Raw genomic sequence first — 72,089 nt, 5'->3', positions numbered from 1 at the left:
TGATGATACATAGAGACATATACACATGCTTCTTTATTTGTGTGTTCACATTAAACAACTCAGAAAACTTGATAGTCATTTTACCAAAACTACTTAACATAAAAGCCACAATAATATTCAAATCACTAAGGAGATCTTAGAGTAAGCAGCTTGAAAGAAATCATTGTGAATCTGTCCCTATATTCTATTACACATCATAGCATAACCTTATTCAATCTGGAAAAGAACTGAAATATTTAGTGAGAAACAAGGATAGATAGGTAGGTTGGTAGGTAGATACATAGATATATAGATAGATACAAAATATTATAAAGTAAAATATAGAAAATTTTTACATTTGCTTGCTTTTATAAAGAAGTCCTTAATCATTCCCATGACAGAATATAGAGGACAAAAGGATATTTTGGAAGGAAAGAGCAATTGACTTAGAAATAGAGGACCAAGGGAGGTAATGGGAGTTTCGGCCTCAATCACAGATCTTTTCAAAGTCTATGGAATAACCTACCTATTGAAATAAGAATTCCCATTTCATGGATCGTTAATTTCTTTTTCAAGTGATTAAGGATATATTATAGAAGAAAGTCCTACTCAGACCAGGAAATAGGACATTATAAAGTGTCTTTTCTATCAAGACCCCAAAGGTTTTATCTTGTCTGGTTTTGATCACTTCTAGTGCTCATGTCCACAGGGAAGAATATTCTTCTTCCTAATTGTTCTCAACGACAGAAACATTTTTCATTAAATTTTTTATCTTTTTAAATCTTCAGATCATTATTCCTTGTTCTAAGACCTTAGCCAGCTTAAATAAATCTTCCTTCTCTTTTATGCATACCACTGTAAGTATTTATATATAGTTATCATATCTCCTCATTTGTCATCATATCTCTTAACTACATATATTAAATATCTTTCATCTTTATTATTAGATCATAGGCCTTTTTCCTTTTATCATTGTCACTATCCTTTAAGCTGACTAATTTTTCAAAATGGCTTTTATGGTAAAGAAGAGATGAGGGCAAAAAAAAAAAAGAGAATTCATTGAAAGATATATATTTTTGTTACAAAAGGCAAAGATTTTATGTTGTGGCTTCATAACTCAGTCATCTGATTTTCAATGTGAACCTGAAAAAATTATACTGGCTGACTTTTGACTTACATTAATATTAAAAAAATAATCAATGATTTAATATATTTTATAAGTGATACTACTTACTATCCAAGAAGACCCTTAAGAAATACTAACAAATATGGAATCAAGAGTGTGATTCAAAAATGTAAAAGAAGGTAAAGTTGTGCAGTGATTAGTACCCAGGGATTTCACCAATTCTATCATAGAGTGATTCTTACATTTTTGGTGTCTGGGTTTTTCAGTTGTGTGTGCATTTTAATAGCTATAGTTATAAAACTGCAACAATACTTATAATGGCTATAAGACTGCCAATATGGTATTTAATCTACTGAGTTTGCAAGATTTTTATATAGAGAAATTAATAAACCAGAATAAACTTCTTCGAAGTTATTTCAACATTATTCTGAGCACACACAGCACAATTTTAATTTGACCAATATTTACCACATATGATTGCATTCTTACAAAGACTTCAGCATTTTGCTACTTACAGGAAATGCAATGATGAGAAAATGTGCTATCGGCTCTCATAATGCTTATATTCTAGTGGTAAAGACTGCACTCAATCAGATAATCATATAAATAAATATTAAGCATTAATCATATTAGATACTTTTCAGGAAAATGAGCTCACTAGGCTGTTTGCTGTTCTCATAATTGTTCTCACATTACAGCACTTGGAGATGCATCTATGCAGTTGATTCCCTGGAAGCCGGAAGTTCTCTAAGAATAGGGATCAGGTCTTCTGTTTCTATATATCCTCCATGATGTATAGTACAAATTCCATAGCAGGTACTCAATAAATACATGCTAAATTGAGTGCAGGTGGGCACACTGGGAATTTTTTATTTTTTTTAACAGTGTCAAAGCAGAGTTTGTAGTCCACCTGCAATGGAAATACTTGGGGTGCTTTTTTTTTCTTAAGTGCCAACCTGTATGAGATCTTTTGAATTAGTATCTTTGGTGGAAACAAGGAGTCTAAAATTTCATTCCCCAGTGATTTTCTTGCACACTATTGTTTCGGGAATCACTGGAGCAGAAGATACAGAGCACATGTTTAGAGAATAATTTACTAACTTAAAGAATTTTACACTTAAGATAATTAGTATATCGAGTTTGAAAATAAAAGACTTCTTAACTTTGGAGGGTTATTTCTTTGTATTAAACTTGAACCTATTTTATAGTCACTCATACTACAGATACTGTGTTTTCCCAAGGGCCTCAATGAAGTATTCCTATCATGTGTCTACAAGTGAAGAAATAAATACCATTAACTGCTGACACAGCATCCTTGCTGTCTATCGTTCTTAGTAACAGCTAGTTTTTGTTCTGGGTGACAAGATGCCTACATCAAAGCAGAACTCTCTCCTGGTGACTTTTCAGTAAGAAGTATCCATGGGACCTGGTTGTGGCCTGTAATCAGAAGGCATTCAGAGGACAGCTAGGATTTCTAGGAAGTGTTTTTGTTTGTTTTTTAAGAGCTTATCTTCTTGCTCTTTCCTCTTGCCTTTTCTTCCTGCTGAGAATGTGGACACATTGAATAGAAGTGAACACACACATCCAATGGTGGAGGGAGAGAGAAGGTGTCTGTGATGGTAATACCAATGTGGACTGTATGTCAGATTTCCCATCACCAGTCTTATTGTTATGTGAGAAATGTAAACCCTTTGATTATGTAAACCATCATGATAGAATTTATATCCTTGCATTCTTACAGCTTCCCTTTATAGCTCGGTTGGTCAAGAATCTGCCTACAATGCAAGAGTTGGACACGACTTAGCAACTAAACTACTACTACTTTGGTTAACTACACAATTCTTACAGACATCTCCAAACAAGACCCTTGTGGTAGGCAGAAAAGTGGCTTCCCACAAATGTCTCCATCCTAATCCCTGGCTGTCACATTACATTGAGTTTGCAGATAGAATGAAGGTCAGTAATCAGCTGATAAGAGATTATCCTGAATTATCTGAGTGAGACCAATGCAATCACAAGAGCCCATAGAAGTGGAAGAAGAATGCAGAAGAAGCAGGGCCCGAGTGAGCTGATGTGAGGAAAACCTGACCCATCATTGCTGGGTTAAAACAGAAAGGGTGTGGGTGGCCTTAGAAGCTGGGGATGCAAAGAAACAGACTCTCCTATACTGTCTATAAGCAACACAGACAACTGATTTTAGCTCAGTGAGACTCATTTCAGAAGCCTAACTTCCAAAACTGGAACATGATAAATTTATGTTCTTCTAAGCGACTAAATTTGTAGAAAATGTTATGGCAGCAATCAGAAACTAATACAAAATTCTGTAAAAAAAAAAAAAAAAGACACCCTAATTGCTATTTAGATGTTAAGAAGTATTTCAGATATTAAATAACATTTAAAAATAATACACTCTGGGTTAGTTTATATATATATATACACAAAAAATATAAAATATTGCTGAAGATCATGAGTAAAGAATATTTTACAACAAAACAATTCTTTGCTAGAACAACATAAACTACTGCTCCATAAGTGATAACACATCCCCTATATAAAGACAGAAGCAATATAATTCAAATGTACTCCACAAAAATAATTAAATACTTTGACTCAATGCTTGATTGATGCTGAGATTTAATAGAGCCTTATGTGGCCTCAAACCAGTAGGGACCAATTATCAACTTTCTTAACCAGAGTAGAACTGGCCAGAGTTTTATTTCTCAGGAGATGCAGGACTAATTTTATGAAGACCAATAATCACTTAGAAATTCTGGCTAAGCCTCATCTTGTTCAATGGGCTTGACTTTCTTGACATTTTTCTATCTGGTTATTTTGAACAACCTCAGAGTTTAGTGAGTCCTTCCTATAATTGGTAAATTTCTCTTTTTTTTTCCCAGAAACATCTACCATAATTAAAATTGTCTCCTTATCCAAGTTGGCTCTATTTAAAGACTACACTCTAAAAACAAATACAGACATAAAAGGGAAAAAGAATACCCCCACCCTGACTGTCACTGAGAATGAGGAATACAATGTCCAAGAGAACAATCAAGATGTAAGTGATTGTGGACAATGTTCAATGAGTTTTTTATTCGACTTGAAGAAAGAAAAAATATTCAGGGTAGAAATATTTGATCAATTAATCACAAGCACATGCATTTATAAATGAGAAACATGAAACCAAAAATCCTCAATTCACTTAAATTTTTTATGACTCAACATTACCTATGTTGCTTTTTGTCAGGCCTCATCATAATTTGTACAAATTGTATTACCGTGTATTTTTTGTTTCACAGAGTCATTCATTTTCTCATTAGCTCTTGCATTTTAAAAAGTTTCTTCATCAGGGAAATGCAAATTCAAACAATAAAATACCATTACCTATAACAATGGCCAAAGTTCAGACACTGATGAAACCAAATGCTGGAGAGGATGTGGAGCAAAAGGAACTCTTACTCATTGCTGGTGAGAATGCAAAATGGTTCAGCTACTTTGAAGACAGTTCAACTGTTTCTCACAAAGTTAAACACATTTTATCATAAGACTCAGCAATTCCACTCCTTGGAATTTACGCAAAGGAAACAAAGACATATATACACATAAAAATCTACTTATGGATATTTATAGCAGAGTTCTTCATAAGTGGCAAAATTTGGAAGAAACCAAGGTATCTTCCAGTAATTGAATGGATAAGTAAGCTGTGGAACATCCAAACAGTGGAATACTACACAGCACTAAAAAGATATAATCTACCAAACTATACAATGGCATGAAGGAAACTTAAATGCATTTCTTTATGTGATAGAAGCCAAAATTAAAAGGTTGTATAACATCTGATTGCAACTTTGTGACATTCTGAAGAAGGCGGAACTATGGAAGGCAAAACTATATCAGTGGTTCCAGGAATTGGGAAGGGGAAGAGATGAATACACAGAGCACATAGGATTTTCAGGGCAGTAAGATACTTTTTATGATATTAGAGCCTGGTGGGCTACAGTCCATGAGGTCACAAAGGGTTGGACACAAATGAGTGACTTTCACTTCAATGATGGATATATGTTGCCATATATGTATCCAAAACCATGGAATGGACAACATCAAGAGTCAACCCTAAGACAAACCATAGACTTTGGGTAGTAACTATGATGTGTCGCCATAGGTTCATCTTTGGTAAAAGATACCATTCTGGTAAATGATATTGATAAGGGGGGAAGGCTCTGCATGTGTAGAATAGGGAAATATATGGGAAATTCCTGTACCTTCTTCTTAATTGCACTGTGGACCTAAAGTTTTTCTTAAAAAAGTCTATTAAAATAAATTAAAAGTCTCAGGCTAAATCCTAGGTATCAGATATTACATCTATCTTTTGTTTTCTCATAACCTAATATATTCCATTGTTCTAGAATTGATTTCAGAACATAGTTGCTATCATTAAATCTGTATGATCATTAAAGAATTTAAGAGGCTTTAGTAGTATTTATCAAGACTTATTAATTTATTATTTGGTCTGTATTCAAATTTTTAGACATGGAATATGTTACTGTTATTTTATAACCTAGCTAAATTGGCATGTCAAGTCTCGTCATTCTTTCCTAGATGTGTCCTATTCCAAGGTGGAAGGAATTTTAGAAATCAAATGGACCAACTCTTACTTTGTAATGCTGAAGAGATCAAATCTGGGAGATTTAAGATGGTTAACATCACTCAGACAATCACTATTATAACCTTGGTTATTCAGTATTATAGCTTCATTAGAGAAACCTATAGACCACTACTCTTTCTCAAAGGCCCAACTCTTTCTCTTTCTCAATAAGCTCAACCTTTTGATGTCAGTGTTACTGATATGTATTCTAAGAAAAGATAAGTGAAAATTATTTACTTTACAAGTAAGTACTTCAGTTAAGGCACCAAATTTAGGTACAGTCACTGTGTATGACTTAACTAAAAAGGGCATGTATATACAAGTGACAAATTTAAAGATTTTTCTTATACACCAGTTCATTCATCATAATAAAATAAATTAACTAATTCTTTGGGTTCACCCTAGAGAAATTGCCACTGACCTGTGATCATGTGATAGGCAATGAAACCCAATGGAAATCACCCCATAAACTACTTTATGTTTATTTAAATAGCATGGGCTATCACTGAACATTTGTATCATAATTCTAAGTTTACCATTATACTCATAACTAAAACAAACAGTAAAAAATTAAAAAGTGGAACCTTATGTTTACAAATACTATAGACTTCCTAGATTTAATATAAAGCCTTGTCACTTGTAATACTGGTCAGATACTGAACTGATTTTAGATTTTAGCAAATATGTTTACTGTACTTGCTATGTCATGATTTTTTAAAAGTTATGATCATTAGTTTATCTAATCTTTATAATAACTCTATCAGATTTGCACTATTATCTATATCTTACAGATCAAGAAATTATGTTCTTTCTGCCAAGAGTGTGATAAATTCAAATCCTGGCAGTCAGTCTCCAAAATCCACATTCCTCATCTCCCTGCTGTGCTATGTCTTGGATATAACCATATTATTTTCATATTCGAGTCCATCAGATAAAGAACTCTGTAAGGAAGACCTGAAAAATGCTGAAACAAATCTGAAAGCAATTGAAAATATGTTATCTACTATTGAATTTCATAATGAAATAATAGATTAGACTTTACATTTTACTTAATAACATCAGTACCATGTGTTTATACTTACATTGTAAAATTTGTAAAATGCATTTCACTAAAGATATGATATATTACAGACACACACACACACACACACACACACATAAAGAAGGCTGAGTGACAAAGAATTGATGCTTTTAAACTCTGGTGCTAGAGAAGACTTAAGGCGATCAAACTAGTCAATCCTAAAGGAAATCAACTGGAAGGACTGATGCTTAAGTTGAAGGTCCAATATTTTGTACACCAGATGTGAAGAGTCAACTCACTGGAAAAGACCCTGATGCTGGGAAAAACTGAGGGCAGGAGGAGAAGGGGACGACAGAGAATGAGATGGTTGGATGGCACCACCAGCTCAATGGATGTGAATCTGAGTAAACTCCGGGAGACAGTGAAGGACAGGGAAGCCTGGCATGCTGTAGTGATGGGGTTGCAAAGAGTCGGACATGACTTAGTGACTAAACAACAATATATACACAAAAAATAAAGAAACATAAACAGAATCGTGTCAGAATAGAGCCTGACATATTACAGAGATTAAAGCAATAACAGGAATCAAAAGAAATCTGGAGATCTTAGAATCAAAAAATAATTTGTTTAAGCACAGGAAAGTAACTTAACAGCAGGACTTAAGTACACTTTGGGAAGTTTAGTTAATCATTCAGTTTTGAATGAAATTTTGAGAAAAAAGCTGTTAAGCTACATTAATAGAAATGACTGTTTAGAATAATAAGGAAACTAACCTAACCCCTTGCTGTTCCTTAAAAGGGCCTCTGCATTTTCTGATTTCTCCTTCTCAGGTATGTTTTTTCCGATACCTCCTGCCTTACTACTCTATTATCTCTACTTCAGTATTCACTGTTACAGAGTTTTCTCCTTACCGCCATGCTAAAAATAGCCCCCTCTTCTCACCCCCTATTTCCTGTTTTATTTTTAATTCCTAATACTCATTAAATTTGGTTAATTTTTATCTTTATCCTCCAAAAATTAATTTTCTAAGAACAAGGAACTTGTTTAATTCAGTGCCTAGAAACTGATCTTTCCTCATAACTAATACCTAATAAAAATATTAATTGAATGAATTTAAGGAAAAAAATAGCACAGCAACGTCATGTTTAATACCCTACTTCATTACTCTACTCTCTCCACTCTGAATTAATGCAGGATAGGTTAAAAAACTGCAATTTAAAAATTAAAACATGTTTTGCATATAGGGTTATCGTTACCATCTTTTTAAACTCCATATATATGCGTTAGTATACTGTATTGGTCTTTATCTTTCTGGCTTACTTCACTCTGTATAATGGGCTCTGAAGAATAGCTCTGAAACAAGTATACTATCAAAGGTGAAACAGATCACCAGCCCAGGCTGGATGCATGAGACAAGTGCTCAGGGCTGGTGCACTGGGAGGACCCAGAGGGATCGGGTGGAGAGGGAGGCGGGAGGGGGGATCAGGATGGGGAACACATGTAAATCCATGGCTGATTCATGTCAATGTACGGCAAAAACCACTACAATATTGTAAAGTAATTAGCCTCCAACTAATAAAAATAAATGAAAAAAAATTAAAACATGTAATCACACTCAACAAATTATCTTCATGATGCAAAACTACAATTCGGAAGCAGAGAGGCAGAGCCAGCAAGGAACATAGAGCTTGTGGAACAATAGGAATGTACCTCACTCCACGTGTGTCATATTTTGGGTGAGCAACCACAGTGCCAAAGCTACTAATGTAAGACCCTAGGAAATGGGCCCTGGAAGTTTTGATGGAGGTAAATATAAAAGCACAGGCTCTGATGCAGAGAGAGACTTCAACTTAAGATGAGCTTGCAAGCCAAAAATTGAAGACAAATGAAAAAGAGTATGCCAATAAAAAGGGAAAGAAAAGCAATAATTTGGAGATGAAATCATTTAGGATTTTTTAAAATGATATACAGGTGTGAATAGGAGTTTAGAAATGAGTATATTTAGGATACTAAAAGAAATAGAGGAAGGAATAGTGTCTGTTAAAGCAAACAAGAAATAAACAAGAACAGGAAGAAACGAAGCAAGAACATGTGAGTATAAAATGAAAAGGATGAGGAGGACTAGACAAAAAATTTCTAAAGGAAAAACTGTCAGGGTAAGGAACCATTAAGCTGAGATGCAAAAGGTGTGAGATACTGAAGCAAGGGTATACATTTAAAAATGCTTTTCACAAAGACCAGGTAAAAATGTATTGACTGTATTTTGGGAGCAGCAGAAAATTAGAATAAATAGATGATGGATAGGTAAATAAATACATTAATTAAAAAAATATATATATATATATCCTGGAGAAGGAAATGGTAACCCACTCCAGTACTCTTACCTGGAAAATCCCATGGACAGAGGAGCCTGGTAGGCTACAGTCCATGGGGTCGCAAAGAGTCAGACATGACTGAGTGACTTATATATATATATATATATATAGAGAGAGAGAGAGAGTGTTTTGGCAATTCTTTATAAACATATGCTTGTCCCTGTGTATGGATGCTTAGTTGCTCAGACATGTCCAACTTTTTGAGACCCCAGGCATGGCATTATCCAGGCAAGAATACTGAAATGGGTATCCCTTACCTTCTACAGGGGATCTTCCTGACCCAGTGATGAAACCCAGGTTTCCTGCCTTAAAGGCAGATTCTTTACCATCTGAGCCACAAGGGAAACCCATGATTTCCCTTTGTGTTCTGTGTGAGTCACTCAGTTGTGTCCAGCTCTTTGCTACCGCACGGATATAGCCTGCCAGGCTCCTCTGTCCATGGGATTCTCCAGGCCAAGAATACTAGAGTGAGTAGCCATGCCTTCTCCAGGGGATCTTCCCGACTCAGGGATTGAACCCAGGTCTCCTGCATTGCAGGTGAATTCTTAACTGTCTGAGCCACCAGCAGAGCCCATGACTGTCCTTAATAGTTACAATTTGACACCACGTAACAACAGTAAATTGCATCACAAAAATGTTCTTGAAAAAGTTGGGAAGTCCTAATTCAATATCATCATATAAACCACTATATGTGAAAACACAGGTACACTATTTTTTAAGGCAAGTTCATTTATGTCATATTTAATTGAAAAAAAAGCAGCAAATTCTTCATTTTTCCAAACACAATAAAAAATTTTAAAAAACTTACATGGATACAGGATAATTAGCAATGAACAAAAGTAAGATTGTACAGAGGAATGAGAAAGTGATAAAGTATGGACAAGAAAGTTAGGATACCATAATGTTACCTTTGTAAGTGCTATATCATAAATTTACCTTTGAAATGTGTATTGGAAATACAATGCTTTTAAGAATCCTGAAAAATTATTAAAAGGAATATAAGAAATTATTTAGGTGTAGAGCAAGAGTTGCCTGGTATGTTAAGCAAACTCTAAATGTGGCCACGGATGGTCTATCTGTTTTCGTGCTTCATACAGCAGTGCCCTTACTTAAAAAAGTGCTTAATTAAAGTGCTATGGCTTTTGCTGATTTTTCATAGCTGCCAACTAATATGGTCATAAATTTTAGGTGCATGGGATATGAGACCTTTTCACATTATTATAAATTGTCATTTAACACCCTTGACAGATGCACCAACCTAAAGGTATCACTTGAAAATAGGACAGCTGAAATGTTTGTTTCACTGAAAGAAACTGAAACATGCACATAAATCACTCCTTCTACAAATTCAGCAGTTTTTTTTTTGAAGGTTCTATTAATGTTTTGAAATGACCAAGCCATTTTAATTAAGAAAATGTGTGAATGCAGATATTAGAGTCAGGAAATATGACTGTGTAACTACAAATCCAATGCTAACTGCTGGATAGCTGCAGTTCATTCAGGCTCTACCACGTGCCACTTAATTTATAAATACTATCACTAAACTACGAAACAAAGTTCAGTGAAAGCAAGGCCAGGCCCACACAGCACCCTTCTGGTAGACCGGGAATTCAAATCCATGAAGTCTCCTTCCAAACCTTTGTCTTTCCTTTATAGTATAATAAACACTCTATTTAAATATCTATCAGGAATGAACTGGCAGTCCAGAGGTTAAAACTCCACGCATGCTTTCAATGCCTAAAGAAAATATACCTATATTTTAAGGCAAAATTATTTTATTGATTATATTAATATCATCTTACTTTACTCCTATAAGAATCAAATCCAAGTCCCTTCTAGCCTTTCTGAGAACCATCCTCCTTCAACACGTCTGCCTTACCTCCTTCACTAAGCTCCCCCAAGCACTGAATGATTCTAAGTATGCTCAAATTATGCTCTGATATATCCAGTCTTTAAACAGGTTATATCTCATTTCTTTACTATATTTACAAGAAAATTCAAAAAAAAGTGTCTGGGTTCCCTTTCTCTAACACATAAGCACGTGCGCGCGCACACACACACACACACACACACAGAGTTCATTCATCATCCCACACTGACATAGGTTTTTCTACCTTGCCTGCCCACCAATGGCAGTGATCAGTTTAGTTCAGTTCAGTTCAGTCACTCAGTTGTGTCCCACTCTTTGAGACCCCATGGACCACAGCACACCAGGCCTTCCTGTCCATCACCAACTCCTGGAGTTTACCCAAACTCATGTCCATTGAGTCGGTGATGCCATCCAACCATCTCAGCCTCTGTCATCCCCTTCTCCTCCTGCCTTCAATCTTTCCCAACATCAAGGTCTTTTCCAACACAGTTTTTCCCATCAGGTAGCCAAATGATTAGAGTTTCAGCTTCAGCATCAGTTCTTCCAATGAATATTCAGGACTGATTTCTTTTAGGACTGACTGGTTGGAACTCCACGCAGTCCAAGGGACTCTGAAGAGTCTTTTCCAATACCACACAGAAGCATCAATACTTTGGTGCTCAGCTTTCTTTATGGTCCAACTCTCACATCCATACATGACTACTGGAAAAACAATAGCTTTGACTAGATGGACCTTTGTTGGCAAAGTAAAGTCTCTACTTTTTAATATACTCTCTGAGTTGGTTAACTTTCCTTCCAAGGAGTAAGCGTCTTTTAATTTCACGGCTGCAGTCGCCATATGCAGTGACTTTGGAGCCCCCCAAAAATAAAGTGAGCCACTGTTTCCCCATCTATTTACCATGAAGTGATGGGACCAGATGCCATGATCTTAGTTTTCAGAATGTTGAGCTTTAAGACAAGTTTTTCACTCTCCTCTTTCATTTTCATCAAGAGGCTTTAGTTCTTTTCGCTTTCTGCCCTAAGTGTAGTGTCATCTGCATATCTGAAGTTATTGATATTTCTCCTGGCAATCTTGATTCCAGCTTGTGCTTCATCCAGCCTGGCATTTCGCAGGAAATACTCTACATATAACTTAAATAATCAGGGTGACAATATAAAGCCTTGACATATTCCTTTCCCAATTTGGAGCCAGTCTGTTGTACCAAGTCCAGTTCTAACTGTTGCTTCTTGATCTGCATACCGATTTCTCAGGCTGAAGGTCAGGTGGTCTGGCATTCCCATCTCTTAAAACATTTTCTAGTCTGTTGTAATCCACATAGTCAAAGGTTTTGGCATAGTAAATAAAGAAGAAGTAGATGTTTTTCTGGAACTCTCTTGCTTTTTTGATGATCCAACATATGTTGGCAATATGATCTCCGGTTCCTCTGCCTTTGCTAAATCCAGCTGAACATCTGGAAGTTCACAGTTCTCATAATGTTGAAGCCTTGCTTGGAGAATTTTGAGTATTACTTTGCTGGTGTGTGAGATGAATGCAAATGTGCAGTAGTTTGAACATTCTCTGGCATTGCCTTTCTTTGGGATTGGAATGAAAACTGGCATTTTGCAGTCCTCTGACCACTGCTGAGATTTCCAAGTACTCCACTGCATATTGAATGCAGCACTTGAGTAGCATCATCTTTTAGGATTTGAAATAGCTGAACTGGAATTCCATCACCTCCATTAGCTTTGTTCGTAGTGATGTTTCCGAAGGCCCACTTGTCTTCACATTCCAGTATGTCTAGCTCTAGGTGAGTGATTTCAGCATTGTGGTTATCTGGGTCATGAAGATCTTTTTTGTATAGTTCTGTGTATTCCTGCCACTTCTTCTTAATATCTTCTGCTTCTGCTAGGTCCATCCCATTTCTGTCCTTTATGTGTACCCATCTTTGCATGAAATGTTCCCTTAGTATCTCTAATTTTCTTGAAGAGATCTCTAGTCTTTCTCATTCTATTGTTTTCCTCTATTTTTTTGCATTGATCACTAAGGAAATCTTTCTTATGTCTCCTTGCTATTCTTTGGAACTCCACATTCAGATAGGTATGTCTTTTCTCCTTTGCCTTTAGCTTCTCTTTTTCTCGGCTATTTAAGGCCTCCCCAGACAACCATTTTGCCTTTTTGCATTATTTATGGACTCATTATTTTACTTTTTCTTTTCTGTTTCCCACACTGAAATGTAACCCAAATGAGGGCTGTTTTACTGTTACATCCCTGATCTTCGTAAATGTTCAATTAATAATGGATTTAAATGAATAAATAAATCTTGAGAAAATTAACTAGAACCAAATGTTCTCCTTTTAAGAGACTATCTTTGCTTGTTTAAGCTGTTTGTAGGTATTCAATAACCTAAGTAACTGAAAACTACCGCAGGCGAAGGTCTAACTCTTGTTTACGGCCAGCTGAATGGTTTTCCTACAGCACCAGCTAGGTGACCACTGGCAAATTATAAAAATTATGCAAAAGGCATATATGTTAGTGATGAACATACAGTTTAATAATGCTTGTCTAGTCATGGAGCACTGAGGTATGGAGGATAAAGAGGGCAGAACAGCATCACTGAAGTCAGACCACCAGGTCACTGAAAAAGGCAAAAACTGTACTGCTTGGCTATAAAAATAAATCATCTCTTCTCCTTAAGCATTACACAGAGATGAAAAGCTACCAAACAAACATTTTAATGACTGTAGGTGGTTATATAGAAGTACCTGTATATTGTCATGCTGTAGGGATTTTGGGTTAAAAATTGTTTTATTTATTTAAAGCTGTTTTATTTCTATTAGACCATTTAAGTTTGGTACATACAGTTTGAGTACACAGTAAAAAAAAAAAAAAAAAAAAAAATGACCCAGATGCCAAAAGATTAGGTACCACTGCTTAAACTGCCTGGTAAAGATTTGTAGAGAAAGTCTGTTTCTGTAAAAGTTTGTCCAAAAATGTGTAAGGAATCAGTCAACCTGTCTGCCCCACAGAATGTGTGTATGACATTAAGTACTTAAAATGCTGGAATTTTTTATTTTGTGTCTGACGGCGAGAGCCTGTTTCAGTTCAGAGTTCAGTGTATTTATATCCAGAAGTTAAAAAGGTCTGTGTATGTTTGGATTAACAATATTGGAAGAGTATGCCAACAAAGCAGAAATCAGCTAATATGCCTGCTTGTCAACAAAAAAGGGCAAAATAAAAACACATGAAGAAATCAGCTGTCAGGTAAGGTGGAAAAGAAAAACATTTGAAGGAAAGATATTAAAATACTGTATAACAATTAATAAACTATCTATGAACATATGATTTTCTCTTAGAAATAAAATTCATGAATATGAATAATAATGTACCTTATGTCTAACACTCGGGAGACCCAGGTTCTATCCCTAGGTTAGGAAGATCTCCTGGAGAAGGAAATGGCAACCCACTCCAGTATTCTTGCCTGGGAAATCCCATGGACAGAGGAGCCTGGCGGCTACAGTCCATGGGGTCGCAGAGAGTTGGACATGACTTGAGTGACTAACATTTTCACTTTCACTTTCAACCATGTAATTTTGAAGATGTACAAATAACAGGGACAGAATACACATCTCTGAGGCCAGAACAAAGGACTCACTGTGAAGGGGCACAAGGAGGTTTATGGGTTTGACCGATTGATTGCTGTGCTGGTTATATGACTGCGTGCATTTGCTAGAATTCATTAAACTGTTCAGCTAAGAGTGAATTTTACTGATGTAAATTATACATCATAGAAACCAACCACAAAATAATCACAGGAAACAACTGGAATAATAAACCACACACCAACATATACTTCTTAAAATTATTACCTATATAGCATATGCATAGAAAAAAAATATATATAAAGTATGTATAAACTGTATTTGTCTAGAGTATCCTCTAATCCATACATTATCTCACAGCATGTATGAACAACTGTTAGAGGTATAATAACTCCAATTAATAATTTTATATATGAGTGTCAACCAACATATACCAACATTTTTAAACTTTTGCTAATTTTATAAGTACATGGCTAAAGTAAAAAAAAATCCAGATCAACCTGATTTATGTTTATTGATATTTGCTTTGATCACCTATGTTTTCTTAATCTGAAAAGTCTGAACATATGTAATGAGTAAAAATATAACCTATGCCAAATGTGAATAGTTCCAGTAGAATATATCCTTTCTCTAGAAAAATATGAATAGTCAAGGGCACTTAAAATTCACCTTAAAAATGTGAATTTATGAAACTAGCTCAAAATTTTACTGTAGTACATTATATACAATTCAGTTCCTCAAAAGAATGCGATTATTCCATAATTAGTTTGGTCACTTAAATAGTATTTCTGTTGCTTTAAAATGTTTTGAGTTAATATTTTTTCATATTTTTATGATCCATTTCAGGGCATATTTAGACTCTACATACTAATATATTGGTAATTCAGTACTCAGTTGGACAAGAGACCAGGGAATGCCTTTTATTATATTTGTCGGCTATATAATCACAGAAAAGCTTGAATTTTCTGAATGCTGCAATCAACATGAAATTCTAGGGAAATGCTTGATGAGAAGTCAGTTTAATAATGGGGCTAATAAATTAAATGAAGAGAGGTTTCCATATCTGTGATTTTTTGTTCTCCTTATGAACATTCGCATTATGTCCCCTTAGCTCTAGATTGTTTTGTTTTCATCCTTGAATATTCAGTTGGGGTTTCAGGGCGGCAACTTTCCCAGAGCCAGGACCAAGTCTGTCTTGGTTAAGATCATTATCTCTGTTCCCATCATAATACTGGATAGTATACATAATACCAATAGGGTTCAAAAATGCTTAGTGAATGAACAAATGAAATAACAAATGATATTAATACTAAACATACTGGAAACTTCTAGTGTCGCTGACTTTCTGGCTATTAATCTTTTAGAATATGCTTATTTACTATGTCTGTTGTATTCACTATGTTTTTTAAGAATTTAATATTAAATTTCAAAATGTCTGCCTAACAGTGATGTTTATATAGTTGGTTACATTTTGCAAATGGGAAACACTTTAGTAAAACAACATATCACAAGTCAGAATTTAAACTACAATCTAGAAACATGTGAGGAAGTTAACACAACTAAGTTCCTCAACCAGAAAATGAAAAACAATATAACTCTGGGGAAACTTATGGCAGGGGACAGGTCCCTCAGAATTCAGAAACATAGCTAATCAGAAAGAGAGAGAAAGAGAGAGACAAAACAAAAGCAAATCCTTTTTTTTTTTTTTTAAGACTGAATGTATTCTTGTGTTCCTAGAGATTGCTATAAATCCCCCACCATCCACATAGTAAACATATGCGATATTTGGGGCTAATATTGACTCTGAAATACCATTTTAAATTCATTGTAGAACTGAAACCAAAATCACACACACTAAAAAAAAAATCCTAGCAAACAATTCCAAATAAGGGATTGAATAAAATAAATGAATTCATCTAACCGTGACCTATTTTGGTACACACATCTGTACATCAAACATTTGCCTCTATGATTTTCATGCTGCAAACATTCTCAATTCTTTGACCCTTGAGATTTCTGTGCTGCTTAGCATGCAGCTAAATTGCATTCAAGCAGCATTTGCATATGTAGTATGATTTGGTAGACTAAGCCCCAAGATGCTGTTCTCAAAAGAACAAGCTCTGTGTTTACTTGTGACTTTACTGACTTCATGCACTTTAGATATGAAAAGTGTGAAAAATTCTTTTGGGGAGTTTATGAGAATAGTTTTCTATTCACAAGGCTGGGTGATATGTAAATACAAACACTTTTGTTTCACTTACTTTCTCGTCTGTGTGGAGGTTACAGGGGTATTGAATGATAAGACGCAGCAATAAGCAGTGCCTAGCAATTACCAGGGAGAAGGCAATGGCACCCCACTCCAGTACTCTTGCCTGGAAAATCCCATGGATGGAGGAGCCTGGTGGGCTGCAGTTCATGCAGTTGCTAAGAGTCAGACACCACTGAGCGACTTCACTTTCACTTTTCACTTTCATGCATTGGAGAAGGAAATGGCAACCCACTCCAGTGTTCTTGCCTGGAGAATCCCAGGGACGGAGGAGCCTGGTGGGCTGCCATCTATGGGGTCGCAGAGAGTCGGACACGACTGAAGTGACTTAGCAGCAGTAGAAGCACTTACCAGATTTCAGAGTAATGTTCACTGTCCACCATTTTTCAGGTGAGAAAGCTGGAGCAGAAGGGACTTGATCATCCATCAGTTAAATATGTATAAGATAATCATAGTCTTTACATTTATAATCTTCAAAATAAAATGAGTCTCCGGTGTATATTCAGAGTATGGATACAAAGAAGTAGGAGCAGCCACAGTCCCTGCTCACTAGGAAATAAGGTTTGACATTTAGGAAAGAGTCATGTCCCACATGTGAAAAGTTCATTTAGTAGCATAATCTAGATTGGAAAAGCAAATGGAAATTTCTTCAAGAAGTCTGTGGCTGGAGACATTATTTGGGCCTGGGTGGTAGAAGACATTTTCAATAAAAGGGGACACAGCACTGAATATGGGAAGAATTGTATCGGAGAGAGAAGGGCAGGACAGGGTGCAAGCTTTAGATGTGGAAGAAAGGGGAGCAGAAACTCACCCGAGGTTTAGGATACAGGTAAATTTTTTAAGAAACAGGAGGCAAGTTTGCCTGAAGCAGTAGGTCTCATAGCTGAAGGTCATGGTTGCTCGACTCATTATAAAGGTAATGTAAAAGTAACCCATTTTCCCATTATATTATGCAGGTTAATTTCAGAAGATGAGGAGTCTTCCCTATTACTCCAGTCAGTGCTCTCCTCCTGCATCAATCTTTTTCTTTTTTTTTAAAGAGTTTTATTGTGAAAGAGGGGGGAGGGTGTGGAGCCCAGAGAAGGTTTTTGTGTTTATGATGATGGTTGTGATAATAACCATTATCATCCATGATCACAGTGACCACCATTTATTGTGCAGTTAACACTCACCAGGTCCGTGCCAAGTGCTTTCCAGGTGTAATCTTATTGTAGCTTTCAGCAAATCTATAGTTTACACAGAGGAATCACCATGGTCCAAGATGACCAGGGCATCTGCCTTGCAGAGCAGAGTGCAGCCAGGGGTTAAGACGCTGATCCTGATGACTCAGAACGATCGACAGACCGGGAACGAGGTCTTGTGAGTTTCCAAGTATTTCAACCGATTTGACAATGACATTAATCAAAATTTGCTTTGGGAAGATATGTGAGAATTTATATCTACATGCTTTGTTTTCTGTTCTCTTCATCAGCCAAGTTGAAAAGAAAGAGAGACCTTAGATACTAACATATATGAACTTTAACACAAAGCATTCTTTGATATTGTCATCAGTTTTGATTCAGTAATTACCCATCCCTCATTATCAATCTTTCCACCCTCCTCCCAACGCAACGCATCTGTGCAGGAAAAGATGTCATGGTCTCTTCACTTGTAGCTATAAGACTCCACTGAAAACATTCTGAGAAATTTTGGGAAAATCCGTCTTCAATACTAACGTCCATTGGAAACTTGAGAAAAGCTCCTTCTGTTTTTAGGGCCTCAGCTGTTTATGATGTAACACTGTACCATATAAATCTAAGGTATTTCCAACTTTAAGTCTACTGCTTTTGCTATGTCTAAAAATTCTTCAATGGCTTCTCTTTACAATAAATAAAGACCAAAATTCTCAACACAGTTTATGAAGTCCTGCATCATTCTACAGGCCATTCCCAGAATACATTCCGCTTTCTGTCCAAGGGTCTCTTCTCTTGTGTCCTTAGAAAAGGCAGCTTCTCCGAGCCTGAGAGTTTTGTACATGCTGTTCCCTCTGCCCGGAGTTCCCTGCTCTCCTCCTGTCCCAACTACTCTCAGCAAATTCCTGTGTATCCTTTAGTGTTCTCTTCAGAAGTCCTGAAGGAATTCTTTTCTGACCCCTGTTACACTTTCACATTATCCTGAACTTCCTTGCTAAAACATGTATAGCAATTATACTTAATTTGAAATTAGGAATTGAGCATGTGTCTTCAAACAAAATATAACAGATCTGCTTAGTTCACTTCTAGATCTTTGGCATGTTTAGTTCTGTTTCCATGTAGTAAGAAATCAAGTATTACAAAATATAAATAAGTGCATATAAAGGGAACCATTTAATGAAATAAGAATTTGCCTGGCCTTTTTCATAGGGGTAATAATTCTTACAAAAGCAATGTTTCTTCTTAAATTTTTTCTCCATCTGATATCAAGTAGTCATCAGAAATATGGATTTCATATCTGTCTCATTTCTAATGTACAATTTTAGCAGAAATCTCTCCCCTAACTGGCAAAAGTGTCAAGAATTACCTATGTTTTATAAGACTGGAAAAGCATCGTTGGTTCTCAAATACATTTCTTTGCCAAACAACTGAATGTTGAGATACTTTTAAAATTCATCTACTCTCAAGAAATTGTATTATAAAAGTTGTATTAAAAGTGATGAACATAACCAGCCCCACCCAATAAAGTATGTTTCTTACAAAACAAAAAATAAAAGAAGTAGGAGTAGAAAGAGTACATGTGCTGTGCTTAGTTGCTTATAAGTTAATGTTAGAAAAAAATATATATTTCTTATCCTTTTTGCAGTGGAGAGCAGAATGCTGTATGTTTCACCCTCATACATGACAGAACTAGAAGCGCTTCCCTAATTTGCACTTCTATGTAAAAGTCCACTAGGGTCCATTTTCATATTGAAGTCTGTGTTTGCAGTTTGCCAATGTGCAAATGAACAAATTTCTAGTGCATGGAATTTCTTCCTGCTCAAAGCCACATATATTTCTTTTCTTCTTCATTACCAACCAAATGTATATATAGTATGTAACTTTTGTTTCCTAGGAGGTTAGCATCATATCCATGTGGGTTCTTTACACAAGGAACCAAGACCTGAGCCACGTACGTACTGCTCACAGGCGAGGGTGATGGGAGCCGGTTCAAGACCCCAGCCCACATTCTGATGGGTGCACTACAGATGCATGCGTGCTGAGTCACTTCAGTCGTGTCTGACTCTGCGACTCCATGGACTATAGCCCACCAGGCTCCTCCTCTACTCCAGCCAGTAGTATTCTTGCCTGGAGAACCTCACAGGAAAAATCTGTGAGGTTCTCCAGACAAGAATACTGAAGTGGGTTGCCACGCCCTTCTCCAGGGGATCTTCCCCACCCAGGGATTGAACCTGTGTCTCTTATATCTCCTGCATTGGCAGCAGGATTCCTTACCATTGCAGGGCCGGGGAAGCCCATTTTTTCCCTCTCTATATATTAATACCACTATATATCCACAGCCAAGAACAATGCCTTACACAGTAGGCATTCAGTAAATATTGGTTGAATGGACGTGAATATAAACGAGCTAAGAAGCTGAATATAAAAACTTGTTCCTAAGTCATTTTTCAATCTCACTCTGATCTGGCGTCCACTGTACAACTCATTCTGTCTTCTTGGGGAAACTTAGCGCTAAATGTCAGGGCTTATCTCCCTCCTCCAACACACACGCACGTACACCACATGCACTCAGCCACACCCATTCGTGTTGGCTCAGGTTGGAATCCGGTCTCCTCTAGGTCTACCATCACCCCAGGCTCACTCTGCTCCAACAGCCAAGGGCCCTGGGATTGCTCCCGACGTGGGACCTCATATTTGACAAGGGCTCATGTCCTCACCCACCTCTCATCTCTCTCGAGGGCTTCCTGACTTTGGCTCCATCAGATAAAGCGGTGAGGAGAAACTATTTCTCTTACTCCAACAGGGCCTAGCCCCTTTGTGTTCAGCCTTACCCCTGGCAGGCCCCACCCTCGCTCCTACTATCTCTGCATCTTAAGTAGCCAGGAAAAGGGTGCCTCTATTAGAAGCTTTGGGGGAAGGTGAGTTTTATTTTCAAACTTTCCCTTTGCTTGGCCCAGTTTTGTGTTATACCTTCCCTGTGTTGACTGTGACATAACTTTTCCAACTGAGGCTAAAAGGGCTCTCTTGATTTTAAGATTAAGCAGACTATAATCTTTCTCTGCTTCTCTCATTTTCTCTTCCTTTTTCAATGGGATTTTGGAATGTTCAGATGGTTTCCCACTGGACGCTGTCGTCATAATTCCTGCAGAGTCCATTCTTACCAGAGAAGAGGCTAATCAAGAAAGTCCAGGATAGGACAGAGAAACAGGAAGTGAAATGCTACAGCCAATTTAAAACCAGTTTTCAAAGTGAACCCTCTTGCTCAGCCTGGCTGCTGGTGTCCAGGTCAGAGCAGTCAGGAGAGTTGAGGACACACTATCAATGTTTTATTAGAACCTCTTCAATTTCAACTAGCAGCTGGGAATTCCATTTGGGGCACTTGCTCTTTACAGCTTTCATAATTCAACAGTCAACTCATGTTGAACATTTCAAGTGAAGAGACCTGTCAGTAGTTTTGATATCAAATCTTTATCATTTTTCTATTAAAAGAGATGTGCTCTTAAACTCTCTCTGGCAAGACCTTGTTTGAGAGGATTCATTATCACGGAAACAGAAATTTCCTTGCCACCTAAGAAAACATACTGCATGAGATCACTAATACAGGGCTTTAAGATAATGGTTCCTTCTTCCTGGGATCTATCTGCTTGTGCCCTCCAAGAGTCTATTTCACAGTCCTGTGTAAGGACTATGCTAATCCTTATGATACACGACTGGAGATCAGTGGAGAAATAACTCCAGAAAGAATGAAGAGACGGAGCCAAACCAAAAACAACACCCAGTTGTGGATATGACTGGTGACAGAAGCAAAGTCCAATGCTGTAAAGAGCAATATGTTAAGTCCATGAATCAAGGCAAATTGGAAGTAGTCAACAGGAGATGGCAAGAGTGAACACTAACATTCTAGGAATCAGCGAACTAAGATGGACTGGAATGGGTGAATTTGACTCAGATTACCATTCTACCTACTAAGGTGGGCAAGAATCCCTTAGAAGAAATGGAGTAGCCATCACAGTCAACAAAAGAGTCTAAATGCTGTACTAGGATGCAATCTAAAAAGACAGAAAGATCTCTGTTCATTTCTAAGGCAAACCATTCAATATCATGGTAATCCAAGTCTATGCCCCGATCAGTAATGCTGAAGAAGCTGAAGTTGAACGGGTCTATGAAGACCTAAAGACATTCTAGAACTAACACCAAAAAAAACTGTCCTTTTCATTATAGGGGACTGTAATACCAAAAGGAAGTCAAGAAATACCTGGAGTAACAGGCAAATTTGGCCTTGGAGTACAGAATGAAGCAGGACAAAGGCTTATAGAGTTTTGCCAAGAGAACACACTAGCCATAGTAAACACCCTCTTCCAACAACATGAGACAAGTCTACACATGGACATCACCAGATGGTCAATACCGAAACCAGTATTCTTTGCAGCCAAAGATGGAGAATCTCTACACAGTCAGCAAAAACAAGACTGGGAGCTGAATGAGTCTCAGGTCATGAATTCCTTATTGCCAAACTCAGACAAATTGAAGAAAGTATGGAAAACCACTAGACCAGTCAGGTATAAATCAAATCTCTTACGATTATATTGTAGAAGTTAGAAATAGATTTAAGGGATTAGATCTGATAGACAGAGCGCCTAAAGAACTATGGACGGAGGTTCCTGACATTGTACAAGAGACAGGGATCAAGACCATCTCCAAGAAAAATAAATGAAAAAAAGCAAAATGATTCTCTGAGGAGGTATAACAAATAGCTGTGAAAAGAAGAGAAGTAAAAAGCAAAGAAGAAAAGGAAAGATATACCCATTTGAATGCAGAGTTCCAAAGAATAGCAAGGAGAGATAAGAATGCCTTCCTCTGTGATCAGTGCAAAGAAATAGAGGAAAGCAATAGAATAGGAAAGACTAGAGATCTCTTCAAGAAAATTAGAGATACCAAGGGAACATTTCATGCAAAGATGGGCACAATAAAGGACAGAAATGGTATGGACCTAATAGAAGCATGAGATATTAAGAAGAGGTGGCAACTATACACAGAAGTACTATACAAAAAAGGTCTTCATGACCCAGATAATCACAATGGTGTGATCACTCATCTAGAGCCAGACATCCTGGAATGCAAAGTCAAGTGGGCCTTAGGAAACATCACTACAAACAAAGACAGTAGAGCTAATGAAATTCTAGTTGAGCTATTTCAAATCCTAAAAGCTATTGATGCTATGAAAGTGCTGCACTCAATATGCCAGCAAATTTGGAAAATGCAGAGTGGTTGCAGGACTGGAAAAGGTCGGTTTTCATTCCAATCCCAAAGAATGTTCAAACTACCGCACAATTGCACTCATCTCACACGCTAGTAAAGTAATGCTCAAAATTCTCCAAGCCGGGCCTCAACAATATGTGAACTGTGAACTTCCAGATATTCAAGCTGGTTTTAGAAAAGGCAGAGGAATCAGAGATCAAACTGCCAACATCTGGTGGATTACTGAAAAAGCAAGAGAGTTCCAGAAAAACATCTACTTCTGCTTTATTGAGAATGCCAAAGCCTTTGACTGTGTGGATCACAACAAACCATGGAAAGTTCTTAAAGAAATGGAATACCAGACAACCTGACCTGCCTCTTGAGAAATCTGTATGCAGGTCAAGAAGCAACAGTCAGAACTGGACATGGAACAACAAAACAGACTGGTTCCAAATAGGAAAAGGAGTACGTCAAGGCTGTATATTGCCACCCTGCTTATTTAACTTATATGCAGAGTACATCATGAGACTATCTAGGCTGGATGAAGCACAAGATGGAATCAAGATTACTGAGAGAAATATCAATAAACTCAGATATGCAGATGACACCACCTTTATGGCAGAAAGTGAAGAAGAACTAAAGAGCCTCTTGAAAGTGAAAGAGGAGAGTGAAAAGCTGGCTTAAAGCTCAACATTCAGAGAACTAACATCATGGCATCTGGTCACATCACCTCATGGCAAATAGATGGGGAAACAGTGGAAACAGTAAGAAACTTTTTTTTTTTTGTCTCCAAAATCACTGGAGATTTTGTCTCCAAAATCACTGGAGTGACTGCAGCCATGAAATTAGAAGATGCTTACTCCTTGGAAGGAAAGATATGACCAACCTAGACAGGGTAGTAAAAAGCAGAAACATTACTTTGCCAACCAAGGCTCATCTAGTCAAGCGTATGATGTTTCCAGTAGTCATGTATGGATGTGAGAGTTGGGCTATAAAAAAAGGTGAGCACCAAAGAATAAATGCTTTTGAACTGTGTTGTTGGAGAAGACTCTTGAGAGTCCCTTGGACTGCAGGAGATCCAACCAGTCCATCCTAAAGAAATCAGTCCTGAATATTCATTGGAAGGACTGATGCTGAAGCTGAAACTCCAATACTTTGGCCGCCTGATGCAAAGAGTTGACTCATTTGAAAAGACCCTGATGCTGGGAAAGATTGAAGGTGGGAGGAAAAGGGGACGACAGAGGATGAGATGGTTGGATGTCATCACCAATTACATGAGTTTGAGTAAACTTCAGGAGTTGGTGATGGACAGGGAGGCCTGGCATGCTACAGTCCATGGGGTCACAAAGAGTTCGACAGGACTGAGCGACTGAACTGAACTGAAGATAATGGCATGTGAAGTGAAGAAGTGAAGTCAAGTTGCTCAGTCGTGTCTGACTCTTTGTGACCCTATGGGCTGTAGCCCACCAGGCTCCTCGGTCCATGGGATTTTCCAGGCATGAACACTGGAGTGGCTTGCCATTTCCTGCTCCAGGGGATCTTCCCGACCCAGGGATCGAACCCAGGTCTTCAGCATTGTAGGCAGACACTTTACCATCTGAGCCACCATGGAGACAATGGCATGTAAGATCCAGCCCTATTGGTTACACTTTTCCTGTAAACTGGTCTGATGGGTATTCAGAATTGTTCAAGCTATGAGCAAGAACGAGTATTTGTTCAAAAACAACAGATACAAGAATTTCAAGTAAGTTAACTATTTCATTAAAGTTATTTGCAAGTGGGTAATGAGTCTATGAATTGTCACTCTTTTAACACAGAAAAACTTCCTCTGGAACACCAGTTCACTGGAAGATTGCAGTAAATTTTTTTCTGTTTTTCAAAATGAGTTGCCTTGGCAGCTGTTGGAAAAGTACAAGGGCTTCCCACGTGGATTCAGTGATAAAGAACCCACTTGCCAAATGCAGGAGACATAAGAGACGCAGAATCAATCCTTGTGACGGGAAGATCCCCTGGAGGAAGGCATGGCAACCTACTCAAGTATTCTTGCTGGAGAATATCAGGGACAGAGAGCCTGGCAGGGTATAGCCCATAGGGTTGCAAAGAGTCAGACACGACTCAAGGGACTTTGCATGCACATGTACACACACATGAAACAATACAAAAGATAATTTTGTGAACATTTCGAGTAAAGGATCATGTGGATTTTGCTTTTATTGAGAATAATGGCTCCTAATCTTTTCTTACAAAATCACGTTAATACTTTTTTTAGTGTGCCTAGTCTGTTAAAATCTTCTTTTAAATAATAGCAGTCTTACATTTATACATAGAAGACTTTTGTTTAATAATTACATATGATTAATTTTTAGAATAAAGCCTGCCTTACAAGTAATATAGTGCAAAATAGTATTTTAGAGACATTAACTAGAATTTTTTAAAGTGTCAATTCATTAATGTCTCATTTTTAAAGAACGATCATCTAACGCTGATTTCTCCAGCTCATCAAAATAATGCTTGCTTGGAGATTTGTAGTATCTCAACTAATTAAACTCTGTGTTTGCATTTGCTAAAAGATTCAAAAAGAGATTACAGAGCAATAAAGATTAGTACAGAGTTTTAGATATTATTTCAGTATTGATTAATTTTTGTATGTAGCAAAGGTCCTAGTAATCCTTCTTTTAGAAAGACCACAAAAGATTAAACTAACAGATAATTTGAGGATAAAAATAGAGTAAAGCAAACATATTAAATTCTATTTCCTACATGTTATATTTTTCTGTGTAACACTTTTTTTTCCTTTGAAGAAATGTCTTTAAGTACTTTCATTATTTTTTTTATTTATTATATTATTTCCTTTTAGAGAAATATATATTTAATTATTTCAGGCAACAACTAGGTCTTTGACAATAACATTCATTACTGAATGGACAAAATATAAAAGTCAAAATATTCAAAGTAATCTTGCAACTTGTGTGTTTATGCATTTGTATATCCACAATTTTGAGAATAAAGGGACTATTTAATCATTAGATAATAGAAAAAATAGGTTTTCACAGAGGCTAATTTGTAAACCAAAAAAAGGCATATAACTTTTATAAACTGAGTTATAGCCAATTTTACAAATAGTACATTGTGAAATGACATTTACAAGCCTTATAAAAATTTAGCTATGCCTCAATTTATGGCTCATTTATATATTTATCTACTACTTAACGTGGGTATTTATTATCTCAAGTGAACAAGTATTGGGCACACATATGTTCTAAAGATCCTTTTTTCCTAAAAACATTACTTAATTTTAAGATGGCAAGAGTGAACATCAATATTTTCGGAATCATGGAACTAAAATGTACTGAAATGGGTGAATTTAACTCAGAAGACCATTATACCTACTACTGTGGGCAAGAATCCCTTAGAAGAAATGGAGTAGTCATCACAGAAAATGAAAGAGTTCAAAATGCAGTACTTGGATGCAATGTCAAAAACAACAGAATGATCTCTGTTCATTTCCAAGGCAAACCATTCAATATCACAGTAATCCAAGTCTATGCCCCAAATAGTAATGCTGAAGAAGCTGAAGATGAATGGTTCTAGGAAGACTTACAAGACCTTCTAAAACTAACACCCCAAAAAGATGTCCTTTTCATTATAGGGGACTGGAATGCAAAAGTTGGAAGTTAAGAAATATCTGGAGTTACAGAAAAATTTGGCCTTGGAGTACAGAATGAAGAAGGCCAAAAGCTAACAGAGTTTTGCCAAGAGAACGCACTGGTCACAGCAAACACTCTCTTCCAACAACACAAGAGAAGACTCTACACATGGACATCACCAGATGGTCAACACCGAAATCAGATTGATTATATTCTTTGCAGCCAAAGATGGAGAAGCTCTATACAGTCAGCAAAAACAAGACCAGGAGTTCACTGGGGCTCAGATCATGAACTCCATATTGCCAAATTCAGACTTCAATTGAAGAAAGAAGAGAAAACAACTAGACCATTCAGGTATGACCTAAATCAAATCCCTTATGATTATACAGTAGAAGTGACAAATAGATTCAAGGGATTAGATCTGATAGACAGAGTGCCTGAAGAACTATGGACGGAGGTTCCTGACATTGTACAAGAGGCAGTGATCAAGACCATCCCCAAGAGAAGAAATGAAAAAAGGCAAAATGGTTGTCTGAGGAGGTCTTACAAATAGCAGAGAAAAGAAGAGACGCTAAAGGCAAAGGAGAAAAGGAAAGACATACCCACTTGAATGCAGAGTTCCAAGGAGACATAAGAAAGATTTCTTCAGTGATCAGTGCAAAAAAATAGAGGAAATCAATAGAATGGGAAAGACTAGAGATCTCTTCAGGGAAATTAGAGATACCAAGGGACTATTTCATGCAAAGATGGGCACAATAAAGGACAGAAATGGTATGGACCTAACAGAAGCAGAAACTATTAAGAAGAGGCAGCAAGAATACACAGAAGAACTGTACAAAAAAGATCTTCATGACCCAGAAAACCATGATGGTGTGATCACTCACCTAGAGCCAGACATACTGGAATGGGAAGTCAAGGGGGCCTTAGGAAGCATCACTACCAACAAAGCTAGTTGACCTGATGGATTCCAGTTGAGCTATTTCAAATCATAAAAGATGATGCTGTTAAGTTGTTGCACTCAATATGCCAGCAAATTTGGAAAACTCAACAGTGGCCACAGGACTGGAAAAGGTCAGTTTTCATTCCAAACCCAAAGAAAGTCAATGCCAAAGAATATTCAAACTACTGCACAATTACACTCATCTCACACACCAGCAAAGTAATGCTCAAAATTCTCCAGGTCAGGCTTCACCAGTAAGTGAATCATGACTTCCGGATGTTCAATCTGGATTTAGAAAAAGCAGAGGAATGAGAGATCAAATTGCCAACATCTGTTGGATCACTGAAAAATCAAGAGATTTCCAGGAAAACATCTACTTCTGCTTAACTGACTATGCCAAAGCCTCTGATTGTGAATCACAACAAACTGTGGAAAATTCTGTAAGAGATGGGAATACTGGACAAACTGACATGCCTCCTGAGAAATCTGTATGCAGGTCAAGAAGCAGTAGTTAGAACTGGACATGAAACAACAGACTGGTCCAAATAGGGAAAGAAATACATCAAGGCTTCATATTTTCACTCTGCTTATTTAACTTATATGCAGAGTACATCATGAGAAATTCTGGGCTGGTAAAACACAAGCTGAAATCAAAATTGCCAGGAGAATTATCAATAACCTCAGATATGCAGATGACACCACCCTTATGGCAGAAAGCCAAGTAGAACTAAAGAGCCTCTTGATGAAAGTGAAAGAGGAGAGTGAAAAAGTTGGCTAAAAACACAACATTCAGAAAACTAAGATCATGGCATCTGGTCCCATCACTTCATGGCAAATAGATGGGGATACAATGGAAACAGTGAGAGACTTTATATTCCTGGGCTGCAAAATCATTGCAGATGGTGACTGCAGCCATGAAATTGAAATACACTTGCTCCTTGGAAGAAAAGCTATGACCAAACTAGACAGCATTTTAAAAAGCAGAGACATTACTTTGCTGCACAGGTCCATCTAGTCAAAGCTATCCTGTTTCCAGTAGTCATGTATGGATGTGAGAGGTGGACTATAAATAAAGCTGAGCATCGAAGAATGGATGCTTTTCAACTGTGGAGTTGGAGAAGACGCTTGAGAGTCCCTTGGACTGCAAGGAGGTCCAACCAGTCCATCCTAAAGGACATCAGTCCTGAATAGTCATTGGAAGGACTGATGCTGAAGCTGAAACTCCAATACTTTGGCCACCTGATGCGAAGAGTTGACTCATGGGAAAAGACTCTGATGCTGGGAAAGACTGAAGGCGGAAGGAGAAGGAGACGACAGAGGATGAGATGGTTGGACGGCATCACTGACTCGATGGACATGAGTTTGAGTAAACTTGGCAGTCAGTGATGGACAGGGAAGCCTGGTGTGCTGCAGTCCATGGGGTTGTAAAGAGTTGGACATGACTGAGTGACTGAACTTGATGATTAATATTTAAAATCAAGAACATCAGAAAATGCTGCAGACAGAAAATGTTACAAAATATTTCATTCTGAATACTGATTTTATTATAAATTGTGTTCTAAATCATCCACCTTATACATGGTAATTCCTGTTTTTTTCCAGTTAAAAAATGTGTCTTCACTTTTATCGGTTTGTATATGTTGAGAGGTAGTCAATCTATTTATCTGTTTATTATCTATCTTGTAAGAATACATTAATGGAAAGAAAAACAAGAACCCATACCTACTTCTTTACAGAACTGGCCCACTTCTGAAATTTGGAATGTCAGGCCATAAACTAATATCTCAGGGTGGCCTTATGAGAATTCCAAAATATCAGATAAAGTTATATATAAGGCCAAGAATTTCTAATTGCAACATTTCAAGATCCAATGTGAAATGACTGGAATTATCTGTTGTACCAATTCCATTTATAATCATTCTTAATGAGGAGTTGACTATACTTTATCAAGAAAATTTTATTTTTTGCTTATCCTACATACCAATTCAGAAGAGTCCTATAACAGTAACTTCACTTTAAAAGATGTATTAAGTACAAATAAATTTTGTTTCTGTTTATGAAAAGAATTATACTCCTATTTACCAGTTTTCCCAAACTTGCTTGTAAAAATTATGTTTATATAACTTTGATATCAACCCCAATAAAGATGTTCCAATGGAGATCTTTTTTTGGAGGGGGAGGTGAAATTCAGCCCAAATTAAAACTTAATCCATAAACAAATTTAGCTTTTAAAAATTAACATAAACCGTCAGTCAATCCAATATAAAATGATGGTTTCTTGTGATGAGCCAGAAAAAGTAAGTTTCTTGAGAGTATTATCTTAAATCACAAAGACATATATAATGTGCTTCAGCTATAGTTTTATCTTTAACCAAATCTTAATAGATCTAGAATTCATTATATCTTGTTTTTTTAACATCAGTGGATCTCTTTTTATATTTACTAGATGGAAAATAAAAAAACATACAAATTTCATTAACTATAAATGTTGCTTTTGGTTTGAAATTCACTTGAAAACATTATGCCTCATTGATTAACCAGTATGCAAAATTAAAGCTTAGATATAAGAATATACTCTAACTAAAATGTATATACAGTAAATGTTTGCAACAATTAAAAAAAAAAAAAGTATGACCCCAAGCAAGTGTTTCTATAGCACAGTGCAATAATACTTGTATAGGTTTTCAGAAATTCTACTCTACCTTTTTGGCCACATTTCTTAGTCTTTTGCATAATATGCTGAAGCATGTCATTCCTGAGAACATGTAGGACCTATTCTTTTATCTCCAGATCACAGTTAAAAGCACATTTTGAAAATGTGGGTGATGATAGAAGCAGACAGCACAGTTTCAGTGGAGCTGCTGAGTGAATAATGAGGAAAAAAACAGTAACACCACAGTCAAAGTTCTGTCGGTCTAGGGTACACATCTAAAGGACTAATGCAATCTAGTCATTTCGAGTCTCATTTAAATACAAGAGCCTGTTTCTATCTTTAATCTTCTAATTTCAGGAAATTAGATATAAAACTCTCCTCATTCATTATAGGTACAGAATGATCAAAAGAATAGAAATTTCATCACAAAGCTAATTGCATTGTCAAATGACCTCATACATAATGAATCATTAAAAATGATCTATTCTGTAATAATTGTATGCTGCTAAAGGTTAAAATGGCTTTAACGTGTGGGAAAAGAATTGTAATTGAAATAAATTTCAGTTTTAAATTGCATTTGCCAACAATGAAATTAGTGGATGGTATTTCAGTTGTTAAACATTAGTGGAAGTGCACATATTTTTGTGTGTGCTGGTAAAGAAAATGTCTCATGACATAAACACTCTGAGACTGATATGGAACAAACTTAGAATACCATCAACATTGATCTTGGGTAATTAGCTCTTTCAGATCACTGATCTTTAATTACAGTTGCTCAACAAAATTAATTCAATCCCAAAAAATCAACTATCAAGCAGGGGAAAGCATGGTATTTCCTTCATGTTTCAAATAAAGACTTCCCCATTAGTTTTTTTTTTTTTTGCAAATTTGATAAATTTGATTTACCTATTCATATACATTTATGTTTATATTAGATATAAAATCTTTACCTTATACTTTTGTTGAATTTGGATACAGCCATTTTCCCATGAAAAACAGAAACAAGTTCTAGAATGCAAACACCATAAATAGGAGTAAATTCAAACAGAATAAGTTAACTTCGTATTAACTCACTAACCTCTTCTATGGAGGTAAAGTTAACTTATTATAAAACCAGGGGATAAAGATAATGTATACTATAAGAAATACAAGATCATGAGGGTAAATAGTATTGGTAAATCAATTCGCATCCATACAAGGTAGGTGAGAGCTGGACTGTAACTCAGAAATTGCCTAATAATCACATTTTATTCAGTCAAAATGAGAGTCAGTGATCATGAAGCAGAGCCTTCAATTGTAAACATTTATTGTCCAACTGAAGTGATTCCTGATAATGATAAACATGATCGCTGTTACAGTCTTGCGTTGAATCAGAAAGTATGTGGTGATTATGCTAATAACACGGTTTTGAGGTTTAAAAGCATGATGAATGTGTTTCTCAAGCCTCATCCCCAAGTATTACGCCCATTCTATTTTTGGTGACCTTAAGCAGTGAAAAGAACAAAGACAGAAGAAAACTTACACACTTTGATTTGAGGGCTGACCTAGGCAAGTGTTCAGAATTTCAGGAGGTGGTAGATCCAGTAATGCTCTCCAATATGAGAGATGTCTCTAATCATCAAGGTCAAGAAAAAAAATCTTAACCTTCAAGAGGCAGAGAAAAGAATTTGACAAAGATTTTAAGTGGTGAGGAAAAAAGAATTTTTTTCTAATAATTAGAGGAAGTATCCAAATCATAGAAGTGGACTGTGTTTCACAAAGTAATTAATGAGTTATCCAAATTTGCTAAATGATTGTACTATCAAAACAGTATTTATTTATGAGTTCTTAGGATCATCCACAAAGTCTTATTTCAACTAGAATTAATATACTATATTTTTATTTCAAAAAGTGCTGTTTTCAAAAACACATAAATACAGGAAACTTAACAATAACTACAAAAATGGTTGTTGCTTAGTTGCTAAGTTGTATCTGACTTTTTTTGTGACCCACAGACTGTAGTCTGCCAGGTTCTTCTGCCCATGAAAATTCCCAGGAAAGGACACTGGTGTGGGTTGTCATTTCCTACTCCAGGGTATTTTCCTGATCTAGGGAGCAAAGCCGCATCTTCTGCATTGGCAGGCAGGTTCTTTACCACTAAGCCACCAGGGAAACCTAAGTGAGAGCATGTTGAATGAAAAGGCCATTACAATCTGGTCCCATTTTCATCTTTTGCTATATTATCTTCTTTCTGATCATATTGCCCGACCACCCCTCTTAGATTTAGCCATTTCCTGTCTCCATTATATTTGCAAATGCTCTGTCCTCTACTTGTATAACTCTTCCTCACTTCTCAACCTAGAAATGATTTTGTTGTTGCTATTTGTTGTTTAGTCACTAAGTCATGTCCAATTCTTTTGTGACCCTGTTGACTATAGCCCACCCACCTTCAAATATAGATCAGACCATCCTGTGAAGGCAAGCAAATTTTCCAACACCATCCTTAAGGGAATGGGTTTAATGCATTGTAATTTAACCTTTCAAAAATTCTATCTTCTGTTCAATTTTGAGTTCAGTTTTGAAGTTTAGGGACCATATTCTTAGTAATCTTGCTATCTCTAGAAGTGGAATCAACAATGCCTCTCTCTTAACCACTGACTGAAAACCTGATACATATCTTGTATTCTCCAAATTATAAATTGGAAAGAAATTTCTTTGTATATCTTTTGAAGTTTTAACAGTGAATTTAAAATGTTAAGATTCTGAAGAAAACAGATATTGAGTATTTTTTCAAAATTTAGTAGAGAAATAAGTTATCAACAAGAAATCAGAAGTTGCTGCATTCTGATGTTCTTTGCAGCATTATTCATAGTAGTCATGGAAACACCTTGGTGTCCATTGATAGATAAATGGATAAAGAAAGTTTGAGATATAGACACACACACCACATACATGAGTACACCCACAGGCATGTTGAAATGTTAATTTAGCCATAAAAATAAAGATGCCCTGGTATTCACAATAACATGGATTATCTTGAGGGAAGACAATGCTAAGTGACAGAATTCAGACAGAAAGAGAAACACTGTACATTCTCACTTATATATGAAATCTGAAAAAGGCAAACTCACAGAAGCAGAGTAGAATGTGGCTTTCAGGGGCTGTAGGGAAGGGAAAACAGAAGTCTTCTCAAAGGGTACAAATGTCCAGTTACAAGATAAAAAATTCTGAGGAGCTAATGTACATCACAGTGACCATAGTAAACAATACTGCATTATATATTTGAAAGTTTCTAAGATAAGTAATTTTGTAATGTGAAGGATGTCTTAAGTAACTTTATTATGTCTAAATAACCTTTTAATTTCTCTCTCTCTATATATATATATATAGAAATTCTATATATATATATATATATATATATATAAATTTACATACATTGTATGAAAGTGAAGGTCAAGTTGCTCAGTCATGTCTGACTCTGTGACCCCATGGGCTGTAGCCTGCTAGGCTCCTCCGTCCATGGGATTCTCCAGGCAAGAATACTGGAGTGTATGTAAATATACAATGTACAATATATACAATGTACAATATATACAATGTATATAAACTATATACACACACATATATATATGTGTATACAAATACATATATATGTGTATATTCTGTATATATGTGTATGTGTGAGTGTATTAGCCACTCAGTTGTGTTTGATTCTTTGAGACTTTCTGGACTGTGGCCTGCCAGGCTCCTCTATCCATGGGATTCTCCAGGCAAGAATACTGGAGAGGGTAGCCATTCCCTTCTCCAGGGGATCTTCCCAACCCAGGGATCAAACCTGGGTCTCCTACATTACAGGCAGAGTCTTTACCATGGAAGCCACCAGCGAAGATCTCTGTATACAAACACACACACACACACACACACACACACACACACATACACACACATATCAAATCACCACGTTGTAAACTTTAAACTTATTCAATGTTATATGTCAATTATATGTCAATAAATGTGGAAAAATGTTTACCTGCTTAAAAAAAAAAAGTTAAATCAACAAAAAAGACACCCAAATGGTAAATGGATATACGGAAAGAAGTTATTAGTGACCATATATGAAGGATCTAACAATAAAGTAAATGCAAATTAACAAAAGACAGGATTTCTCATCGAAAAGACTGGCAGACATTTAGGTGACAACAATATCAAATACTAACAATGATGTGGGGTAGGTGCCCGAAAATATCACATACTCCAGGGGAAGTGCAACTGGTAAACAAGATAGGGAGCAATTTGGCAGTGACAAGTAAAAATGAAATGGATCTATCATTTCCTAATACACTGATCCTTGAATAACAGGGCTTTTAATTGCATGGGTACACTCAAATGTAGATTTTTTTTAATAGTAAATAGTACAGTGTTATAAGACCTACTGTTGGTAAAATATGCATATGCTAAATCTCAGATACAGAGAAGCCCTATATACAGAGGACCAATTGAAAGTTATATGCCACTGCATGGACAGGAGGCATCCCTAATCACCTCATTGTTCAAAGTCAACTGCAAACACTCCAGTGAGGTCCACAGAAAGCTATTATTGTGTGGGTTGGTGTGATGAGCAGACAGTGAGGTAAGGCGCTTTGGTGCCATGTAAGATGCCTGACAGGAATCAATTCTAACTATGTCACATACACACACACACACACACACACACACATATATTTTTTTTTTTTTCTGTAAGACTCTCTTGATGATTTAAGTCTTGTGTCTGTTTATACTCTGGCACAAGTTCTTCATCTGCTCATCATGGACTTTCTGTGTGGGTACTTAAGTATTGAATGAAAATAATAACTTTCAGAATGCTAGTAGAGGCAACATGCATAGCAGTGCTAAATGCTATGCATCTCCTAAACATATTAAGTACACACTCATGTAATAATTAACAGAGAGGCTAGACGTTAAGTTCATGCTAATAATTGACTGATGATGATAAATGAGGCTGAGTATTTTACTACATTTCCAGTTTCATAATACTAATTAAAGAAGAAGAAAAGGTATTAACAACTTCAGTTTGGGGTGGCAATAATTTGGTAGAGTGTTCTCATAAAGAAAATATTTTGTCATGGTCCCCAATCTCCAATTAGGAGCCAAGCTCCAAGATTTGAATCCATTCTCAATTGCTTAGTGGCTGCATAACCTTAGGAATACTACTTAAATTTCGTGTCTCCATTTCCTTATCTGTAAACAGGTGGTGTTGTTGACTCGCTCAGTCACGTCTGACTCTGTGACACCATAGACTGCAGCATGCCAGGCTTCCTTGTCCTTCACTATCTCCCAGAGTTTGCTCAAATTCATGTCCATTCAGTCTATGACGCCATCCAGCCTCATTCCAATGTATATTCAGGGTTGATTTCCTTTAGGATTGACTGGTTTGATCTCCTTGCTGTCCAAGGGACTCTCAGCAATCTTTTCCAACACCACAGTTCAAAAGCATCTATTCTTTGGTGCTCAGCCTTCTTTATGGTTCAACTCTCACATCTGTACATGACTACAGGAAAAACCATAGCTTTGACTAAACAGACTTTGTCAGCAAAGTGATATCTCTGCTTTTTAATATGCAGTCTAGATTTATCTTAGATTTCATCCAAGAAACAAACATCTTTTAATTTCATGGCCGCAGCCACTGTCCACAGTGATTTTGGAGACTAAGGAAAAAAATATGTCACTCTTTGCATTTTTTCCCCTTTCTATTTGCCATGAAGCAATGGGACCAGATGCCATGATCTTCGTTTTTTGAATGCTGAGTTTTAAGACAGCTTTTTCACTGTCCTCATTCATACTCATCAAACAGATCTTTAGTTCCTTTTTGCTTTCTGCTATTAGGGTGGTATCATCTGCATATCTGATGTTATTGATATTTCTCCCTGCAATCTTGATTCCAGCTTGTGCTTCATCCAGCCTGGCATTACACAAGATGTACTCTGCTTATAAGTTAAATAAGCAGGGTGACTGTTATAGCACTGATGTACTCGTTCCCAATTTGGAACCAGTCCCTTCTCCCATGCCCAGTTCTAACTGTTGCTTCTTGAACTGCACACAGGCTTCTCAGGAGGCAGGTCATGTGGTCTGGTACTCCTGTCTCTTTAAGAATTTTCCAGTTTGTTTTGAGCCATACATTCAAAGGCTTTAGCACAGTCAATGAAACAGATGTAGATGGGGTTTTTGGGGGGAATTCCTTTGTTTTTTCTATCATCCAACAGATGATGGCAATTTGATCTCTGGTTCCTCACCTTTCCTAAATTCAGCTTGTACATCTGGAAGTTCTTGGTTCATGTACTGTTGAACCTAAACTGTAGCTTGAAAGACTTTGAGCATTACCCTGTTAGCATGTGAAATAAGCACGCTGTGTGCTGGTTTGAGCATTCTTTGGCATTGACCTTCTTTGGGATTGGAATGAAAACGGACCTTTTACAGTGTAATAATACATAACTCTTTGGTAAATAGATTCTTAGTAAATATTAGCTCTTATTAATCTATATAAGATTGCATTATGACATTTTAAATACTTTTATGCAATCTTTTTTAAGTGAGACTGAAGAGTCAAGTATTAGTGATAAGCTTAACATTTTGGATTTCTAGGTTTTAAAACACTGCTATGTGAGGAAGGAAAAAGATGGATGGAGAGAGATGACATACATCAGGCTTGAAAATTAGTGGTCATTCATTATTCAATTTTAAACTGTGGTGTTAGAGAAGACTCTTGAGAGTCCCTTGGATAGCAAAGAGATCAAACCAATCAATCCTAAAGGAAATCAACCCTGGATATTCATTGGAAGAACTGATGCTAAAACTGAAGCTCCAATCCTTTGGCCACCTGATGTGAAGAACCAGCTCAATAGAAAAGATTCTGAAGCTGGGAAAGATTGACAGCAGGAGGATAAGGGGATGGCAGAGGATGAGGTGCTTGGATGGCATCACAGACTCAATGGACATGAGTTTGAGAGAATTCTGGGAGACGGTGTAGGACAGGGAAACCTTGCGTGCTGCAGTCCATGGGGTCACAAAGGTCGGACATGATTGAGTGCCTGAACAATAACATTATTCAATTAATTTTGATCAAAGTCATTTATTCCTTAGAAACTGTTTTCTCATGAGAGCAAAGGAGTGTCATACCACCATCTTATAAGTTTGTTTCAAATAGACTTTATAAGGTAGAGTTCAGTAAATATGTATGCCCTCTTTTATTTTAAAAGAGTAAATAAGATGTTTAAAAGACTATTTGTTTGTAGGACACTTACAGTTTCCCCTATTAAGTTTTTACAGCATTCTTATTGTCTCTGTAACATTTGCTTTGCTGGATTTTATATAACTTTTAATCTTTTAAAAAAAAGTCTACTTAATGGTCAATGCTAAAATTATGCACAGTGGTTCTTCAGTGAATTTCCAAACAAGCTTAGATACTTAAATCATAGGTATTTACAATTATTCAAACTAAGTATCTTTTCCTGGCTAATTATTTTCTACAAAGTTTATAATACTGAAATCTAAATTATGGATTTTGCGGCTGTTGTTCAGTTGCTATGCTGTGTTTGACTCTTTGCTACCCATGGACTGCAGGGTGCCAGGCTCCCCTGTTCTTCATTATCTCCTGGAGTTTGCTCATTTCAGGTCCATTGAGTCGGTGATGCCATCCAACCATCTCATCCTCTGTGGTCCCCTTCTCCTTTGCTTTCAATCTTTCCCAGCATCAGGGTCTTTTCCAATGAGTCGGCACTTCACATCAGTGGCCAAAGTATTGGAGATTCAGCATCAGTCCTTGCAATGAATATTCAGCGTTGATTTCCTTTAGGATTGACTGGTTTGATCTCTTTGCTATTCAAGGGACTCTCCTTCTCCAGCACCACAACTAAAAAGCATCAGTTCTTCGGCACTCAGCCTTCTTTATGGTCCAACTCACATCTGTACATGACTACTGCAAAAACCATAGCTTTGACTATACGGATCTTTGTCGGCAAAGCAGTGTCTGCTTTTTAATATGCTGTCTAGGTTTGTCATATCTTTTCTTCCAAGGAGCAAGTGTCTTTTAACTTACAAGTTAGTAAAAGCTAAAAATATTTTACAATCTCAATTGTAAATTAAATTATAGGAAAGTTTTCAAATTGGCTATAGTATATACTTATCCTTCTAAAGGTAGGCTTTTTAAAATAAGCACCATTTTATTTTGAAATTTTCTTCAAACAAGGATAATCTGAAATAAAACACTTTGGAGTCCAAAAACAGTCCTGTGTCCCTTGACAAGTTGCATATTTATAAATTGGAGATGGAAATAATATCATGAAAATTAGATAAAATTAGCCATTTGATGCACCAAGAGCAATAAAACATCTAATATTCCACAATGTTTGGTTAAATAAATGCCTGAGAATATTCAGCAAATACTAACTATCAACCCCAGCCTAATATCTTGAACTGGATTTTATACAGGAATTGATTTTGAGCATGGAAATATAAAACTATGTACATCAATAAATTGCTATACTTTATTTCTCACCTCTGTCAGCCAATTTTTGGTTTTGTCCTTGTCCAGGCAGTATTTGTATGGATGAAGGCTGTGTGTGTGTGTGAGTAACAGCGATATTTCTTTAACTGAACAGTTGATTAGAGTAGAAAAGACACCTCAGGAAACTGAAACAGAACTAGATGATTTACTTAAGAAATACTCTTTTAAAGTCAGAGGAAAAAGAAATGGAACTATTGAGAAAGCAGCAGTCGGCATGCAGGACAATCCATGGAACTTGAAGCCTCTAATTATAGGTCTTATAAAAGAAGAAAGCAAGACAAACAAAATAGACGCAATAAAATATGGTAGGACAGCTAAAGACAAGGTCAGTGGGACGAAAAGAAAAAAAAATCTGTGGTGGGTAAACTGAAAAGGCTCGTGGAAAAGCAAAATAAATGTAATGGGATTCATATCTAGGCATACTTGGGGAAAATCCTAATCGAAGAGAAGAATGCTCATACTCATGTAAGTAGAGAATATACTTAAGCTATAAAAGGTGTTATGAACAAAAAGCATAAAATTATCACTAAAGGCTGCATGACAATTGAGTTTTTAAAATATTTAAGAGGAAAATGGTTCTTACTTAGTCATTTTAAGGTGACTTAGGCTCTTAAAGTGTAAAAACAATGGGAAGATTTTTGCAGAGAAAAGAAGTTTTGAAAAATGTAAGAATCATGAAGTATTTAAGAATCTAATGACTAGGGAGGAAAAGATAAAAGTTAAACCAAGAATGTGACAAAGAAACAATAAACAGGTTTGCTTCAGAATTATCAGAATTATCCTCAGCAACATAGGACACTGATGATACTGTCAAATTTCTCATTAAAAAGTGTTTTGCACATAGAATTCAATTCTCTGGGAAACTAGCCTTCAAAAGGATGCCAACAAAACAGGTTGGCAGGGGAGAAACAGAAAGATTCATTGCCCAAAGGAACATTTACATTTTAAGAAACAGTGACAGGTAAAAGGAAAACAAAAGTACAGAACTTAAAACTAAAATGGTGTCACAAGGCTTTGTTCATTCCCATATGACCCCAGGACAGAACTGGGGAGTTTGGACGGAGAGTAAGAAACGCACCTTAAGACTGGGATTGCAGACAACAAAAACGACAATTACCTGTAGACACTAATTTTAAAAATGTTCAAATACATATGTTAAATATAAACAATACTCCTTAGAGAACAAGGAATAAAGTACAAAATTTCAAAAGACTAGACAAATGACACTAAATCATCTAATTACATATAAAAGACAACAAACAAGAAGCAAGATACGTCAGAAAGACAAAACAAATGCCATAAATCACACACAAAAACAAATGCCAATAAAAATGAAGAAGTATAACAAAGATAAGGTTACACAAAAAGACATGGAGAACTCTTCAAGGTCAGCCTGTAAGGGACATATAATCAGAATGACTCTGGGGAGCACAGAAGAACACTGATATATAGAAATGTACAGAAAAAAGGAGGGGCTTTTCCGGTGGCCCAGTGGTAAAGATTTTGCCTGCAATGCAGGAGACACAGAAGACAGGGGTTCAATCCCTGGGTCGGGAAGATCCCTGGAGGAGGGAATGGCAACCCAGCCCAGTATTCTCGCCTGGAAAATCCCATGGACAGAGGAGCCTGGTAGACTAAGTCCATGGGGTCACACAGAGTCGGACATAACTGAAACATCTGAACACACACACACTCAGAAAAATGAGAGGAAGGATAAAAACCATCACCTATGAGAAGAGAAGTTGGGAAAGAAAGCGGGAAATGCAGAGAGAAAGAGCACGTGTGAAAGTTCAGAGGATACATACGTGTATGTGCAGGGGTCTTGCTTCCTGTTTTATTCGATGTGCTCCACATACATCCTGCACAAGCTTTATACAATAGCTCCTTATGTTACTTTTGTGGAATATGTGAGCATGGCCAAATGAGGAAAAAAATGAGAAAGTTATCAAAGTCCAACCAGTCTCAAAAGGCTCTAGCCCCAGAAGATTTTATAGCTGATTGTGGACAAGTGTTTAAAATTTGGTTAATCCCCATGCTTTTATTGTTTGGCATAGACTAAAATGAAAAATGGTCATTAGGAATACAAAACAAAATGTAACCGGCAAAAGAAATCAGTACAGAATGTACTTAAGAAACTGACTGTCCCTTCTGACTTCTTGGTATACTTCTCAAAATTATATATAAAATGTAAAAAATATACATAGAATCCAGTTGCATATGACAACATTAAGCCAAGAAATGTGACAAGGGTCCTATCTGTGAATACTAATGGGTAAAGCAAGATGCTAATTGAAGAAGACATCTGTCTGATTCTTTAAGTTTTCCACCAATGCTAAAACAAATAAATTAGTTTCTGTTCGAAACCAGTAAGATATGTTCAGAATGTGAGTTTATTGCTTCTCCTTAATAAAATCCCATTAAAGTGACAGGAAAGAGGAAGAAGATAAATTTCTACACAACAAAAGGAATCAAGAAGGAAATATCAAGAACAAGATATTCCGAGGAATCTCCAGAAGATGAAATATGAGTGGATACATCACAGTTTCTGAAATCTAGCAGCAGAAGCTTTAGCAGAGAAGATACAAATGGGGCAGAGAACAGAAGGAAGGGGCAGAACCTACAGGACTGGGAGAGAAACGTCAGCATGTCTGGAAGTTTCTGGTGAACTGGGGAACTAAAAACAGCTCTTGACCAATGTTTCTCTATCCTGGTTTGCAGAAGACCTGACATGTTCACCCTGTTTACATGTTTACCCTGTGGCAAAAATCAGCTAAAAATATTACTGAATTTAACAAATTGGTTTATCTTATAAACAAACCAGCAAAAACACTGAAGTCACTGTTCTGGGAAATGCAGAAAGCCTGGCTTGGGAAAAGCTACTGCAGAGCAAATCTTGCCTCATTTTGATATTTTTTGCATTCCTAGAAAATAACATTTAGCTCTTCCAAAGTCTGTTTAATAACAAGATTTTTATCACCTATAAAGATCAGAACTTTTAAAAAATATTGCCTAATTCAGGTATAAAGGGAACCAAGAATCACCAGACACTGAGGAAGTATCAACGGAAAAATGTTTATGAAATTTGGTTCTCATCACTTTAGGAAATGCATTGGGAAGAAAATTCAGACAAATTGTTTACATTTCAACATATTTTGTGACAGATAAAAATGAGAAACTATACACACGTGCTGTGTATTTAACTGTTTTATTCCTAGTGAAGTAATTTACTCTGGGAAAAAAAATACCTTTTGAAACTGAGAAAGATGCTCGTTGAATAAAAATAACTCACGGGGAGGTTAACAAGGTACTCTGTAATTTACGCTTATATTCTAAATTATGGTATTTGATCTGGCAAAGGTAAAAATAGATGAAGGAAGAAGTGCTTCAGAAAATAATTTTGCTTAATTATTAAGTGCTGGATATTAAGTAATTTACAAGCATTAGCCTAATTTAAACATTAGAGAAATTTAAAAAGCTAGAAATGGATGCTTTGCTAAATGTAATAACACTTCAATATGTATTACCATGTACTATTAGGCTGAACTTAAGAAGCAAAATAGATAAAAGAACACACACCAGAAGATGGAGAAGGCAATGGCAACCCACTCCAGTGTTCTTGCCTGGAGAATCCCAGGGACGGAGGAGCCTGGTGGGCTACAGTCCATGGAGTCGCTAAGAGTTGGACATGACTGAAGCGACTTAGCAGCAGCAGCAGCATACCAGAAGAGCTAAAACAGAAAGGACTGGAGATGGCCCCACATAAGCAAGAATGTATAACAAAAAGCCCTCTCTGGCACTGCTCATGGAAGTAACACTGCTACAACCACTTTAGAAGACAGCTTGATCTTCACTACAGGTAACGATCAGACTCCCTGTGACTTACTCACAGGTACATACCCTCCAAAATGGGTTCACATGTATTTCAGAACACATCAACAAGAATGGTATTTGCAACATTACTTATAAAAGCCCCAAACTAGAAGGAACTCAGATGTTCATCAAATGGAAAAAATGAACACAGTATTCTTATATTTCAGAATATTATAAATTAGTAAAAAAAAAAAAATGCATACCCCCAAATGTACAAAGAAGATGGGCCATGTTTGATTCCATTAGTTTAAATTTCAAAAACCTGCAAAACCAAAACATAGTGAGGAGTGATGTAATCTCAGGTTATAAAGGATGGTTGAAAATGTTGGGTCTGCAAATATAAAGAAAATAAATTACTATTTAAAAAATCAGAGGTTGTTCTTAGGCAGGGTAAAGAGTGTTGTGGTTGGGAGGGCACTTTTGGTGTAACAACACTAGTTTCTTACTGGGACCATGGTTCCGCAGGCAAATATATTAACATAATTCATTAAAATGTGCATCTGTTTTGTGCATTGTCTGTATGACTCTTTAACAATAAAATTATCTACAGATAAAAGCAAAATATATGATTATTTTATATGCTTATAAATATATGCCTTAAAAATTTCTTTTTAAATATGGCATTATTTCTATTCTACAATATAGATTTAGGAGTAGGTCAGTTCCCTATTGGGTTCCCTGGAGGCTCAGATGGTAATGAATCTGTCTGTAATGCAGGAGACCCAGGTTCGATCCCTGGGTCAAGAAGATCCCCTGGAGAAGGGAATGGCAACCCACCCCAGTATTCTTGCCTGGAGAATTCTATGGACGGAGGAGCCTGGCAGGCTACAGTCCACAGAATCCTTACTGGAACTGGAATATGGAATCTGACCATACTTCCGTATCAAACTTTAATTTCAAATTATGTAAATGTAAACAAGTTAGTCACATTTAAATTTCTAAGAAGACTTCAAAGAGCCCATTTGTATCATTCATAAACATATTTCTGGATGAAACATAATTGTTTTAATACATCATATCAAAAGTTTAAACTATTATAAAATATATATGCTTCATATGCTTGATCTCAAATTAATCTAAAGTTTAAGTAAATTTTATTTATCCATCTGTTAATTCATTTAATTATCCATTCATTCATTTAGATACTCAACAAATATTAACTAGCCCTTAAGTTCTACCTGTCCATAGGATCCCTCCTCTCAGGCAGTCAGTCTGGTCAGGGAGAGAGACACCCAAAGGGAACAAGAACAAAAGTTAGATATTGCATAATTATACACTGTCAGCGTATCAGTGTTAGTACATCAGGTTGGTTTATCTGCTCCACCACGAAAAAGCAAAGCAGCTCAGGGAACTAACTAAACAACCTTAAATTGGACAGAGAGAGCTTTGTAAAGAAATTGATATTGGAAATGAACTTTAAATCGGAATGTGAATTATTCATTTGGAGAAATAACAAAATCTAGTTTTTGAAAAAAATCAATAAAATACCAAAAACTGTATCCTTGGGAATAGCTGGGTGAATTATTGTAAAAATATCCTTTTGTTCCTATGATTTCTAACAGTGCTTAATCTCAAATCAGATTGGCATAATTACCTAGAACTACTTTACAAAGAAATTGCATGTCATATATGATTATTAAAGTTAATATTTAAAGGAATACAGTTACATAATAGTACCTCATTTGTACAGAACTAAGATCTCTTCTATCAGATGCAAATATATTACACACACATCTCATACCACTAAACATTTATATGAAAGTCAAGTTCCTTTTTTTTTAAATCCACTAATCCCACACAGGAGGGCTCTGCCCTGAAGACCAAATGACCTTCCAAAGGTCCTGCCTCAAATACCATCACACTTGAGATTAGATCTCAGCTGACAAAATTTGGGAGACACAGACCCTCAGTTCATTGCAGGATCTATCTACTCAAGCTGGAAAATCTAAAACAACAGCAGGACACATACACACACACACAGAATGATCAGTTTTGACCTATGTCAGAGTACTTTTAGCTGCTAATTTCCCAAATGTCTGAAGTAAATGTAAAAAAAGAAATAGCTTGAAATGGCAGGAATATTATTGCTAAGTCATGTTTACCTTTTATATATGACTATCACTGCATCAATTAAAACTTATTTTTGATTTGTAAACAAAGAAATAGGTTTAAACTTGCCAATAAAGATTTGCCACCTAAACAATGTGTCATAACATCTTATTGTAATAAAGGTATAAATACTATTATTTCTTATATTTATTAAGAAAAGCAAAGTATACTGACATATAGCCATTTAATTATCATTTAGTCTACAAGTTTGAGCATTAAAACTTTTAGGCCCAGATTCTTTTGATTTATGGAGCTTTGAGTTGAACATTATGAAAATCAAAGATACTTGAGAATATTTCATATGGAGGACTAGAATGTTAGGGGATTTAAGTTTGAAATATTCCCTGAGCTCCATTTCTACAAAACTGAATTTTGTCCTATCCTGTTCCCAAGATCAGCTTCTCATCTTTAAGACAAAATATATACATATATATATCAAATATAATAATCAAACATCACATTGCTATTTTATTATAAAACTTTACTTCAAAAATATGTCATTTCTCAAAAAGAAGAGTTGTTCATACCATGAAACAGTTGCTAGCCAGAAGACACAAGGATTTTTTAATAATCAAGCTTCACATATAACCAATAAAATAGCATACTACTAGACTTTTAAAAGGCCCAGCACTTTAGAAGCCATGTTTCAAATAAAGTTTAGAAAAGTCCCCTCCCTCCGGTAAGTAGATTCCTCTGTAATTTTTCATATAGAACAATGTTGATAGTTAATTTCATATGTGTTTGGTAGATACCAAGTAAAAAACAGGCAACAGAAATACTTTGAGAAAAAACAAAGAAAAATCTTTAAAAATATATTTTAAATGTCATTTCTATAAAACTTAAAAGCCTAAAAATATGTCAGGAAAAGAAGTATAGTAAATAAACCCAAAAACCCTAACGCTGGGAAAGATGGAGGGCAGGAGGAAGAGGGGGCAACAGAGGATGAGATGGTTGGATGGCATCACTGACTCGATGAACATGAATTTGAGCAACTTCGGCAGATGTGAAGAACAGGGAAGCCTGGTGTGCTGCAGTCCATGGGGTTGTAAGGCGTAGGACACAACTTAGAGACTGAACACACATATACTCTCATATTAAATATGGAACCTAAAGCCACACTATGTATCATTCAGCATCTCTTGATGTTCAGTCTGAGTTCCTGCTTTTGTAGAAGGGTCTAGGGATACTGGTACTGTGAGTGTCTGACATGGGACATGTGGGTGCTCAACTATTTATGAATAAATGATCACTCGATAAGCAGCCCAACCAGAAAAGAAAGATTGCTATGAAGTTTCACAGTGCATCTGCCTAAAGCGTCCAAGTTCAAAAGACTAAACAGTCCTTGATTGCTTAGTGAGGAAAGAAAATACTACAGAGTAATCCATTTTTATTACAAACAAACAAGGACTGGAAGTCTCTGCTGGTGTGTGTTTGAATAATCACACTACAAAAGGGCACTTGCCCCATTTGCAGGAATGTGAGAGGGATGGTCTGACAGACCCATTGGCCAGGAATAGGTCCTGGATAGTCATAGCTCTTGCAATTCTCATCATTAGATCCCTTCCTTCAATGGCCAACTTGCCAGAATGCAAGCCTGCTACAAGATAAAGTCACTGAGCTATAATTAGCTCCTTTATGCATCTTACATAAAATAGTTTGTTTCTCAGATCAGTTCAACACTCACTTAATAAGATCTCAGTGGGACAGGAGAAAAGCAGATAATTTGAAAGAAAATTGAAAGAAAGTGCAGTCAGAGCGTTGCATGGAAGAATGAAAGGTAGATGCAATGGACTCACAGAAGACCTGCGTGAGGAACTGCATCGTTTCATTTCTGTATACATCTCTGAACACACATTAATGTTGGTCTTATTTTTTAAAACTTAGAGAAAATATTACAATGTTCTTAAGATGAGAGATTTGTACACTATTAATTTATTCTTTCACTGGATTAAAAAATAGGCTTGGAAAGGCATTTGTTGATACAAAACCTAAATTAGGAAAAAACTGTCATGTTAGTTTCTGGTTAAACTTTGAATATGTGCTAATTTGGTCCTCATGAAAACATACTGGATCCTTTCCTTGTTTCTATTATGTCATTTAACAATTTATCTGCATTGTTATCAAATAAATATGTACCTTGACAAACCAAAAACACTTTAAGTCTAGTAACATACAGCTGCCTAAATCTGGGAACCACTCTAAACAGTTGGCTGATTTCATGGTATAATATTTACCATAATACTTCTAAAAAATGTGCTTGAAGTGCTAGTCTTGATTTCTCAATCTAGGATAGTAGGTAGTACCTTCCTAAGGGGAAAAAAGTATTTAACTTTTTTTTTAATAAATGTAACAGTTATTCCTACTGAAACAAAATAAAACACACACACACTCACTTGCACAGTCTTTTAAGAGTTCCATCACAATTTTAAGCCAGTATTATTCAAAACTGAACCATGGACAAGATTCCAATTTTTCTCTGAGTCACTGTTTCTGAGGGCACTCTCTAGTAGGGAAGCCCTGGATCTCGTATTTGTATGTGTGTGTGTTTTTGATTTGCTTTTCTATGTATTCACCAGTATTGCTTCCTGAACACTCTGACAGAAATGTAGTCAAACATTGTAAAAAACAGGAGTAATCCATCAGTTCACTTACCATTGTTGTTGTATTTTCTGCCGTTACTTTTACTATTTTTAATTGATTATTCCATTGCTTCTAAAGCATGCTGTACAATGTCATTTTGGAAATCCCCTTCATTTCACTTTAGTATTCCCCAAACACCATCCTGGGACATAATTATTCCCCTTTCTCCCTAGGTTGAAGTTCCATTTCCTGCATCCCATGTTTTTCTATTTATTGATTTATGCTTGAGAATATCTTCCTGTCGTCTCCTGAGAAAGTGTTCAGGGGAAGAAACATTTTTCAAAACTGGTGTAGCTGATAAGTAGCTTCATATTATTTTCACATTTAGTAGGTTAGCAAGGTATGGAATTCCAGGTTAGTAACTGTTTTACTTGATATATACTACGATATTTTTTTCCACAGTCACTTATACATCAATGATGTTGTTAAGAAGGCCCCTAACTATCAGCTTGAAGACCAATCCTTTGTATGGGGTCTATAATTTCTCTGGAAACAGGATTTTCTCCTCACCTGTGACAGTCCAAAATTTCACAATTATATATCATGAGGAAAGCATTTTTCTAACCATTGTATTAGGTAACTGGTGACCCTAGTCAATCTAGAAACGGTTGTCTTTTAGTTCTAAAACAAAATTTTTGTAAAAGTTATTTCTTATTCGCTATTCCAACCGTTTCTATGCCCCACCATTGTAACATTATACACAGTCTGTTTTTCTTTTCTTTTTTTTTTTTTTTTTTATTCTTTTTTTTTTTTTTTCCACAGATCATGTTTTTTATTTTAGTTTTCATGGGCTATTAGGAAGCTATACATTTTTTTTTTTTTTTCAACTACAGAGGGCAGGTCTTTATTCCCAATCCCGATCCCCCCTCCCACCTCCCTCTCCACCCGATTCCTCTGGGTCTTCCCAGTGCACCAAGCCGGAGCACTTGTCTCATGCATCCCACCTGGGCTGGTGATCTGTTTCACCATAGATAGTATACATGCTGTTCTTTTGAAATATCCCACCCTCACCTTCTCCCACAGAGTTCAAAAGTCTGTTCTGTATTTCTGTGTCTCTTTTTCTGTTTTGCATATAGGGTTATCGTTATCACCTTTCTAAATTCCATATATATGTGTTAGTATGCTGTAATGTTCTTTATCTTTCTGGCTTACTTCACTCTGTATAATGGGCTCCAGCTTCATCCATCTCATTAGGACTGGTTCAAATGAATTCTTTTTAATGGCTGAGTAATATTCCATGGTGTATATGTACCACAGCTTCCTTATCCATTCATCTGCTGATGGGCATCTAGGTTGCTTCCATGTCCTGGCTATTATAAACAGTGCTGTGATGAACATTGGGGTGCACGTGTCTCTTTCAGATCTGGTTTCCTCAGTGTGTATGCCCAGAACCTCAGGGACCTCTGGGACACTGTTTTACTTTTCTTAGATTGATACTAATTTGTTATTGAACCTCCTAAGTAGATACCTTAATTTTTTTTTTAACTTCAATTTATCTTTCTAATATAACTTCTAATTTTATTCTATTTTCCTGTAGATTTTCACTCAGAACTTTATTTTAAAAATTCACCTATCATATTTTAAATTCTCAACAGCTCTTTGTTGTTTTTTTATGAACATTCCCCTTTTATAACCAGCTCTATATTTTTTAACTGGATACAATTTCTACCATTACAACTTTGAGAACAGACTTCACAGCTTTTTAACAAAAGCTCTTATTCTGGTTGTGATGCTATCTGCTATAAATTCCATATGTCTACTTCCTTGTTTTGGTATATTTTCTTGCTACAACTTTCCTAAGGGTATGATGGTTATTAATTGTTTAGACTTAAGAAAGCCTAAAAAAGTCAAAACCCAATGGAAGTACAGTACTTGGGGGTAGAAAAGTATGTACACTAATGGAAGCGTAGGAATTCACTGGGATAAAATGAACTTGAGTAATGGAAATGCCTAAGTGTACATCAACAGATGAATGAATAAAGAAAATGTGGTGTTTATATACAATAGAATATCATCCAGCCATAAAAATAATGAAATCTTGCTATTTCTGGCAACATGAATGGAACAGAGGGCTTTATACTAAGTGACAGAGAAAGTCAGACAAAGACAAATATCATATGATCTCCCTTATATGTGGAACCTTTAAAAAAAAAAAAAAAAGCACGTAGATATAGAGAATAGATCAATGGCTGCCAGAGGCAGCAGTAGGGGAGGTAAAATGGTAAAGGCAGAAAAAGGTACAAAGTCCCTATTATAAGATAAGTAAGTGATCCTGATCTAATGTACAGCACAGAGACCTCAGTTAAAACTATTGTATTGCATATTTGAAAGGCGCGAAAGCTGCTAAGAGAATAGAACTTAGAAGTTTTCATCACAAGAAGAAAAAAAGCAGATTTATGCATGATGACAAATGTTAGCTAGATTTATTGTGGTCATCATTTCGTAATATTGTACACCTGAAACTAACATAATATGTTAATTATATCTCAATAAAAAGGAAATCACTAAGAAAAGCATCTACATATCTGATAGAGATGACATGAAAATAAAAACATCAGGCAAAAAATACAAATCCACTTTTTAATGGGCTTGAATTATATTACTTAGCCAAAGAAAAAACAAGTCTGTGGTATAAGCTGAGTTGAAATTTTGACAGGTTAAATTAAGGATGTCTGAGAGACAGCTAGGTGACAATAGAACATTTCAAGTGGTTGTAAATAAAGCTCTGCTATAATTGATATAAAAGTGGTAGCCAAAACCAGAAGATGGACATAACTGCCAAGGATGACAAGTATATGGGGAAAATGTCACTTCAATCACTGAACATAATCAACACTAAAATCCAAATCAGTATTCTAAAATGTCTTTCAGTGTTCAGGAATACCTTCCATACAGAAGAACAACCATCAGAATAAAAGAGTACTGTGTGGGAAAGCTGTCATATTGTAATTATTCACAAGTGTCACACTTAGGATAAAAGCAATTAAGTTAATTGGATTGATAATAAAAATGTATTATCTGCAGCATTCTAAGCACTTATTTAATTCATAACTAGTAAGTACTAGACTCTTCAAAGAACCCTTCATGCCATGGATTTCTATTGTGAGATATGAAAATCTACTGAATAGTCATCAAGTCTTCCTGAAATCAGTGACAACTTTAGTATACACATGGGAACTGCTACTTAAACTGCGATGCACACATTCATTCACTCATCCATGTATTTTCACACATATGTAATAAATGTAATATACATATATAATAATGTGCCTTCATTTATTCATACATATACGCTTTAATAGACATAAAGGTATACCTGGAAAATACTGTGGCTTCAGTTCCAGACCATTTCAACAAAGCAAGTCAAAGATGTTATGGGTTCTCAGTGCATATAAAGTTATGTTTACAAAATACTGTAGTCTATTGAATGTGCAACAGCCTTATGTCTAAAAAATGTACATACCTTTATTTAAAATTACTTTTTTGCCAAAAAATGCCATCATCTGAGCTTTCAGCAAGTCATGATCATTTTGTTGGTGGAGGGCTTTACCTCAATGTTGATGACAGCTGACTGATCAGGGTGGTGGATGCTGAAGGTTGGAGTGGTTGTGAAAATTTCTTAAAATAAGACAGTGACGAATTTGCAACACTGACTCCTCTTTCATGAATGATTTCTCTGTAGCCTGCAGATCTGATTGGTAGCATTTTAATCACAGTGGCGCTTCCGTCAAAACTGGAGTCAGTCCTCTCACATCACACCTCTGCTTTACCAACTAAGTTTATGTTGTATTCTAAATCCTTTGCTGTCCTTTCAACAGTCTTCACAGTATCTTCACCATGAGTAGATTCCATTTCAAGAAACCACCTTCCTGCTTCTCTATGAGTAGCAACTCCTCCTCCATTCAAACTGTATGCTGACATTGCAGCAATTCAGTCACGTCTCCAGGCTCCGCTTCTGGTTATCGCTCCTCCTACCACTATCTTCACTGACTTCCTCTCCTGAAGTCTTTAACCTGTCAATGTCACTCCTGAGGACTTGGAGTCAACTTTTTCTTCCAATCTCCCGTGTATGTTGGTATTTTGACTCCTGGTGAACCACAGATGTTCTTAATGGCATCTAGAATGGTAAATCCTTTCCAGAAGGTTTTCAATTTACTTAGCCCAGATTCATCAGAGGTACCATGCTCTACAGTAACTATAGCCTTACAAAATATATTTCTTAAATAATAAGACTTGAAAGTAGAAATTACTCCTTGATTCATGAGCTACAAGGTGCAAGTTCACGCCCATGACAACAACATTCATCTCTTTGTACGTCTCCATCAGAGCTCCTAGGTGACCAGGGCCAATGTCACCAAGCAGTAATATTTTGAAAGGAACCTTTTTCTCTGGTCAGTAGGTTTTAACAGCAGACTTTAAATATCCAGTAAACCATATTGCAAGCATATGTGCTGTGATAAAGGCTTTGCTATGCCATTTAGAGAGCACAGGTAGAGTAGATTTAGCGTAATTCTTAAGGGCCCTAAGATTTTCATAATGGAAATAAGCACTGGTTTCAATTGAAAGTTGCCAGTTGCATTAGCCTCTAATGAGAGAGCCAGCCAGTCCTTTGAAGTTTTGAAGCCAGGCATTGATTTCTCTTCTTCAGCTATGAAAGTCCTAGATGCATCCTCTTCCAATACGAGGCTGTTTTGCCTACATTTAAAACCTGCTGTTTAGTGTAGCCACCTTCAAGAAGGTAGAGAGAACTTCATGATCTGAGCTAGATCTCCTGGGTAACTTTCTCTAGGTTCTACAACAACATTTGCAGCTTCACCTTGCACTTGTACATTATGCGGACAGCTTCTTTGCTTAAACCTCATGAACCAACCTCTGCTGGCTTTTAGACTTTTCTTCCGTAACTTCCTCACCTTCTCAGCCTTCATAGAATTGAAGAGTTAAGGCTCTGCTCTGGAAGAGGCTTTGGCTTGAGGGAATGTTGTGGCTGATTTGAGGCTCTATTCAGGTCACTAAAAAATGTTCTCCTATCAGCAAAAGGTCTGTTTTTTATTATCCATATGTTTGCTGGAGGCACAGTTTTCATTTTCTTCAAGAACTTTCTTTTTGCATTTGCAGCTTGGCTAGCCATTTGGTGCAAGAACTGTAGTTTTCAGCCTATCTCAGCTTTTGACATGCGTTCCTCAGTAGTCTTCATTATAACTTAATTATTTTGATTTAAGTGAAAGAGCTGTGACTATACACTTGAACACTTAGAAGCCACTGTAGGGCTATTAATTGGCCTAATTTCAGTACTGTCGTGCCTCAGGGAACAGGGATGCCAGAGAGGAGGGAGACAGATGGGAAACCATTTGATTAGTGAGGTGGTCATTACACACCCAACATTGATCAATTAAATTCTCCATCTTATATGGGTGTGGTTCTTGGTACCCCAAAACAATTACATATTAATAGTAATAGAAAAGATCACTGATTCCAGAACACCACAACAAATATAATAAAAATGAAAGTTTGAAATACTTTGAGAATTGCCAAAATGTGAGAGAGACACAGAGTGAAAAAATGCTGTTGGAAAAATGATACCACTAGACTTGCTCTACCCGGAGTTGCTACAAACCTTCAATTTATATAAATATTCAATTTTTTTAAAGAAAAAAAGCAAACACACATAGAAAAACAAACAAAATTTCCCCACAATATCTGCAAAGCAGAACAGAGCAAAACACAATGAAACAAGGTATGTTGTACACACACATACTCGCCCTTGAACACGTATTTAAATTTGGGAAGTTAAGGGAGAAGATTTGGTGTGGCAGAGAACATGCTAATAGCCTGATCGAAGCCACCCATTTACAGTCCCATCTGGAAGAATCTGGAAGTCAATTTCCTGCAGCTTCTCATTCATGTTCAAAATTGAAGGTTTGTTTTTTTAAGTCAAATGAAAAGTACATTATGTGTTATTTTCCCTTCCCTTGATACTTTATACTTCTCCACGTGGTCTTAACCATACCAACTTCTCACCATCAGGAAAATGTACCTATTTTCACTCACCTACCATGGACCATGAGACTGGAAGGCAGGGAATGAATAGCAGTATTTTTCCTCTATGCATCCTTACTGCATTGTCCGTGGTAATTACAGTGTGATAGAACAAAATCCAAGCCTCCCACTATGCAGGCTTCATCATTGGTGATGATGTTAAAAATGATGGAAAAAGCAGTATATTGGTTATGAGATAGGACCAGTGATCAAGGGTCTCTAGGTTTAATTGGGATTTTAGTGTTCATAAGAGGTATGAACTTGCCACTTCTGTAAGAAATAAGCAAATAAAATTATCAAGTGGCTTCATAAGGTTATAATGAGGAAAATTATGAAGCACTTTAACACAACACCTGGTGCATAATAAACATCCAGTAAACTTCAGCTCCTATAATAATGAGAACAAAAGTTGATGTTCCAGAGCTTACCCCAATGATGGCACCATCAGTGCTAGTCCTATTTTCTATCTCTAAGTTAGCTATTGCCCTGTAGAAAACAACTTCTTGTTTGATTTCCATTTACTGCTGTGATTTGAAGGTGGTTTTGCCTCATAAGCTATATTGGTAGCTCTCTGTATTTGAGATATTTTCTTATTTTCACACTTCTTGCATTTTCTACTGCTGTTTAAGAACACCAGAACTGGAGAGGGGAAGAGAGGAACGATGGGCATGAACAAGACTTACGCTCTGACTGTCATTCAAGACAACTGGATAAAGGAATAAAACCAGGAGGAAGAGACAATACAGTGACAATGAACTGCAGTTTAATACAGCAAAGTTGCAAAATAAAAGCAAAAATAAAACATAATAGTTAAGAGCCGTGTTTGTTTAAAGATGTATCTTAACTCTATGTAGAAAAGCAAAATCCTTTTACATGTAGCATTTCCCAAAATAAAATGGTTAGTATTTTCAAGAAACATTATATTGTTAATTGAATAAGAAGTAAAGGGAAGCAAGAGCAATTAGAATTTTATTTCCATAGAAATGGACCAGATGTAAATGGGTTCAGATATTTTAACATAGCTTTTAGTGTGGCTGCTTCAATTGGATTGGTGACCATTTAGTTAATTCACCAGAAGTCTCCATTCTGAGACAGGACTAAAGTTTCTAACCTCACACAAACCCTCTGCTAAGTATTAAAATCTTGAGATTAGAAACCTCAAGATAAAATTTAATAAATCAGGGCTGCTATCATATTTAGTAATTCTGAAATTCAAAGCAAGTGAGAAGGGAATGGCAACCCACTCCATTGTTCCTGCCTGGACAGAGGAGTCTGGTGGGCTACAGTCTATGGGGTCACAAGGAGTTGGACACGACTGAGCAACTAACACTTTCAAGTTTCAATGAAATATTTTCTTAGTTTTTCTCCAATTAATTAGAGGTGTGTACCTCTGGGAAAGGGATTATATAACATATATTTATTAACAACATGTGAAAACATTTAAGGGGTTCTTTTCTAAGTCTAAGGTACAGAAAAGTTTTACATGGTATTTACTTCAGCTCCCTAGAAACGGTCTGTTTTGGGTGGGTGTGAGTGTGTCTGTGTGTGGGCGGGGGTGTGTGGGTGTGTGTGGGTGTGTGTGGATATGTGTGTATGGGTGTGTGTGTGTGTGTGTGGGTGTGGGTGTGTGTGCATGTGTGTCGGCGTGTGTGTGTGGGTGTATGTGGGTGTGTGGGTGTGCGTGGGTGGGTGTGGGTGTGGGTATGTGGGTGTGGGTGGGTGGGTTTGTGTGGGTGTGTGTGGGTGTATGTGGGTGTGGGGTGTGTGGGTTGTGTGTGTGGGTGCGTGTGGGTGTGGGTGTGGGTGGGTGTGGTTGTGTGTGCGTGGGTGTGCGTGCGTGTGGGTGTGTGTGCATGTGTGTGTGGGTGCATGTGTGGGGTGTCTGTGGGTGTGTCTGTGTGTGTGTGTCTGTGGGTGTGCATGGGTGTGGGTGTGTGTGCGTGTGTGTGGGTGGTGTGGGTGTGGGTGGGTGTGGTTGTGTGTGCGTGGATGTGGGTGGGTGTGTGTGGGTGTGTGGGTGTGAATAGGTCTCTTGTGCTGGCAGTTTAGTCACTGAGTTGCGGTCAACTCTTTTTTGACCCCATGGACTGAAGCCCACCAGCGCCCTCTGTCCATGGGGTTTCCCAGGAAAGAACACTGGTGTGTTACCACATCCTTCTTCATGGATCTTTCCAAACCAGGGATCCAACTCAAGTCACCTGCTTCATAGGGGACTTCTGTACCACTGAGCTGCCTGGGCAGCCTAACTGGTCTCTTGCATACACCACGTAAGGACATCAAAAATGAAGGGTTTGCATTATGGATGCATGTCCATGCTAGGCATAATCGAACACAGGTTTTCCTTTGCTTTGTTCATTTTAAATAATTTTTTCTTATCAACTTCTGATATTTTTCTAAATGCTCTACTGAAAAAGAAAGATTTTCTCTCAGGAGTGATAACAAAGACTCAGGGTTTTATTTCAATCTCAAGAGTAATAAGACAGCAATAGAGAGGATTTGGGTAAGATGGTGAATTGAACACAGTTTATTTCTTCCTACTGACTCCAAATCTGCTTTTCTTGATTGAAATTGCTGCTGAACTTCTCCTAGGTGGGTTAGACACACGGAGAGTTGGGGGGATCTGAGGATGAAAGTTAATAGCCCACTAAGGGAACTCAATAGGCAGCGAGTGTGAGATTCTTCAGAACAAAGAGAAGAAGCAACTAGCAAAATAAGGGCCTCTCAGAGGCAAAAGATAACTTTTACAGAAAAACTAACAAAATTATTAAGGCGGTTCAAGTGCAGGGTGAACAAAGCAAAGGTAAACAAACAAACAAATGAAAACAATGCCTATGAAACCATGATTGTCCAAATAATAATATGGAACATAAATCATAGGACAGGAATGAAATGCACTGGAAGTTTTTATAAAGGGAGAATATGAAAGCACGGTGTAGAGAAAAAAATAAAATGATATGATCTGGAAATCTAACATATAAATCATAGGCATTCCAGAAGGGAAAAGATACATTGAGGGGGATGTATTAATTAAACAAAGAACAGAAGAAGATTTCCCGAGGTGAAGAAAGATTTGAGTCTGCAGGTTGAAAGAGCTCCCCACAGTATGGACTGGATTGATGGAAACCCCCGCCTGGACATATTATAGAAAAATTACTGAGTTGTAAGTGCAGACAGAAATCTTACAGGCATCTGGGGAGAAAGGAAGAGCCCCAAAATGAAAAGAATCACATTGGGATTATCCTTCATTGTGTTTGAAACCAGTAGGCAGTAGCAAAGCATCTGTAAGTCTCCTGAGGTAATGGTACTGGAAACTTGGAATCCTGTATCAAAACCATACCATTTTCCTATCTGAGTAAAACAGTTTTAAAAAATGCAGAAATTGAAAAGTAAACCACACAGGTACTTCATCTGAAGACAATAATAGAGAACAGGATAAGCAAACAGCAAATGGTCTGGAACAGAGAACTCAAAAAGACAGAAGAAATCATCACCAGCCCTGAGTCCTGTGTCCCTCCAACAGATACATGCACACGTGTGTGCATGCACACACACACACATACTGATGGCTGCTCTAAGAATGTGCAGCAGAAGCAATAAAGAAAAAAATAATCAAACAGCAGAATATACTCCAAAGCAAACTCTAACTATGGCCCAGAGCACAATATACTACAGAATCCAAGTAAACCTGGGTGTGGGGAAGGTTTCAGGTGGGAGGGAGGTGATGAGTCAATTGCTTCATTGGCAGAGAGAGCCCGGGGCGGGAATCATGGAGAGAAGAAAGGTCACATATTCTACTAGTCTCTACTGGCTCAAGTTAGGGGCTGAGGTAAGGACAGAGGAGCAAGACGGTAGAGTTTAAGGATTACTGAATATTTCTGGGCAAATATGATCTTGTTTTCAAAAAATAATATATAGCAATACCTATATGTATGATTAGGAATGAAACGAAGAGGAAAATAACCATATAATATAAAAAATAATATATGGAATTTCCAAATTAATAAGGAGACATGAACACATTGAACTGAAGAATGAGTCTAAAGTAACATTTAGAAAATAACAAAAGGAGAAACAACCAAATTTATTAATAAATATTAGGTAAGGTTTAAAGGATAAATCTATGTAAATCAGTCATTATAAATCAATGACGAAATTTGCCCCCTTAAAAATCCAATACTGCCATATTAAATTTTTAAAAGCAAGCTATCTATATATTTTTTAATAAGAAAAACATTTAATGCTATAAAGGGAGATTGAAAATATAAGTGTTAGTCACTCAGTCATGTCCAACTTGTGACCCATGGACTAGAGCCCACCAGCCTCCTCCGTCCATGGGATTCTGCAGGCAAGAATACTGGAGTGGGTTCCATTCCCTTCTCCAGGAGATCTTCCCAACCCAGGGATCGAACCCAGGTCTCCTGCATTGTGGGCAGATTCTTTATAGTCTGAGCCACCAAGGAAGCCCTGAAAATGTAAAGATGACGTAAAAATAACTTACAAATGCAAAGAAAAAGAAAATAACACTTGTGATGACATTTTCAGAAAAAGTCATAAAATAATCCTAAAAACACTGCATATTATAAGTGAGAAAACTGTAAAGGGATAAATAGAGGCATGTGTGACAAGAAAAATGTATCTCCAACAAACCTGTATTTACCAAACAGCACGGCGTCATCTACAAACCAGCATATGATGGAAATAAAATGCATGCGGAAGCTCAAATAAAATTCTCTTGAAATTTAAAAGACCCAGTAAACTTAACATACAAAGGATAAGAAGAAAGGGACAGTGCACTCAAGGCTTTTGATTTACCATATAAATACAGAAATCTGCAGCTTTTGAACCATGTATATGCATGTGTATTTGTGTGCCAACCTGTGTGTGCTGTCTACAAAATATTTTACATATCACATAACTGGCCACAAACAAAAACTTAACAACTTTTTTTAAAAAAAGTAGTTTATAAATGAACAAACATCTTTACTTGGAAATTAAAACAAAAACAAACTGGATTAAATTGCTCTGGGATCAAAAGGAAATCATTAACTAGCTACACAGTAATGAAAAAGCTAACACTTCTGAACAAAACTGATGAGATACAGTGAAAGCTGTCCTAGGAATAAAATGCATAGCCTTAAATGTTTTCTTTATTAAAAAGGAAAGATAAAAAGATAGAACTTAATACAAATAGAAGCAATTAGAAAGAGAACTGCAGAGTATAATGAAATAAACAAGATAGAAGAATTAATAAGGCTAGAGCTCGTAATAAGTGAAATAGAAAAAAATAGCAGGAAGGACATATAAAGTCTAAAATGTGTTTGTAAGGTCAAAACTTTGCAAGCTTGATGAATACTTTTAAGAGTGGAGTTAAACAGACATATTAGGAATGAGAACTGATGGGTCAGTGCAAATATGAGACAGATTAAAAGAAGCAGAAGAAAATACTATACACTCTGATGGCAGCAGATTTGAAATCTTAGAGAAAATGGACAGTTTCTGTTCCCAGTTTCTAATATTAATTCAAGAAGAATTAGAACACTTGAACAGCTCTATCACCAGAGCACAGAAGAGAATAAATACCTACTATCGCAAAAGGCATTAAGAGCAGCTGGGTTCACAGATGAAGCTGCTATCATTCTTAAAGAAGCCTTAATTTCCATTTTATTTACAGTGCATTTGAATTTAGAAAAACATAGAAAGTTCTCAAATTCATTATATGATTAAATCAAATTCATTTCTATATTAAAAATGAAAACTTAAAAACCATACGCATCTAATAAGTAAAATGTCTAATTAAAAGATGAAAACAAAAATGTGTTAAAACGATAATACCTTATTACCAAGTGGAATTTATTTTGGAAATGAATTTAACCTCATTCAGTATATGAATTTTTTTTTCAGCATATGAATTTAATATAATTTCAGTTAGAGTCAGAACAAGTTTTGTGGTTGCAGGTATTTTTAAGTTACTTTAAGATATTTTCAGGCAAAGAGAAATTGTCTAAAATAGTACTGAAAATAGTGGTGTATGTGTGTGAATGTGTATGTCTGTGTGCGTCTGTGTGGGGTGTTTGTGGGGGTGTGTGCGTGCATGTATGTGTATATATGTGTCTGTGTGTGTGCATGTGTGTATATATGTGTCTCTGTGTGCCTGCATGTATGTGTATATATGTGTCTGTGTGTGTGCATGTGTGTCTCTATGTGTTTGTTTGTGTGTGTGAAAGTGTGTATGTATGTTTGTGTGCATGTGTGTACATAGGAGATATGGGCTTTCTTTACAAGGATCCAGACTATGCTTTAAATTTACATCTTACAAATGTGGGATATATAAAAATATCAAATCAATGGAATAGAAAATATGGAGTGAGATCCCCAAATATTTAATATATGACAAAATTGATGTCTCCATGCTGTGGGAAAGGTATGAATTCTTAATAAGCTGCTTGCAGAACTGATTATTCATGTGGAAAGAAATATAAAAGGGTATCTATCTTTTACTGTATACAAAACTAAATGTTAGATGGATTAAAACTGAAATATGAAAATAAAACAATTAGAATCCTTCAAAGACATATATAATAGTATATTTAAATATTAATATCCTAAAAATGTAAAAATAATTTGCAGCTACATTCATAAAAATGGACACATTCCATAAATATAAAAGTAAACAAAATGTGCAGAGCAATATAGTCAGCTTGAATCCATTAACACAAGGTCACATATAGAACTAAACAATACATTATTCAGGAATATGCATATATGTTTTAAAGCTATAAGCAAAAGGAAAAGAATTATTACCACAAAAATGCAAGATGCTAATTACCCACAGTTGGATACAAATGAGATGTTATTGGGAGAAAATGCTATAATAATTAAGCTGAAGTGGCATACACAGGTGTTCATTATAGTCAGACAAGACATATATATTATATATAGTTACATGTGTTCTATGCTAAGTCATTTCAGTTGTGTCCAACTCCTTGCAACCGTATGGACTCTATCCCGCCAGGATTCTCTGTCCATGGGATTCTTCAGGTAAGAATACTGGAGTGGGTTACACATATACATATATAATACATATTTATGACAAAGTAGTATAAAAATTTGAAAGACTACATGTCTACTTTAAGGGCTAGAAAAATCTGTTAACTACAATTGGAAACTCAGAAGTTGCAGTAAATACATTTGTGTAAACAAATATAAATCTTTCCATATGGCAACTGATGTCATGAGCAAATGCAACATGCAAGCAAAAAATTTGGGAAAATATATTCACATGTACAGAGGGTATATACATAAGTATATAATATGTGTAATACAAAAAGTCTTTTCAAACGGATCAAGGTAGATAAATGGTTTCATAGAAAAATAGAGAAAACCCAGGAACAAGCAATTTATAGAAAATCAAATCAAAATGATTAGCAAATATAAAAAAGATATTCAAACACATTAGATGCTACGTAAAGGCAAATTAAAGCAAAATAGAATATCACTTTCTTGTCACTACTTGGAAAGTAAATCAAGAAGTGCTAAAACATGCTGGCAAGAAGAAGGGAGAAAAGGTGGCCTCATACGTTGTTGATGAACATTACTATAATCTTTGAGGAAAGCATTTCAGAAGAAAATTTAAGAAAATATTTTCTTTGATTCAGCAATTCTACATCAACGAAACATGACATGAAAATAAAAGCTCCATTATGGCATAATTCTTGCCAAAGGTTTTTATTGCAACATCGTCCCTTGTGGCAAAAAAAAAAAAAACTGGGGACAAAAATGAATGTACACAGAGGAATGGCTGAATAATTTATGGCTCATCCACACAATCGAATATTATGCGGCCATTAGCATGAAACTAAACAAGTTGACTTGGAAAGATTTCTACAAGGTACGTTGAAGGAAGTAAAGCAAAATGTAAACTCATGTATACTCTGAGTCTGTCATTTTATCAGACTCATTTTAAAGCCCTATCCCTGTCTCGTGTATACATTTATACCTCATAGGACTAGCATAGAAAAAATTAGGCAGGAATGCACAGCAGGTCGTCAACATAAGTAACCTGCAGTTGTAAGAAGGAATAATGTGGGCAGTACATGTGGAGGAGTACGTGTAGGAACAAAACAGTAAACCAATAATAATCTGCAATGAAAAAGTCAAAGTACAGTGTATCAAGTGACTATATTTGATTTGTGCTTTTCTATAAGATTATTTGTATATATAATGCCATTTCAAAATATGATAGTGATAGAGATCGGAAGTATTTCTTAGAAAGTAACTTTTTGCTTAATACAAACATAAACAAAAATGGTTAAGTGTAGAATTAATCCACAGTTAAAAAAAATAGAAAAAAGGAAAGGAATTCAGCTTTTAAAAACTGGAAGTAAGTGCAAGAAGGATTTTTGGCAAGATAAAAACTCATATTTCATTTACCTTCACTGATTCTATCTACCAAGTTCAACTTCTATAACAAGTACTCTGACATTTCACATGATTTGAAAATTTCATTCAAACAGAGTGACCATATTAAAAAAATCACACACTTATACACACAAGCAAGTAATAGTTATTTGTAACTATTACAGAGAATTTTTTTTTCTCAATGACCTGAAGCAAAATAATATAAATAACTGCAAAAATTAAATATCAGAATCATTTATATGAATGGAAATTATAAGCTGATACTTCACATTTTTTTAATTAGCTGATTATCACAGCTGATCTCTAAGTGTTCAATATGTATGCCACTTCCATTCTGGCTAACATCACTTAACTAAGAATTTATTTGTTTGGTTTCATTATCAAATGATAAATTCTCTCTGAAAACTTACCAAGAAAATTTACATCAATATCATGTCAATGCTTAACTGGTGTTTTTGTCCCAAAGTTGAGAAATATGTTCTTTACACTTATGCATATGCAACAGTGAAATGACTCCTGTGTTGACTGCAACATGTAATTGACTCCACATAACTTCTCATCTAAATAATGGAGTAAAATTTGAGGTAGTTTTGATAAAAGTAAACATATTCTACAAAGACCAAATACATTAAAAGTGAAGGTGTCAGAAAGGGAGATTCGTGGATTTGAAGTATATTTTTTCCTATACTATTTACATTGATGTAGATCACTTCTAATTTTTAATTCTTCTAAGTTGTGTCTAAGGCCTCTTATCTTTAATAAGAAAAGTGTTAACTAAGTCTTTCTGAATAAAACACACACACATCTTCAACCACCACTGATCAGTTTTGTTTTTTATTTTCTTTACTTTCTCACAGTATTTATTCTTACCTTAATTTGGGACTGGGGCTTCCCTGGTGGCTCAGATGGTAAATAATCTGCCTGCAGTGTGGGAGACCCAGGTTCAATCCTTGGGAAGATGCCCCGGAGGAGGGTACAGCAACCCACTCCAGTATTCCTGCCTGCAGAATCCCATGAACAGAAGAGCCTGGTGGGCTACAATCCATGGGGTCGATCACAAAGAATCAGACACGAGATACTAATTTTCAATTTCTAACCTAGCAGCATCAGATCTAGACTTTTACACAGATCATATATGTCACTAGATTATGAAAAACAACTTACGTGTTTTTCAGAAATTTGGAGTGAGCTGATTTTATTGTAAGGAGAAAAAGAACTCTTGCTCCAACGGCCACATACTGGATGACACAGTAGCTTTGAGGAAGTCCTTTGGATTTCAGCTCCCTTGGGTGATTGCCTTGGGTATCTTACCTAGCCTAGCATTTTGCCTGACAAATGCTGGTTATGCTAAACCTTAAATAGCCAGAGGTTCTCAGATCAATCCAGTTATGCCAATTTTATTTCTTAATGCATCACTATCAGAATTAGCTTCTTAAAATAAGCCCTACACTAAATTTCTTTTTTTTTTTTCAGCTGAAGGGAGAGGTCTTTTGTGGCTAAATGTGTCTCCACATACAATTCAGATATTGCTCTCTCTTCCCATACCTGCTAGGTATGTTTCAATTCTGTGGTGATAGGCATGAGCCACAAAACAAGGTCTCAGCAGTCTGACAAGGCTTCTTAGACTGCAGAGAAAATATTCTGGAAGATTATTATTTCTTCAGTAGAATGCCCTGGGTACTTCATTATAAACGTATCATCAAAATGGGTAAAGAATGAGAAGACAACCCATAGCCAAAATATACGAAGAACTTTTGAAACACAATACTAAGAAGCTTCCCAACTTGACTGAAACAAGTGGGCAAAAGTTTTGGAATGGACAGCTCGCCAAAAAAGACATACAAATGGGAAATAAGCATGTGAAAAGATACTCAGCATCTTATCTGAATAGGGAATTGACATTAAAACAAGGAGATGCCACTATACAACTAATAGAAGGATGAAAACCTGAAAAACCCAAATCACTCCTGAAAACACCAAATACTTACGGAGACATGGAACAACAGCAACTCTTAGTCATTGCTAGTGTGAATGCAAAATGGGTCACTTTTGAAGTCAGTTTGGTGTTTGTTTGTTTGTTTTTCCAAAACGGAATAAAATCTTACCAGCAAGTGTTCTCTTTGGTATATACCCCCAATGAGTTGAAAACTTGTTTGTAAGTGCCTACACACAAATGCCTGCACATAGATGTTTATGATTGCTTCATTCATAATCACCAACGATGTCTTTCAGTGGGTGAATGGATAAATAAGCTGTGATATCTCTAGACAATGGAAAATTATTCAGTGTTCAAAAGAAATGAGCTATCAAGTCATGAAAATACATAGAGCAATCTTAAATGCACATTATAATGTGTAAGAAGCCAGGCTGCAAAGATTACATACTGAGTAAGTCCAACTGCAATTGACCCTTGAACACCAGGAGTTTGAACTGCTTGGGTTCAATTATACTGGGATTTTTTCAGTAAATACATACAGCATTGCAAAATTCCAGGTTCGCTGAATCCACAGATGCAGTATTTTGCAAATACAGAGGGCCAACTATAAAGCTGTACAGAAATTTTCGGCTATGTGGGGGGTTGGCACTCATTAACCCCCATGTTGTTCAAGGATCAAGGTAAAGCTATGGAGACATTAAAGAGATCAGTGGAGTTAGTGTGGAGGAAGGGATAAAAAGGCAGAAAACTGAGAATTTTTAGGGGAGAGAAACCATTCTGTACGATATAATGGTAGATACACATGACAATACATTTGTCAAAACCCATAGAATGTACAACATCAAAGCCGAACTAATGGAGTTCAGGTGACTCTGATCTGTCACTGCAGCTGCATTGATAGCAACAATGTACCATCCGCTTTGGGATTTGACAGTGGGGAGGCTGTGGGTGCTGAGAGTAGAGAGTATAAAGGGTTCTGTGTCTTCTGCTCAATTTTGCTGTGAATCTAAAACTGTTATTAAAATGTGTATTTTTTCTTATCCTGCTTTTTAATAGATTTTTTTAAAAATTACGGTATCTCATACAACAACCAATATGTCTATTCTTGTCTTGTGTGTGTTCAGTCGTGTCTGACTTTTTGTGACCCCGTGGAGTATAGCCCACCAGGCTCCTCTGTCCATGGAGTTTTCCAAGCAAAAACACTGGAGCAGCTAACATTTCCTACTTCAGGGAAACTTCCTGATACAAGAATCAAACCCGCCTCTCTTCATCTCCTATATTGTAGGTGGATTCTTTACCACTGCGCCACCGAGGAAGCCCAATACTTCTATAGCTTCTGCTTATATGAAGAATTCATGCTTTTCAAGTAATAACTGACTAGTGTGAACCCTGTAAAGTAAAGAAGTTGACTTTTACCATTAAAAAGGGTGACTTAATAAGTTACAATTTAATAAAAAAAAAGTGCACTTAAAAATTAGTGTTACTCTGACAAATTTAAATAACTGAATCCTTTCAAATCCAGCATTCTACCATTCCACCATGGATCTTATTTTCCCTAAACCACTTATTGGTCTCCTACCATGCTTGATTCTGATCAGGATTTTACTTGAAATTGTATCTGTAGATCATAAAAATATAATTAATTTTAATGTATACTGATGATTATGATCATTTCAATTTCACATCACTTTTCACTTTCTCACTAGACTATAAACTTTTTGATAATAAAACCATTCTTTCTTTACATTTCATCACCTATTGTTTTCCTAAGTACTACTATCTGTGTCCAATGAAGACTTAAGAAAAATATTTTGATAATTGATGGTGATATATTCAGGAACTATAAAATAATCCCTTGTAATTATTTCTTGCTTTCAAGATAAAGTTCACTAATGTTCACTCTGAGACTGGAGACTTTTTCAGCCTTGACCAATCACCTGGGTCATGTGAGTGATAATCATAAAAATTCTCACTTTAAGCAGAGCATCTGCCTACTACTTAAAGAGGCACAGAAAACAGTCCTGTGATGCCCAACGGCTGCTCCTTGACATCTGGAAACAATCTCTCTCTCCATGTTTTGAGGCCAAAGGTGACAGATGAGAGAATGTTTGACAACAGGGCACAATCACCACTTCAAATCCATATGCATGATGATGAGAATATCAAGATCATCATGGAAACATAATGAACCCTCACATAAACATCTCTCTTAATTCTGCAATGATGTCTAAAACATGCCAATTCTTAAATTGCTCCAAAGAAAGTTACAGTATTTGAAACAAATCAACCAATATGCAAATCCCTTTATTACAAAATAATAGATCTTATGCACGATACCAAATGGGTTTTTCTTTCATTTGACTTGTAATATAAACAATGCACAGAAATGATACTTTCTTAATTTTAAGCTAATGTTAGTGCATTCTACTAATTCAGAACTTCTCATAAAATATCTTAGTATGTGGTTTATTTGAAAGGGCGTACTATCTTGTTTTATCCATAGGCTTTTGTTCTTATATACAAATAAGACTGTATCTATTTAAATAAGAAATCTTACCCTAAACTGCTGCATTTTTCTCTGCGCTCAGAATAATGACTGTATCTTTTATCTAAGGAAAAGGAAGGTTTTGTATTGCTCAAACATCATTTCTATTAAGAAACGGGTTAATGCTACAAAATCTGTAACGGAACAAGCAACATAAAATCCATTAGCTATAACCTGCTACCACCCAAAGAGAAACCACTCTGGACAGCAGATAGTGTGCGGGAATGAACGCGTGGCTGCGTTGAGTCAGTGACTTCTATGTGCTGCATTGACTTCTGGCCTCATCTCTTAACTCTACTGTCTCTTTCAATGACCCTTGGCTGTCTCCAACTAGTCAAGCTGCAAACAGACTGAAACCAATTTGTTGTCCTTATGTTTTTAAAGCCACTAGCCTGGTATGCTAATTAGAAATAAATCGCTTGACCCATAAAAGAAACGGCAGGAAACCTGAAATGAAGGCATTATCCAACACTTCATGCTCCTTAGTGATGCCATTTTAAATATTTCAGACAGCCTATAAATAATTAAAACCTCACCACAGCAAATTATGTCCTATTATGCAAATAAATAGCCTCCTCCCCGGTTTCATTAAAGATTCTAAATGACAAGCTGAGCCGTTTCAACATAGCAAGGTATTGCAGTGAGGCGAGAAATCTTTCAATATTTTTTTTTAATTGTTAGTGCCAAGTTTCATGTGGATTTTTACTCTAACACTTTAATTTGCATGAGCAAATAAACCTTTAATAAACCTTTTGTAAGTGGAGGAAATGCATCATTTAATTAAATTTGATTTGTTGTGAAACTATTGTGCCTCATGAATATTTAAGAACCGCAAACTCTCTTTTACTGAAAAGAGTGCACGATTTTAAGGAAGGGGGTGATTTTCAAGGAACTGACAGTCTCTGAAAAATTAAAAATAATAAATCTTTGGATAAACTTTTCACAAAAATTGACAAACTCTTGCACATGTATGTTTCAGTAGCAGGCTTACACTAACCCACTTCATGTTGAATTTTATGCCAAATTTTTAAACTAATGATATAAATAAAGCAGGTTAAGTGTGAATGTTTTAAAATTTATTTGTCAAAAATATTGTCTTATTTTATGCTTTTTATTGTATTTTCTTCATACTAAATTAAAGGAAACCCAAGATTTATATAGAAAGATATAATTACTACAAAACACTGCAGAAAGGAAACAGTGGGTTTTTTAGTTTTAAAACAGTCTATATATCAAAATTTAATACCACAGAACAAAGAATGAGCTACCGTAAAGGTACATAAATATTGTTGTCCTTAAAAAATTAAAATATTACATTCCTCTGAAGGAAAGCATCTCAGTTTGATTTCAATTAAAATATTATCAACAGTAAAGGAAATTCTTCTATAATTGTTTTACTGACAATCAATTATTAAGGCAATGTCTGTCACTTTGTAACAAGCCTACAGACCAATGCTTATAGCAATAATTAAGGTGACTTTCTCTCACACACACAGATTGGATGGTTTGTAAAATACAACTTGAGTGAAAGTGAAAGTCACTCAGTCATGTCTGACTCTTTATGACCTGATGGACTATAGAGTCTATGGAATTCTCCAGGACAGAATACTGGAGTGGGTAGCCTTTCCCTTCTCCAGGGGATGTAGTGTTTATTAACAATTAGTGAAAGGCCGCTGTAGGCTGGAAAAATGTGTTAAAAATAGCATAAGGTTATGCTTGTATAAAATCTAAATGGAAAACAGATTGATTTATCTTCTCTAAAAATAAAATGCTACTGATATAAGTATTTATTATTACTAGTAATATGAATAGCCCCTGTGATATTTCTATTTTTAAATGTGGAGATATATTAATTAAATTATAGGTTGAAAGAAGTTCTGATGTTTTTAGAAAATAATTTTGAAATACTCAAGGTTTTTGGAAATTCATGAAGGCAGTTAGTACAACCAACAGACAATGTAATGTAATGTTACTTGCTAAATAAAGGAGTAATTCAGTAATTTTTTCTTAAGTGCCTTGGACTTTGCTAATTCCTCAAACTATCAAGTACCATCTTAATTTCCAATAGATGAATTGCCACTTACTTCAAAAAAATAAATTCATCCTACTCCATCCATCACATACTTTCACCAAAATCTCTAATTCCAACCATTATCCTTCATCCTGATCTCAGAAGAGCACCCCCACAGACATCATCCCTTCAATAGGCTTTTCATCCCACTGCTCACCTAGGTAATTCCTCAGTCATGACTCACTTGACTTTTCTATTTTCAGCTTCTCTTCTCCTGCAGACTCTCGATCCTCATTTCCTCCTCCCATCAACATAAATGAACAAGCAAATAAGTCAATAAACAATCCCCACACCGACAAATATTTAACACAATCAAGAACAAAAGCTTTCCCTTTGATCCTGGCCCCCACTCTCATCTTCTCCCACATTCCTTGTTAATAAACTCCATTCCTGGTGTATACCTTTCTGAAAATAGTAATGGACATTAATATTTTTACTTCCTATATTTCCACTAACTACTGACTCCACTTTAATATAGCTTCTGCCATCCCTGCCATGAACAGCACTTCCAAAACAATCTGTTTCATGATACTAGTGTCCACTGTCCTTAAACTGCCTGTAGGCTCTGACAGTCCCCACAATGCAGTCTTGAGAATGTCTTCCTTGGTTCCCCTCCTGACCCTCTTCCCAGGACGCTCACTGCTTCTTCTTTGCTCATATGTCCCCATTTCAGGAGCAGATTCAGTCCTTCCTCCTAACTCTACTCTGAGGTGATGAAACTTATGTCCATGGTTTTAAAAACCTACTCTATATCTACAAGGCTCATACTTATTCCTACGTCTGCTTTTGGGGTAAAAATCTAAATATCTAGCTGCCTGTCATAGAACTTCACCTGGATGTTCCATAACTCTTCAAAATGTCTTAATTTCACCGCCCCCCTCCCCAATATTGCGATATCTCTGGGTCAGGAAGACCCCCTGGAAAAGGAAATGGCAACCCACTCCAGTGTTACTGTCTAAAAATCTCCATGGATAGAGGAGCCTCGTGGGTTACAGTCCATGGGGTCACAGAAAGTCGGACATGACTGAGCACACACACACATGATATCTCAAAATTTTGCAATATATCAAAAATCTGTCTTCTTCTCAACAGTCGAAGGTCTCTTTCTTAGTCCAATATTTGGGGGATGCAGTGAAAGATTGTGGATTGATAGATGGGAAAAACAGATACCTACATCAATAGCCACCAAATTGACTTTAATCCACTCAGATCTATTACAATGACCCAATCTGTTTCTTCATTCCTGGCTTCCAATACTTACTGCTGATGCTAGTAATTTCTTATATTGAAAATCTTTTCAGGTTATTCCTCTGAGTAATTTTTTTAAGCTATTGTTCTCACACACAGAAGAAAAGTTCAGATTTCTTAGTATAGCCCATGGTGTCACTATGCTTCAGGCCCACTGTTCTCTGCTTCCATTTTCTCCTCATCCTCACCCCAGGTCCCCATCTTTTCTGTTGGCCTACTGAGGTCCCCATGCACCCCAACTTCTGCTCAGGCACTGCCTTTATCATGCAACTTTCCTTGAACATCCAGATATCGAGTCAATCACTGCTTTCTCTGAAGGGCTCTGTTCCTTCCATTTAACCTTTACTCATGTATCCCACCACAGCGTAACTAATTGTTAAATGAGCTTCCCCAACTAGACTGAGACTGTCTTATATTTGTATCCCTGCACTTAGCCTGGTATTTTCCACATATATCACACATTCCTTAGGCTTTCCTGGTGGCTCAGTCGATAAAGAATCTGCCTGCAATGCAGGGGATGCAAGGGATGCAGGATTGATCCTGGGTGGGGAAGATGCCCTGGCAGAGGAAATGGCAACCCACTCCAGTATTCTTGCCTGGGAAACCCCATGGGCAGAGGAGCCTGGCAGGCTACAGCCCATGGGGTCGCAAAGAGTCAGACACAACTTAGCGACTAAACCACCACCACACTAATCTGATTATACATTGCTAGTCATTCAAGAGAAACAGAACCATCAATGCCATAGATGATATGACAATAAAGAAGAGAAGAAATCATATTTCATGGCTTCATAGTACCATGAAAAGAGCCCTGGCTTGAGGAATAAGAGATGACCTATCAAATTGCTAACCAGTTTCAGCATTGACTGAAGTACAGCAGCTACCTTACCTGTAAATTTATAAAACAAATGCTTCAATGAAACAGAAGTTAGGCAGATAAAATCTGTAGAATGGGGCCTGGTATAAAATGCTCACTAGGAAAAAGCCATAGCAACTATTATTATTTTCAATTACTTTATGGTGATCCCTCCCTAAGAAAAATCCTTCCCTAATAGCTAACTGTTGGTTAAATTGAAAAATTAAAGATTCTGGATAAGATTTTGTGTCAATTGTGTGTGTGTGCTCAGTCGCATCAGTTGTGTTTGACCCTCTGCTACCCCATGTAGCCCGCCAGGCTCCTCTGTCCCTGGGATTCTCCATGGAAGAATACTGGAATAGGTTGCCATGACCTCCTTCAGAGGATCTTCCCAACCCAGGGATCGAACCTGTGTTTCCTACGTTGTAGGTGGATTCTTTACCCACTGAGCTACATGGGAAGCTCTTGTGTCAACCAAGTATGATCTATTCTTAGTTGACACAGCAATCTATATAATACATTTATATATTTGTATGATTGAATTCATCCAATTTTTTTCTATGCCCTAGTTTTTCATAGAAGAGAAAATAAGTAAAAATAGGTACAGTTACTTAGAATCCCTGGTGAAGTGGGTGGGAAGACAAGCGTTGAACAATTTTTAGAAAGAAAGGAGATGTTAATCTTACAGACAGACTACTGTAGAAGCTTGGATCAAAATAATTGAACTCTTAAAAAGTAGTATAAATATAAATGATCATTACTGATGGCACTAATGCTGAGATGATGTCAGCTAATACTATTAGTTTGCTAGATTAGAAAGAATGTAATTTTATATTTTGCTAAAAATGGCATGCTAAAGAAAAGAGAGTAAAAAGAAATGCTACTTGTAATAATCCATCTCCTAGAATAGGAGTAGCTGAGAGCCAGACTAAAAAAAGTACAGTATCGACAGGAATCCACAAGAACTATTTAAAAAGCTTGTCTGAGGGTTAAATAACTTACCCTCCAATTTACATTTGACCATAGTTAAGCATTAGTGCCTGGCGTATGATATATCTTATAATAAGTCTTATTGCTGTTGCTTGTTCCTTTTGTAGTTTATATTTTTGTATTAGAAAACATCATCATGACTTTGATATTGGTGCTACTTATTCATATACTAGTGTTTCGCACTCCTACAGAATAGTAATTAGTTAGGGCAGTATAGCTACTGTACAACCAAAATCTATGTTTTATGCCAGTTTAACATGATTAAAATTGATTTCTCATTTACTACAAGGGTTGACTGCAGGTAATTCTAGGGTTCATTTACA

The sequence above is a fragment of the Cervus canadensis genome, chromosome 31 (genome assembly GCF_019320065.1).
Source record: "Cervus canadensis isolate Bull #8, Minnesota chromosome 31, ASM1932006v1, whole genome shotgun sequence".
NCBI lineage: Eukaryota > Metazoa > Chordata > Mammalia > Artiodactyla > Cervidae > Cervus > Cervus canadensis.
Note: the sequence above shows the minus strand (reverse complement) of the source record.